At 33.4% G+C, this 68,780-nt stretch overlaps 5 protein-coding genes, 3 long non-coding RNA genes and 2 pseudogenes across 9 annotated transcripts; 6 read left to right on the forward strand and 4 right to left on the reverse strand.

Moving 5' to 3' along the window:
• The first annotated feature begins 7,616 nt into the window (after positions 1-7,616).
• On the forward strand, positions 7,617-11,457 carry LOC9330348 (protein disulfide-isomerase 5-3). Its single transcript, XM_021014995.1, has 15 exons — positions 7,617-7,849; positions 8,121-8,211; positions 8,353-8,447; positions 8,557-8,614; positions 8,842-9,029; positions 9,121-9,178; positions 9,521-9,561; positions 9,676-9,750; positions 9,843-9,899; positions 9,996-10,062; positions 10,205-10,348; positions 10,458-10,679; positions 10,751-10,912; positions 11,048-11,125; positions 11,218-11,457. The coding sequence occupies exons 1-15, from the start codon at positions 7,809-7,811 to the stop codon at positions 11,293-11,295; spliced, it is 1,455 nt and encodes a 484-aa protein (XP_020870654.1). The 5' UTR covers positions 7,617-7,808; the 3' UTR covers positions 11,296-11,457.
• Positions 11,458-17,290: 5,833 nt separating this feature from the next.
• Positions 17,291-23,656, forward strand: LOC9327665 (gibberellin 2-beta-dioxygenase 7). Its single transcript, XM_002891557.2, has 3 exons — positions 17,291-19,068; positions 22,191-22,512; positions 23,199-23,656. Exons 1-3 carry the CDS (start codon positions 18,611-18,613, stop codon positions 23,427-23,429), a joined length of 1,011 nt encoding a protein of 336 aa, XP_002891603.1. The 5' UTR covers positions 17,291-18,610; the 3' UTR covers positions 23,430-23,656.
• A 444-nt stretch (positions 23,657-24,100) lies between these two features.
• Positions 24,101-25,040, forward strand: LOC110225115. Its single transcript, XR_002329520.1, has 2 exons — positions 24,101-24,299; positions 24,826-25,040. It is a non-coding gene; the product is annotated as an uncharacterized LOC110225115 (long non-coding RNA).
• Positions 25,041-26,032: 992 nt separating this feature from the next.
• Positions 26,033-34,061, reverse strand: LOC9327666 (annotated as a pseudogene).
• Positions 34,062-34,794: 733 nt separating this feature from the next.
• On the reverse strand, positions 34,795-35,285 carry LOC9330349 (annotated as a pseudogene).
• Positions 35,286-40,137: 4,852 nt separating this feature from the next.
• Positions 40,138-45,919, forward strand: LOC9330350 (vacuolar protein sorting-associated protein 53 A). The gene is given in 22 exon segments (XM_021010544.1): positions 40,138-40,215; positions 40,693-40,727; positions 40,819-40,979; positions 41,059-41,076; positions 41,079-41,199; positions 41,448-41,511; positions 41,701-41,817; positions 41,895-42,029; positions 42,110-42,169; positions 43,042-43,119; positions 43,417-43,524; positions 43,601-43,666; positions 44,046-44,123; positions 44,206-44,217; positions 44,220-44,344; positions 44,452-44,525; positions 44,528-44,544; positions 44,839-44,916; positions 45,286-45,348; positions 45,510-45,575; positions 45,650-45,745; positions 45,818-45,919. Coding segments are annotated over 22 exon segments (1,752 nt in total).
• A 1,147-nt stretch (positions 45,920-47,066) lies between these two features.
• LOC9327667 (probable serine/threonine-protein kinase At4g35230) lies at positions 47,067-50,047 on the forward strand. 2 transcript variants are annotated; one of them, XM_021011112.1, is made up of 7 exons: positions 47,067-47,793; positions 47,866-48,001; positions 48,092-48,225; positions 48,304-48,409; positions 48,776-48,846; positions 48,939-49,400; positions 49,474-50,047. In XM_021011112.1, exons 1-7 carry the CDS (start codon positions 47,434-47,436, stop codon positions 49,711-49,713), a joined length of 1,509 nt encoding a protein of 502 aa, XP_020866771.1. In that variant the 5' UTR covers positions 47,067-47,433; the 3' UTR covers positions 49,714-50,047. The 2 variants fall into 2 exon arrangements, with proteins under 2 accessions (XP_020866771.1, XP_002891605.1); XM_002891559.2 differs by having other exon boundaries at positions 47,068-47,793; positions 48,761-48,846.
• Positions 50,048-51,934: 1,887 nt separating this feature from the next.
• Positions 51,935-53,078, forward strand: LOC9327668. The gene has a single exon (XM_021015019.1). It carries the CDS (start codon positions 52,554-52,556, stop codon positions 52,788-52,790), a length of 237 nt encoding a protein of 78 aa, XP_020870678.1. The 5' UTR covers positions 51,935-52,553; the 3' UTR covers positions 52,791-53,078.
• Positions 53,079-54,616: 1,538 nt separating this feature from the next.
• LOC110225128 lies at positions 54,617-55,533 on the reverse strand. Its single transcript, XR_002329538.1, has 3 exons — positions 55,436-55,533; positions 55,228-55,352; positions 54,617-54,834 (listed from the first exon to the last, which is right to left on the reverse strand). It is a non-coding gene; the product is annotated as an uncharacterized LOC110225128 (long non-coding RNA).
• Positions 55,534-57,682: 2,149 nt separating this feature from the next.
• LOC110225037 lies at positions 57,683-58,375 on the reverse strand. The gene is made up of 2 exons (XR_002329456.1): positions 58,052-58,375; positions 57,683-57,934 (listed from the first exon to the last, which is right to left on the reverse strand). It is a non-coding gene; the product is annotated as an uncharacterized LOC110225037 (long non-coding RNA).
• Between the last annotated feature and the right edge of the window lie 10,405 nt (positions 58,376-68,780).

A 68,780-nucleotide genomic window follows, 5' to 3' on the forward strand; every position in this document is an offset into this window, starting at 1 on the left:
ATTTATTATTGATGAAAAAAATCGTGGGAGATTATTGAGTTTGGAAACGACTACAACTTTTGAAGAGTTACAAGCGATTGTTGCAGAAGACTATGGAATAGAACAGAGTACAGTTGATGTGGAGTTAAGTTACTTACCCACGGATCTTAGCTTGGATTGTCCTCCTGTTGTAATGATGAATAACAGACAGGTTAGTAATTTCCTTTCGTACTGTAAAAGGAAAAATACGATCAAGTTATGTGTGACGTTCAATGGTGGAGATAAAGATACAGGGAGTAAAGAAAAATTCGATCTGAATAAGGAACCCGACGCTGCAAGTAATGGAGATGATGATGTTAATGTCGACGATGGAGATGATGATGTTAATGTCGACAATATTTTGTCATCATGGGGTGTGAAAGATTTTGTCATCATGGGGTGTGAAAGAAACTAGAAAGAATGCCGATAGTTTCAAAACTCCAAAAAATGCTATTGTTGGTCATGGAATCGGATCGTCGTCACAGTATTCTTGTGTGAGCCAGGGTCAGTATTTCAGAAGCAAAGAATTGTTACAGTCAACCATGGAATTGTATGCGATGAAGTATAACTGTGACTACAGGATTACAAAGTCTGATACAAAACTGTGGTGTATACGATGCATAGATGTTGGCTGCAAGTGGCGACTTCGAGCTGAGCGTTTAGAGCGGTCTTCGTATTTAAAAATCAACAAGTACGTGGGTAACCATACATGTGCTCCTTCCAAGAAAAGTAAATTCTGTCGAACACCTTCAACAAAAACGATTGGACATATCATTATGCATAATTATGAAGGTGTGTTGGAAGGACCTAAACCGAATGATATCATCAATCTTATTCGGTCACAGTATGGACACGAGCTTAATTATTCGCAGGCGTGGGAGTCTCGTGAGTATGCAGTTAATGAAGTCAGAGGAATTCCTGAGAAAAGTTATGGTAAGATACCAAAATACTTGTACATGCTACAAGCAGCTAATCCCGGTACGTATACAAATTATGAAGTTGATTGTGATGGTAGATTCCAATATCTATTCATATCTTTTGGTCAGTCAATTAGAGGGTTTTACAAGTCAATTCGGAAAGTGATTGTTGTTGACGGTACATTTTTGAAGAGTAAATACAAAGGAGTTCTTCTGGTTGCTACAGCCGTAGATGGTAACTCTAATTTGTATCCAATCGCATTTGGCGTTGCTCGTTCTGAGAATGATGCATCATGGGAGTGGTTTTTCTTGCAACTTAAGACACTCATAGCGGATGATCAAGGTTTAGCTTTTGTGTCAGATAGGCATTTGTCGATCAGTAAATCGCTTGAAAAAATCTATCCGTTAGCTTCCCATGGTATTTGCATCCACCACTTGATCGGTAATGTTATTACATATCACAGTGGAAGGGGTGTGGCTGGTATGGTTGCAAAAGCGTCTAAATCCTATAGAGTTACTCAGTTTGAGAAGTTGTTCGAGGATATTTGCAACATCAGTCCAGCGATTGGTGCATACTTAGACGATGCTAATGTTGAAAAATGGGCTCGCTGCCACTTTCCGGGATTTAGATACGACATTAACACCAACAACCCTGCAGAATCAATCAATTCTGCTTTGAGATCACCTAGAGAGTATCCGATAATTCCTTTGTTAGACAGCATTAGGGAGATGTTGACACGTTGGTTTTATGAGCGAAGAGTATTAAGTGCAAAGCAAAAAGATCCGTTGACTATTGAGGTGGAGAAAAAGATTTCTAGAAGAATAGAGAAAGGTAAATTTTTTAAAGTTTATTCGATTACTAGTAACAGATTACATGTTAAAGCAAACGGATTCGACTTCGTCGTTGACTTGGAAAGAAGAACATGTTCATGTGGGAAGTTTGAGATAGGGAAACTTCCTTGTAGACACGCTATAAAAGGAGCTTATGCGATAGGCAAGTGTATATACCCATATGCTGATGATGTGTATACCACTGCCACTTGGAGATCGTTATATGAGGAAACTATTAATCCAATTGGTGTTCCCGAAGAAGAATGGCGTGTCCCAGAGGAGGTTGCAGCTGCAATTGTGTTACCACCTGAAACAAGAAGACAACCTGGTCGACGAAGAAAACGAAGATATGAAACGGCTGAAGACAAGATAAAAGCGTCACAATAATCACAATTGTCAAAGAGACATAGGTGTAGTCGTTGTGGAAAAGAAGGCCATAATCGAACAACATGTGACATAGCTATATGATTAAGGTTTGTCTAACTACTGGTTGTAATCTTAAATAGAGACTTTAAAAATTGTCTTTTGCTAACGGTTTTGTTTTTAATTTACAGGATTAGAAAGCAACTTCAAATTATGAGCAGCTTCATGTTTTTCCGATTCACTACCATGGGAGGTTGCGGGGTTCAGTTCTTAGTTTTTGATTTTATTCTAATAATTTTCGTTTTGCTTTTTTGAGTATTACATTCACTTATACTTATATTTTTGTTTTTGTGTTTTGATTTATGGATTCAGTATTAGTTAAGTTTGTGGTTTAGTTTTGAACAATAGATTCACTTCTACTTATGATCATTTTTTGTTCCTGCGTTTGTCTCTAATGTTTGTGTTCATAATCAAGTTTGTAATGGATCAAATTATACATGAGCTAATAGGAGATATTAGAGACGAACTCAAGGAACTTACTTTCATAAAACGCCTAAATAATTAGGAAAAAAAAAACAAAGGTCATACAAAATACATGTCGCAAGAGTAGGACAAAAAAAAACACCATAATGCTAATTAATCTCAATCAATTTCAAGGATATCCGACGATTGATGTGGAGGTTTATAGTTCTTCATTCGCTCAATTAAGATAGGATCATGAGCAGCCTCCCAAAGGTCTACAGCAATCTTCATGCGCGCCTCTTTGATGTTCCCATCGTTTATCAAATCCATGCTTAGATTAAGCATATGACACTCAATGTGTTTCAATGCATACACTCCGCAATCACACATAGTAGTGTTCAGATTTTTAGGCACCTTGACGTTTATTATCTCATATTGTGTCAATGGAGGGACTTTTCCATATACCTTCCCGTGCACGTCTTTCACAATCCTTGGGATGATGTATGCAAACATTTCCACGTTTCTTCTGTTGTTGTTGCCGAAACAATCGAAGACTTCAACAGTTCTTAAAACAAAGTTGACGCAAATAGAAATCCAGTGACTATTATTGACGTTTACCGGAGCATAAATTCTGTCGAAATCCAAAGCCCAACTTTTACCCGTCTTTCCATGAGATGGGGACTCACCGGTGACGAAATCAATAAGCCGACTATCCCATTTGTGGGTCTTTTTATTTTTCATGAACTTTGGGTATTCGTTTTTGATTCGCGCGCTAAACTCGCAACTCATAAACCCAACACGAGCTGAATTTAGTCGGCGTAAAGATGTGGATTCCCGATGTAAGTACAGTACTGCATCTATTTCCTGCGTTGCAATTATTTTTAAAAACAAGTTAGTATTTATCGAAATGAATACGTAATCAGTCATGAAAAAAAAAAATAGTAAAACTTACATCGTTGCCTAGCCATTCTTTTTGATCAATCAGACGCTTAAATAGTGCATCAGTTAGATGAGATGGACCGAGTTTTGGAACATCACGACTGTAATGAAGGTAAAACAAAAAGAATAAACAATTATACAATCAGGTATATTTAAAAGATATAAAAATAGAATCATAGGACTTACTTTACGTTCCTAAACCATGCTTCAAAAGCAGTCCATCTAGCTTCAGGTAAGTATACCAACACCGCGTCAGCGTCATATTTACCCGAATCACCCTTATCATTCCAATCCATAAACTCTGCAGTGTCGTCTTTGCGCTGTTGTTTCTCGAGGTTTTGTGAAAATATACCCTGTGATGGATCAAAACCCGGTGCTTGTGATTTTTGAGAAAGATGCCCCATTTCTTTTTGCAGAAAATCTGGATCTTGCGAATCCATATTAAGGTCTATTTCACCCGGACGGGTGAATAATTCATGAAACAGACAATTATCGTCCTGCAAAGACAGTCAATGTAAATATCAAAACAAAAACAAACAAAATAACTAAGTCTGAAATTACAATACATGCCTTTAAATATTATAATGCATAAGTTACTAAATAGCCTAATTACAAGGTTTTACATAAGTTTTTACTTCTTACGAAAGCTACAAACACAAAACATATAACAGAATTACAATGTCATACAATGCTAAAATACAACAACAGAAGCTTTGGTTTTTATTTTTAACGTACCACTGGTTGACCATTACCGAATGGTGGTGCCTTGTCTTTTTTCGAATTCTCATCCATAGTGATCACTGCTTTCTTGAGTGTTGCTACATCTAGCTCTATCTTTCCTAATTTGTTGCTTACTTCTTGCCCAAAATGCTTGAAAGAAGTTTCAAACATTTCTCTGATGAATGTTTTCATCTCTTCATCAAAACCATGTGGTGCGGCTGGAGCTCTTTGACATAACAGTTTCATCTTCCTTGTCTGTGCACCGTGGTCACCGTCCTTACTCCTTCTCTTCTTTGAACTTGTCGCCATTTCATGCTCATTACTCTGCAAACCAGAGAGTAGGCTACCTTCAACAGTGACATTCGCCTCTTCCTTGTCATTTGTATGTATCTCACCTTGACCTTCCACATAGCCATCTTCTACTAAATCCTCATCTATCGTTTCTTCCTCGACATCAGGACTCTCAACAGCATCCCACTCAAAGTCAGAAAAATCATAACCAGTTCTTATCAAAGCGTTTAAGTTCTTCAAAGCAACATCACTGTTCTCACCTTGCCTCAGGAAATCCACTGACTCATATACATCATAATTTCCTGTGATGGAAATGTATGGATATACAATATCCTGCAGAATAATATTTACTTATCAGAAATGCAGCAAACCCATATGAATTGTTGAGTATATATGTATGAAAATTAAGCTACTAACCTCTGCTGTCATTCCTGTCTCTAATTCGATAATTTCTTGATAAGAAACTTTTGCTGCCCCTTTCCAGTTAGAACATCTAAGAGAAGCTCCCAAGTTCTTGTTAAGCTTCACTCCTAATATTCCTCCTATTTTAGGAACTGCTTCCATAGCCCATATCTGTAGTGCAATTGAGAAACCATCAAGGGCGTAGCTTTTAGTCTTCTTCAAGTCCTTTTTTGCGTTTGTGATCGACTCGACAAGATAGTCAAACGAATGTAAACCCCAAGGATACGCCCTTAACTTCTCAAGATCCATCACCAATTTGATGTAATGTACTGGAATAGCTTTCTTCTCATCTTTCGCAATTACCAAACCAGCAATCACACACAAATAGACAAATCTAATCCTATCTACTTTACCCCATTTGTGAACTGCTCCTAGATGCGTAGACATCATCGTCTTAATGCATATCTTCTCCTCTCTTTTCAGCAACTTGCTCCAAAACCCCTTATCATCTTTCCAAGTATCTAAATCATACTTGAAATCATCATTGTATTTCAGCCCAGTCACTGCGTAGAACTCTTGCAAAGAAAATCGGAGAGGCTTGTTTCCAAACACAAACCAGAGCTCATGTTGTTTTCTTGTTACCAATTGTCTACACATTAGGCTGTGCACCAGACGACCCGAATAATGTAAACCATTTTCGTATATGGCGAAGACTTGTGCAAACAGAGGATCAGACTTCACTTTCTCATACTCTATTGGCAAAGCATCCTTGATTTTCCTAAGTATCGATAATCTGCAGCTGTTGTTAATTTTCTCAACTTCAGGCTCTTTACCATGTCCGAAAAGGAGCTTGGGAAACTCCTTAGTAGTGGCTGCACATAAAAAACAAACATATGTAAATAAAACCATTCACAGTGATGACTAATTATAGTGCATAGTTGCAGTTAGCAAACAAAAATTAGTATGTTAAAGTACTTGATGTCTTACTCGTGCTTCCTAGATTGTTTTCCATTGATAACCTTTGATGTAATGTAGATCCAAAACCTGAAAATAGAGAACAAACTAGCTTTATCAAATATTTAAAGTTATTAAGAGACAAAACACTTGATATAAAAATAAGACCCTAAACAACGTGAATCTTTCCTCAATCTAAATTTTTACATATTCCATTATCACAGTTTGAGGCATGTATATCTCACTAAATGGAGACATCTACAAGATTATACACAAAGATGATTCAAAGAGCTAGAGGACTTAATAAATCAATTAGCAATTAAAATTTGGAGTTTTACAACACAAAAACTGAAATCTCTAAACGAGTAACACAAATTCAAAGAACATAACCAAATATATAGAGCAACTAATACACTCCTACGTTTGAGGAGATTATTTTAAGATCAAAGAATGATTCAAGCTAAGCCTTTTTCAAACTCAAGCAACGTCGGAAAAAATAACAATGTGATTCCAGTCTAGCAGTTTCCCTTCTTAAGCAATGGTGATATGGATATATAGATCATAGTAACTCAGTCAAACTAAATTATCGTTTTTACATGCTAGCAAAGCAAAACATGCCTAAGCAAATTCTTTCAGCCCATCGAAAACCACAATGCATAACAAATATCCGCTATTGCTATCCACGCTTTTATTTTCAATTTAGCTTGTATACCTTTGGCTCTGTTTAGTTGATCAGAAATTATAACACAGCTATCATGATCAGCGTATACATAGGTTCTTATGACAATGAAAGAGAATGGAAAGAGCAATTTTTTCTAGACCATTAGAGTAATCTGCGTTTCTTTTCCTGGCATCAATCTTATTTCTAACCTTAGATAGATATTAGCCAATGATTCCTCTACCCGAAATTTTTTAAGAAAAAACCATAGCTAGCTATTGCTAACTGATAAGCTAATGTTAAATCGCAAAATTTACAGTTGCGTCTTAAAAGAGATTCACAAACACATATACATTAACATGAATCAAAGAGATAGAAGACTTAATCAATAATTGATGTTGTGACACTTGAAACGCATGAAAGGAATCTAGGAACAAAACAAACAAAGGAATCTACATGCAATTGAAATTTGGAATTTTAAAACTCACAAAATTGAAACTTCAAATCTGAACTACACGAATTCAAAGAAATTAACAAATCTACATGCAAACTGAAATAAACTCTTGCAAATTACACTAAATCGAGAGAACAAGAAAGGAGAGAGACGAACCAATAGAAGACAACAGAGGAGAGAGACGAACCAATAGGAAGCTTCAAGCTGAAATCAAGAGGAAGCAAGACGGCGCCAGACACAGAGACGGCAGAGGAATCGCCGGCGACGACGATTGAGAGAAGACAGAGGAATCGCCGGCGGCGACGATTGAGAGAAGACAGAGGAATTTCCCGACAGATGTTTTTTTTTTCTTCTTTTCATCAAACAAGTCTTTTATTAGGTCTTCGTGAAAGACTCTCTTTCATTTGGAGTTTTTGTGATTTTATTATTTCTATTTTAATTTTGTAAAACCAATTAGGAAGTTTTATTTTTAAAATGAAATTTGTGAGAAAATGAGGGTAAAATTGGGTTTTTTATTTTTAAAAACCTATTTGACCAATCTACAAAAAAAGGGGATATATGGACAAATTTTTAAGTAGATATCCTTTATTTCCAATTTTCCCATGAAAATTCTTCCTGCCAAAAAAAATCTTGTCATTTTGAGCTTTTTGTGAAGAGTTCCAATAGTTAAGGAAAGTGGGATCACGACGGCTTTAAGAACAGAATCCGACGAGATACTGATAGAGAAAGAGAGCTCAATCTCAAGATCTGTTTTTTTTTTTTTTTTTTCTGTTAGAATCCTTTCTTCTTTGTCATAGCCATGGTTTCAACCACCAAGATCAAGTCCGTTGATTTCTACAGGTACAATTACAAACCCTCTTTCGTGTAACAACTTTTAATGATAATTCTCGATTATGGCTTCTGATGCACATGCAAAAGTTTGTACCTTTTTATACATTTTGGACAGTATGTGTTGAATTATGCCTTTTGAGCATTCGAAATTGGTCCTGTCTTTTTGATTATATGAATTGGGCATCGGATTATTTCTGTTCCTTGTCTTGATTTTGGATAATTACTCTGTTGTCTGAGTGTAACTGTGTAGTCCTGATTATGACCCTTTTTGTTTCTTCAGGAAAATCCCAAGAGATTTGACAGAAGCATCTCTCTCTGGTGCTGGTTTATCCATTGTAGCTGCCCTTGCTATGTTGTTTTTGTTTGGAATGGTATTAATAATCATCTCTCTGCCTTGTTTTCTTCTTCTTCTGGTTCTCTGATCTATTGCTTATTCCTCTGTTTGAATGAAGAATAATAGCATATGCTTCTGCATTTTGTGAAATGATTTTGGCTGATGGTTTAACTTGCAGGAGCTGAGTAGTTATTTGGCAATCAACACTAGCACATCTGTAATAGTTGACAAAAGCTCTGATGGGGACTTCTTAGACATTGATTTCAACATCAGGTTGATGAAAATCATTTGTTACGGGTTATAATGAACCAACTTGCCAACTTGCCAATCAATAATGGCAGCGTCTTGATATATTGATGTTTGGTTCAACTTATTTTTGTAGCTTTCCTGCCCTCTCATGTGAATTTGCATCAGTTGACGTGAGTGACGTGTTTGGAACTGTAAGTTTCGGTTTCCAATTCTCAGTATTTCTATTTCTAAGATCCTATTTTGCACTGCGAGCATACATTGTCCGTTGGCTGTTTTATAAACTCATTATAATCACGAAAGGAAAGGAAATAACCAAATGTATGTTATAAGTTCTCATGCTAGGGTGTTTAACTTGGTTGTGCAATGACAATGGTTACGTCATTTCATATGTTTAATTTTTGTTAGCAAAATTCTTCAGCACAGGTTGAATATAACGAAAACGATTAGAAAAGTTCCAATTGATCCGCATTTAAGAGCCACTGCTGCGGAATTTCACTCCAGCTCCGGATTACATCTCATCAACCATGGAGACGAAGATCATGATGAAAATAGTACTTATGCTGATATACCATTAACTGGTGCTGCTTTTGAGAAGTTTACACATCAGTAAGTTGGCAACTTCATCTGTGTTGTGTTTACCACTATATATGAGTACCTGTCCAAGTGCTTTTAATGAATTGGGCTTTCTTTTATGCAGTTTTCAAATTTTGGTTGTTAATTTTTATGCGCCGTGGTGCTACTGGAGTAATCGCCTGGTAATGTTGTTTTGCGTTTTATAGTAAACTTGTCAATGTTCATGATATTTTTCATTTGGCATGCAATTACTAGATTCTTGGGATGAAACTAGATTCTAGATGTTCTCATCACAACTTAGTTGGCTTCATCGAATGAGAAAGAATCTGCCTTTGTTTCCTTATAAATGACTGTAATCATAATTAACCAAGCTATGCAGATAATATATTTTTAGTGAATGAATCAAACTGTTGTGAGAGTTTTTGTTGGTCTGATAAAATTACCTATGTTAGCTCAATAAAATATGTTCATGCTTGGTCTTTTACCGCGTTTTTTTGTTTTGTTTTGTGTGCTAAAATTTTCAGAAACCATCTTGGGAGAAAGCATCTCAAATAACGAGAGAGAGGTGTGTGTTTTTTTTTTTCTATACAGTATGTTATAAAGCCATTTCTGATGATATAACAAGAATCATCGAGTTATGCTTTCTGATGATTTCTCTTTGGAACATCTGATGTTGCAGATATAATCCTGGAACTGATGATCGTGTTCTTTTAGGAAGTGTTGATTGCACAGAAGAACCTACTCTATGTAAGAGGTATTACTAATCTTGAATTTTCCTCCATTTGCTGTTTTATGGTATTCCAATTTTTTTCCAGTTTGACTTAAGCTTAATTTACCAATCTTCAGCAATCATATACAAGGCTACCCATCTATTCGGATTTTCCGCAAAGGCAGTGATCTTAGGTGAGCAAATGATTCTTCTCGTAGTCTACTTAAGCATTTATTCTTGTAAAACTTCATTCCCTTTTTGGTGATCAATTGCTATCTAATCTTATTCAGGGAGGACCATGGGAACCACGAACATGAATCTTACTATGGAGATCGGGACACAGATAGCTTAGTCAAGGTAGAACTGTTCTTGCTTAGAATCTACCATTAGGAATATATGATTCAATAGTCACATCTTTACACCTGGTTTTTGTGTAATATTTAATAAGGAACTCTGTGTTTCTGAAAAGATTTCATGTACAATAATTTGATTATTCCAGATGGTAGAAGAACTGCTCAAACCTATAAAAAAGGAGGATCATAAGTTGGCTTTGGATGGTAAATCTGATAATGCGGCTTCAACTATTAAAAAGGCACCGGTTAGTGGAGGCTGTAGAATTGAAGGATATGTTCGTGCAAAGAAGGTAAAATTGTCGAACGTCCAATTCTATGCTATGTTCGATGATTTTTTTCTTGCTTCTTTTTCTTTTTGTCGTATGGTGCCATTTTGTCTTTTATAATTGTTTGTTTCAGGTTCCCGGCGAACTTGTAATCTCAGCTCATTCAGGAGCTCATTCATTTGATGCTTCTCAAATGAACATGTCGCATATTGTTACCCATCTCTCATTTGGTACAATGGTTTCAGAAAGGTTATGGACTGATATGAAACGATTACTGCCTTATCTTGGCCAAAGCCATGACAGGCTGAATGGAAAATCTTTCATAAATCAACGAAAATTTGATGTTAATGTTACCGTAAGTTCCACAAATTTCATGTGAAGTTCTTTCCTACTCGAGGCTTCTCTTATAATGTGTTGGCAATACAGATCGAACACTACTTGCAAATAGTCAAAACAGAGGTCATTTCAAGAAGATCCGGTAAAGAACACTCATTGATTGAAGAATATGAATATACGGCTCATAGCAGCGTAGCTCATAGTTACCATTATCCCGAAGCAAAGTTTCACTTTGAGCTCTCTCCAATGCAGGTATCTCTATGCAGTTTTACACAGATGAGAAGATAATATATCCCGCTACTAATATCTTTGCCAATTCTCCTTTTCATAATTGATCACAGGTATCTCTATGCAGTTTTACCATTGGTTTTGCTCTGTTTTTCACAGGTTTTAATAAGCGAGAACCCAAAGTCATTCTCGCACTTCATCACAAATGTTTGCGCCATAATAGGAGGTGTTTTTACGGTATAGTATTTGTTTCACAGCCTTGCCTTTTTTTTCTTTCTTTTCTGGATTCATTGGTGTGAAATTGTAAACTTTTGCTTGTTGGACTTCAGGTCGCGGGAATACTAGATTCTATATTTCAAAACACAGTTAGAATGGTGAAAAAGATCGAACTCGGGAAAAACATTTGATCAGGAATGAGTGAGGTTAGATGTTAGTTTTTCAGTTTTATTAAGATCTACAAAACCATAGAAAAAAATGACCCTCGGTTTTTTTTACATACCTTGTAGACCCTGTTTATTTTCGAATAGCAGTTTGAAAGAGAGAATAAAGAAACAATTTTCTTTGCAGCATCTTGACTTCCTCTTGATTCTTTGTCTATAATTTAACCCCAATGTTTCGTTATCCTTCATATTTATATATTATAGGTCTTGTAGTTATATGAATTGTGTATATCATTTACATTAGCAATTAGCAACAAAACACGCACACAAACACCAATTTACCAACTTAGCTGAAAAGAGAAAGAAACAGAGTAACAATGAAAGCAGAATACAAAACAGAGGAAACAAGGCGGAGCTGTGTTTCTGGGAGTCTCTTGTGAAAGCACCGGGTTATTTCAAATGTTCATGTGTCGGGTGGAGACGGTGGGATTCTACTGAAGGTTGAAGAAGGTGGTGAAAATTGGCTGCTGCTTCTATCAGCCACTACAATGATGACAAGCTTCTGGTTCTGGTGACAATTGCATATGTTTCCACTGATGGGATAGTATGGCCCAGACCGGACAAGCGTGAAGGAAGTGTGTCCGTCTGTATATTTAGTGGTGAATGCATCTGTGTTGCAGCTATCATAAGCGTCTCTTGAAGCACTTAGTCGTGGTTTGGTTGGTAGACGAACACTGCATTGTCCATGACCATGTCTCTGTAAGATTTATGTAACGAATCAAGTAGAGTGGTCTATTAGGAACTTACGCAGAGTCATTGATTTGGAATTTTCTTTGCTCTGCCCATTGATTGTATAGCTGATGATCTGATTGAATGGTCCACCTACCACAAATTCTCTAGCGCAGACGTTCACTTGATACACACGAGAAAACCGAACCCATAAATTATATTTGATCTGTATAGGTCTCTAACATTTTTGAGAGTTGTGTATATGTTTTGAAAAGAAATGGTGAAAGGCAAGAGACTTAACATAATGGGCAAGGCTTTTAAGCAACATTTCTCATATTCTTTTGGGAACAAAAGCAAAGCATAAATGTTTGGAGCTTGCCTCAATGGCTTTTGTTTCTTTACCTTGATCATCTTAATGATTTTGGGTTTACCAAGATTATACATTCAACTAATTTTACAGACATGTTTCATTAGTCTTCACATTGGAACAAGGAATCTTGTGATGTTTACTGTAGGATCTGTAACTAACCAGAAAGCAAGGGACGTACAGAGGTTAATACAATGCATATAGCCTAGAGCAGGTCCGGAAATAATCGGGACTATATCATACTTCTTGTCTTTTATTATATAAATTTCTATATATGTTAAATGATAAAGCACAAAAATACTTGTGGGAGCTCATAAAAACTATTTCATTATTTTTATAACATTTATAAGACTTGAATTATTTAGTTTGGTTGGATTCGCATAATTTTCATTTTTTATTCTCTCACGACAATTTTATCTTAATATTTAGAGTAAAACATAGCATGATTTATAATTACTCCCTCCGTTTCAAAATATAAAGCGTTTTGGAGAAATTTTTTTTGTTTCAAAATATAAGTCGTTTTCAAGTTTCCATGCAAATTATATATTATTTTAATATTTTATGATTATTTTTATTATGCAGTCTCTTCTATGATTGGCTGAACTTTTAAAAAGTATATCTTCGGCGTGCTTTTAACTAAAACGCCTTATATTTTGAAACGGAGGGAGTATTTTTTTAATAAAATAATATGGCCCAGTAAAAGGGTCCCTAAGGCCTAAACACAATATGATAAGTTAATGTTTCATATCGGCGTGCCTATATAATTTAAAATAATTTTAGGAATTGATGTCTTTTTCTAAACTCTATATTAACATCGATTTGTACCCGCACTTGGTTGAATGAATCCATGTTTTGTGATTTAGACAAAATATCATTTATGTTTATTAAATTATTAATTTGTTGATTTCATATTTCTAAGTTTGAGAAGCTTTCACTTCCATCTTTAATGTACATATCTTAATGGATGATGTTTTAAGTAGGTTAATGGAGGTCCATAATAACTCTAATATCTAGATTAAAGTGGTCTATATTTTTTAGATGTGTGTTTGTTTTTCGGAATTAATAAGATTCAGTTTTTCGCTATCACATTTGAATTAATCTGGATTTATAAGAAAACCATATTGATTGATGAAAGTTTATAACGTATACTCTTGTAAAGAAATGCCTGAAAATACTCTGGCTTACTTTGTAGTCATGTTTATGTAAAATTTTAAAATAGAAATTTAATATAAATCGGTTGAGACTGACTAAAATTATGTAATTTTGAGGTTTCGAGTAAGTTGGATCGCGCTAGTGTAATTGTCATGTCAGTTGGATGTCCACGGATCTTCAAATGGTGTTAGAACCATGTCTAATTAATCTAAAAGATGTGAGATTTTACTAAAAAAAAGTTTTGGGATAGATTAACACTTTCTAAAAACAATAGTTATATGTGGATTTGAGCGAAAAATCAAATTCTTCAAAACTTAACATCTCTAAATTGATTCTTTTAGAGAAAAAATTATACCGTGAGTGCCTTCACTAGCTAGATCCTAGTGCACTAGTGGCATATCACAAATAAAATATCTAACAATATAACATAACTCATTACGATCCATATAAGTTTTTTGTAAGCATGTCGACAAGAGAAACAAGACCTAGCTCCAAAATAAATAAAATAGTAATGATTAATTGATCATAACATTTCACTAAAAAAGAAAAAAGAAAAAAGAAACAATAGTATAATGATTATTTAATGATACTGATAATGATAAGTGAGTAAGTGAGAGTGATAATAATAGTGATAGTGATATCAGTGAGAGTGAGAGTGAGTCTTCAAAAATGTTCTTTGGATAAGACAGTTAGGCCCAAAAGTAGTTAGAGAGACGAATGAGTTTTGTTTTCTTCTTAATATAATATAATGTCGATGATCTCTACTTTATCACGTGTCCATTTATCATTGGTTTAGGCGTTGCCGACACCAACATTCCACAGGCAGTTCTTATCTAAATTGGCTAACTTATTTAAAATGTTGGTTTTGAGTTTGTCACAAAAATAGTTAATTTTATAATCGGTCAAGTCAATTCAAATTCAATTCAATCCAATTCAATAGATCTCACTAACATGCTACAATTGTATATCGTCGACATTGAGGGTTTTATTTGATGAGTTCTCAGTCTATTATGACGTTTATGAATCTAATTCAAAAAAGTGTCGATCAGTCTAATTCTATTAACTGATTCCAAACATAAATTTTCAAATCTTAATTTGGAAAAACCTTGTCCCACCCTAATTTTATCTATCTAACTTAACGTGTGAATCACTATAACTTGTAGTTGAAAAGAATAAATACAATTTTTATGCATAAACCGATCTATAGATAACATATATATATCTCGAACTTCCGGTATCTCCCAATAGTCGATTTATCTCAACGACTCAAAACGACCTCACCTCTATTAGCCTTGACTATAACTTCGCATAGATAATTGCAAAAACTATTTGTTTGATATTGATTGATTAATGACGAAACCAAAAATTTGTGCTAAGAACTAGAATTTTAGCCCTTTATGATGGATGTAGCAGTTGATGATTAACTATATTCTGTAGTGAAAAATGGAATAAAGAGATGAGAAGATTTAGTAGAAGAGGGAGAGTCACAGACCAAGAAAACTTGGATTTTTGGTTTTAGAAAAAGATATAGTTTTTGCTCAAAAAAAAATAAGATTAATAAAAAACTTCCATTCCACAGTTGGACCCCGTGTTTAAAAAATCGCTAGGCGCTAGTCGGGTGGTGAGGGTGCGCCTAGCGCCTAGCAAGAAAATCAGGGATTACACGGGGATTAATCGGGGATTAGTTTTAGGGCTATTTAATGTTTTAAAAACATATTAATCCATTATAATTAAGAAATTTATATAATATTGTTTTAAAAATTGTATTAAACACATGAAAACAAGATTTTAATTTCAAATTTATGATTTTTATACAAATTACGAATATAAGTAGGACGTTTTGAATTTTAGATAAAAAAAAAAAAAATGGGCTAGGCGCCGTCTAGGCGGGCTAGGCGGCCGCCTAGGCGGTCTAGGCGGACGAAAAATCGGATCTCCGATTTTTCTCACCGATTTGGACAAAATTGCTGCAGTGCTCCTCCGATCAGCGCCTAGGCGGCCGATTTTTAGAACAAGGGTTGGACCAATGTAATAATTAATACAATTTGATAAGATAGTAAAATAATATATATATATATATATATGGTTTAATCTATATCGTAAAGTAATAATTATATAAACAGCATATATATATATATATCTAATTTTTTTTGTGAAATATGATTTTAGTGTTATTTCGTTTTTTTTTCTTCTTTAATTTGTATTCTTGTTGAAGTTCATCTCTAATATTTTTTAATTTTTTACATCAAATTTTTTGATGTTGTCTTCTCGATTGTATAAAATTGTGAAGGATTCTAGGCGCGATAATTGTTTCCTTACAACTGGTTCCACAAGAAAATAAATTATAATGAAAAGTTCTTATTTTTTTCATTCAAAAAAGGAGTAATGTAAATACATGAATAATCATAATCTGTAATTGATTAAAAGGGTTAAACAGTTTAATAGTAAACACATTTATCTTATCGTATAAATTATAACATTGGAAAAATCTCTCAAATGCACAAAGATAATTAACTCGAACCAATATTAGACACTTTATTCCCACGATCTGGAATGATCTCGGTTTGAAGTTAGTGACAATTTTTTTATCTGCATAAATATATAAAATCTGAAAAGATTAATCCCGTGAAAACCAAAATTAAAAAAAAGAACCGAATTTTAAAATTCAATCTGTTCCAATTAGTCAGGTCTAATTAACCCATTACTAAGGGCTTGATTGGTTCTCCCGCTAGCACCCTCCTAGCGGTTGCTAGCGGTCGGTTGCGGTTGTTAGCGGTTGGTACCAATCATAGAAACCGCTCTGTATCGCTTCAAACCGTTCTAAATCACTGAATTTCAAAAGCTCCTTCCCGCAAGCGTTTGCGGTTGCGGGCGGTAGCGGTTGGATTTAAAAAAAAAAAAAATCAAACGTTTACTTATAGTTATTATAAAATATATTAATCTTATATATATCTTTCATCTTTGTATCACGTTCTCATCAGAAACCTTAATCAATATTCTAAAACCTTATTTTCTCAATGTCTTCCACCCAAACTGATGAAAATCAATTTGAATATTTTTTTCTTTTCATTATATATTGCTTTTCTTTTTGATTGAATATATGTTTCGATTTGTTTTCTCGAATAAAAAATTACTTGCTTTTTGATTGAATTCAACGTTATTTACAGTTTGTCCCATTACTTGATACAATTTTTGGTGTTAACCCAGCATAAAGTATTATCTTATTATAAAATTTCTTTATTTTTGAATAATTATTTAGTACTTTATTTATGGTTTTAATTATTAAGCATGTTCAATTTTTCTAATATTATCATAATAATATATTGGTGTTTTTATTTCTTTTTTTTTGTAATATTTTTTATTTTTTTAGTCATGTTTTATTTAATTGCTACCGCATCCGCTGGTTTACCAGTCATAAAACTTCCGCAAACGCATCCATTTTCAAACGCTAAACCAATCGTTCAAAACGCTTGGTAACGCTTGAAACAGCAACCGCCCGCTTCCGCAAACTCCCGCAACCGCAACCGCAACCGCTGCGTTTGAACCAGTCAGGCCCTAAGAAGAAAATATTGTTTGGATTAACTTTTGGCAAGCAAACCGCTGCTAAATTGAGTAAACGAATGCTTAGATAATAGATAGATGTTAATAGTATTAGTACATCTGACTTTTCAAATTTCTTTTTCTCTAATTTGGTGAGCTAACAAAAAAAGAAACAGGACAAAATGAAAATATTTATAAATTTAAAGAGGAGGCTAAAGTGCAGAGAAGAGTCCCCCAAATTTCAAGCAAAGACTTGTCGACATGAGTGACAAATGGCAAAAAAAGATACGGTAACTTGGATAAATGGCTATAAAAATGCATTATATAATTCATTTTATGTCGCTATTTAGTACTTTCAAGAGTTTTATCGATCGCGATATTCTCTGTTGTTTTTTTTTATTCTAAAAAAGGAAAATATCTTTTAGGGGAAAAAGAGAAATAGAGACATAAACACGTGGTTTTTCATTGCATTGAGAAATTATCTTAAATGCACGAACAAGTCGTTCATAGAGTCACCATGGACTTTCTCAAACACATATCGACCATCAAATAATTACGGATATCTACATGAAAATAATTAAGACATTTATTTTCCTAGTTGAAATATTTCGTTGGCCCATTATATTTATATTTGGGAAAATTAATGGGAAGATTTGTGCACTTAATTCTGTTTGTTTGAACGGCAATGTAGTGTACAATTAAATGCATCATACTATATTAATAAAATAATTGACCATATATAGGTACTTCCTATTATATATGGAATTTGTAATTAATACGATCACCTAATTATTTGTATTTTTTAAATCATCGGAATTAAATATTATTTAACTACGTTTTTTTTTGGTGAGACCCGAGGAGAAAATTCTCCCCGAAATTTATTAATTGAAAAACTAAAATAAAACTACAATCGGGTATGCCTTGGAAACGTAGTTCCTCGATCATCTTCCCCTAAAATCGTCTCTACAACATTCGGAACCAACTCCAAAGAATGAAAGCCTAAAGATAAAGTGAAAGCATAGTTAGCTAACCCATCAGCAAGACGGTTAGTCTCCCTATACACGTGACAAATCCGGACTATCCAGTCCCTTGATAAAAAGCCATGGCACAAACGCACCAGAAACGATAAGGGATGCGAATCACCAATCCCTTTCTCGAGAAACCCAACCACTAACTCCGAATCCACCTCCAACTCTAGTCTTGTAATATTATTTAACTACGTTAAAGAAAAGAAAAAAATACTACTACATCTCAACACATATTAAAGACAGATTAAACATAAATCTAATTCTTCTTCTCTTAAAAACACACATGTTGTTATTGTTGTGCATCAACCCTAAATATTATTTCATTATTTCTCCAACAGTTTACGACTCCTTTAATAATTTGCTTCCATCTAGAGAAGATTGGACAGCGACACATGAAATTTAATATCTATATATAGAGAGGGGGGTTCTTCCTCTTACATATCAATATAAAGCAAAATATAAGAATCGTATGGAAAACAATCACTTCTCAACTTTCATTTCTTCTTTACAATAATAGCTTTTACATATGGCTTCTCAACCTCCCTTTAAGACAAATTTCTGCTCGATTTTCGGAAGCTCCTTTCCAAAACAAATTAGTGATAGCAACACAAACACATCAACTATCCAAACCGGAGGCTTAAAGCTTCCTGTGATTGATCTCAGCCATCTAACTAGTGGCGAGGAGGTCAAACGCAAAAGATGTGTGAAACAAATGGTTGCAGCTGCGAAAGAGTGGGGATTTTTTCAAATTGTGAACCATGGAATTTCTAAAGACGTCTTTGAGATGATGTTTCTCGAAGAGAAGAAACTCTTTGACCTACCCTTTTCTGCGAAAGTCCGAGAAACGTTCTCGGACTTATCGAAGAATAGTTACAGGTGGGGAAACCCTAACGCCACTTCCCCCGCTCAATACTCCGTTTCGGAAGCGTTTCACATCACTCTTTCAGAGATTTCAAAGTTTTCTGATGATCGCAACAACCTGAGGTATTGTAATTATAAGATTTTTAACTTTATTGATTGAATTCTGTCACATGAAACCCTAATTCTTGAATTTTCTTTAGTTCTTATGAAGATAATAGTTGACTCTTGCTTAGTAGGTAATTTCGTTCCAGGCTAAAGTTTTTAGCCAGTCACAACTACAGTACTCGTTTTTCCTTCATTGTCAACAATTATTTTCTAGATCTTTTTTTTATGAAATTTGTTGGGAGTATATAGAAAGATTTTAATTTTTTGGAATGTAATCTTTTTTTAATCAAGGTTTTCAATTTTTGGAATGAAATTGTTATGGGTCTTTGGAAGATCATCAAGCAAGGTTTATAAGCGTGGAATCTAGTAGTATTTATATATAGCAACACTTGTAATTCTTTAGTACTTAAGGTAAACTTTGATATAGTTTATATATATAGATATATTGTAAGTTATACATAAAAATAAAAAATCATACTAGATCATCATCCGTACTATAGTACGGGTTGAATTTCATTTATTACAAAATTTATAAATTTTATGTTTTAGAATAAAGTTGTGATATATTATAATAGTAAGTGAAAAATAATATTTTTTGTCAGTCCCTATATATAATACTAGGATATGACCCGCGGTACACCGCGGGTTAATTATTTGATTTTTTTATTTTTATAAATTGATGAATTTATTGTGTATAATATTTTTTGTTGTATACTGCGGGTAACATGCGTTGTATCTAAAATAAAAAATTTTAAGTTGTATTTGTTTTGTTTAGTGTTTAAGATTGTATAATTGTATTTTGATTTGTTATTTATAGGAATTCACCTGTGGTATATTGTCTCGTATTAATATTGACCCAAACCCGTCCAACCATATAATCTAAAATGAAATTAAACATCATTTTGTTATTTTTTTAATAACACTTTTATTTAAATGTCATATAATTCGAGTTAATTTGAAAGTTGCTTTCAAATAGTTTCCATGTATATTTTTAAATTAGTGTGTGTTTTTGGACCAACCCGTAAAAAAAATTTATAATTGTATCTTAAAATACTAATTAGGATTTCACCCGTGATATACTGTCCCATTTTAGATAATTGTAAAAATTAAAGAAAGATCCGAATGACTCAATTTCGGATCTGAATAAAATAACGACATGATTAAATGCTCAATTTGTTCTTAAAAATGTTAATATAGATTACACACATATTTTTATTCATCGATTGAGTAATATATGTCCGTTTTAAAAAATTTGAATTGTAACATATGCAGAAAAAAAAAAACTAAAATTTACTAACTATTTATATATTTTATAATAATTTAAAATAGTATAAATATAAGATCAAATAAAAGTGAAATAAGAATCATATATTTATGTTTAAATTAGGTAGAGAGGTTTTAGGAAATTAGTGCAAATTTGTTATATTAGCATTAAATCATCATATTTGATTTCTTTATCTATAAAAATCATGGAGAATATACCATAAATAAAGCGTTTAAATATAGTAATTAGTTGAGAAAGTATATATATTTTAGATTTTATTAATTATTTTCGTTTTTTAATTTTGCCAAAATTTAAGGAAAGATCCGATTGAAGATTTCCGGGTCAAAATTAAATAAATTTGACCCGATTTGGGTACCCCAAAAACTGCTGCAAAAATGTATAGTAGATTAGAATGAATATATTTTTCCTTTTCTATAGTATTCAGTTATGGATATTTTTTTTAAGATATGAAAACGGAAAATAAGATTATTTTTTTAAAAGAATTAATATTATTTGAACAATGAGTTAATTTATGTTAACAACCACAAAATGAGAGTGCATATAATTTAGTTAGATCAAAAATCAAAATATCATAAATGAGTCGCATCTAAAACGTAGATTATTTTGAATTACTTAAGAAAATTAGCTATTATTTTGAATTAATTTAGGAAATTATTTTTTCAAATTCTAATTCATTGATTGTTGAAATAGAGATTTGTTTGAGCCAATTACGGAATTTACCAATTATTCACATAATCAAATATGTTATGAACATATATTTTGGTATATAATAATACCAAATTTAATTCGTATGTGGAGTATATATTTTCATTTTAAATCCCTATGAAAATATTGTGGCACAATCTATTATTTATTATTTTCAAAATTGCTTGCAGAATCAAATTTCAAATATTTAGAAGTGTCAAACCTTATTTAACCTATCTCATCATAAAATCTGCCGCCTACTATAAATATTTTAAACATATCTTTTTAGAAAATCAAATTAATGTATTTATAGTTTATTTATCTTTTTAATTTATTAAATATTTATGATATTCTTTGATATATTAAATTAAACTTTTTTAAATGTTTCAATTTAAAATCTTTAAAATTTTGTATTATAGTATGTAAAATTATGAATTAAAAAAATGATATGAAATTAAATATAAATATTCAAATAGTTATAAGGATCATAACTCATTTCATCATATAATATATTATATTCAACCCACCGTCTATTATAAATATTTGTTTCAAAAAATCAAATTAGGGTATTTATACTTCATAAATTTTTGATCTATTAAGTATTGATGATATTAAAAAAAAAAGGAATATATTACTCAAATATGAATTTTTGACCTGTTAAATTTGTTCTTTCATACATTGAATAATTTATATTCGTCTTTAAAAATTCAAATCTTCGTATATGCGGAAAAAATTTACATTTTCTTTTATTATATAGATGATATAATGATTTATTTATTTATAGAAATAGAATCATATAAAGATGAAAGGTGAAGTATAATGATTAATAACAAATTAATATGGTAAGTTAGATAATCTTATATGTTCATTTTGATTGGTCATTCTTTTTAAAGAAATTAATAATAGATTTTCGTTTTTATAATTAAATTAAATTCATTAAATTGCATAAAATAGTATTTGAATTGTTTATCCTTAATGAGTTGAATTAATTTACTCTATAAATTTTTATTTCTAATGGCATTCTTAAGTAAATTCTTACAAAAGGGAAAATTAATTAATAGTAATTGTAAATTGTACTCCCCAAATAATAGTATAGGATATATATCATTATACTTACAAAGATGAGTAGAAACGTTACACTAATATTAATTGATATTTTTTCTTTTTACAGAACAACCGTTGAAACGTATGTGCAAGAGATAACTCGAGTGGCACAAATGATATGTGAAGTACTCGGGAAACAAGTGAACGTGAACTCGGAGTATTTCGAAAACATTTTTGAGCTTAAAAACAGTTTTTTAAGGCTCAATAAGTACCATCCTCGTGTTTTTGGTTCTGAAGTGTTTGGTTTGGTTCCTCATACCGATACAAGCTTCCTCACTATACTCTCTCAAGATCAAATCGGAGGATTAGAACTGAAAAAAAATGGAGAATGGATCAACGTAAAACCTTGCTCGGAAGCCCTTACAGTCAATATTGGGGATATGTTTCAGGTAACTTCTACCATTTGATTCAACGTTTCAAGTCCTATAAGGTTAACTATTGCCCTGTCTCATTTTAATTTGCAACCACGAACTAATTTCTAAGATTCTAAACTGTATATGACTAAAATGCAATCCAATGACTTAGAATAAAGCACATCCTATAACTTCAATAGAAGTTTTGCTGGTATATTATTTCATTTATATATATATATATATATATATATATATATATATATATATTTATATATATATATATAGGTAAAATGTTACGAGAGATACTGTTAATACAAAAATTGTAAGACACATATATATGCTTAATTATATTATGCGCCACTTAAAATTTCATGTGTTATCAATTGTTTCTGTTGTTCAATAGAATTTTGAATATAGTTATGAAGTAATTATATAGATCTTTTATTTTATCGAATGGTTTCTCTATAAACTGTATTGATCATAAAAAATAAATTGAGGGAAACCCTAGAAAATTATCAGGGGCCAAGATTTTGCATGAGATTCTTAGTCCCTAACACACATGAGGTAAGATCTACCGATTCATGATGTAAAAACTCTAACTGATTTTATAAGAAACATTAATATTATAATTATAATTCAGACGACGCTAATGTCCTTGACAGAAATATATAAATCGGATCTATGTATTTTGTGCAAGTTAATTATGATCATATGTGCAACAGGCATTGAGTAATGGAGTGTACGAGAGCGTGAGACATAGAGTGATTTCTCCGGCAAATATCGAGAGAATGTCGATAGCCTTCTTCGTATGTCCTTATCTCGAAACCGAGATCGAATGCTTCGGGTATCCAAAGAAGTATAAAAGATTCAGTTTCAAAGAGTACAAAGAGCAGAGTGAACGTGATGTTAAAGAAACTGGTGATAAGGTAGGCTTGTCCAGGTTTCTCATTTGATCCATCTCTTTGACCTTTGACCTTTTAGTGGAGATATTAAAACTAATATTGTCATTTTATTTTGGCTATTCCTCAAACTCAATTTAACACCTATGTTTAAGGCAATGTCTAATAATAATCGATGTAACAAAAAAAATGTTTTATATTAATATTTTCATATATATTTCTATTACACATTCTCTTTACTAATGATTTTGTTTTGTTCTGTTTTAAGTTATGTTAATTCATACGAGTACATGATCAATTATGAAAACTGATGAGAATAACTGTAAGTAAAATAAATTTTACGTAAGACATATGTAGGAATTTGGTAAATTATTGAAAAGTATTGGTTTACGTTTAACAAAAAATACATTTATTATCTATAACATAAATATACTATCTTTTAGAACTGGCAAACAAACAGTGAAATGAATCATCACCAATTAGTTCAATCATTTTGTCATTTTGCAACTGAATGACAAAATAAAATAAAAATACCAATTCTATAAGTTGTGTGTGTGTGTGTGAATGTTTTGTTTTTTTCTTTATTAATGATTTAGTCCAATTTATTTTACAGCTTCTTTATTAATTTTATTTTTGGCGATTCTCTATAAAAAAATCAGAGCCTTGATTAAAAAATATCTTTACAATCCTTACCAAAAAATAAAATATATCTTTAAAATTTAGAACTAGAGATTTTAGTTCCCTGCTTTTGTAATTTAGTTCAGAATACATTACGAATCAAATTCTTTTTCGCCGAGAAAAACGAAAGATGGGAGTTTTTGGTTTTTCAGATCGTCCGTTATAGTGATTTTGGTCGATCATACAAAATTAGAATCCATGGACAAGTGCAGTGGTTAGGATTCATCAACCAGATGTTCTCAGAAGGTAACCTTTTGTTTTTCTTCGAGGTTAAAGTGAAAACAGTAGCAGAACATGATCTTGATTATGGCTGGATTTGTTCATGATAAATTAAAATTGAAGTTATCAAAACAATAAATCAAATTCATGCAAGTGTATTGATTTGGTTGATGCGCTTAGAATGTGAAAGTTTAAATATGTTTTAGATATGTTTTAGCTTTAGAAAAGTTCTTTTGTTCGTTTCTTTGTGTTACACCTAACATAGCATGTAAACATTTTGTTACTAGTCTATCACTTTTGAATTTTCTTGTGGATGGACTATGAAAAAGGATGAATTTGTTGCTTCTATGTTGAAAGATTGATATATCTGAAACTGATTCTTGGTTACATGTGCTGCATAGCTTGATCTGTATTATTGATGCTACTTCTCTTTTCTCAATTTTGTATCTTCAACCTGTTATGATACCATTACTATTTCGCTGGGTAATCTTATTTTTACAGTTGTGTTAAAAATGAGAATGTCTCTTATAACTTGTCTACAACTATATGACAGGAAGAGCTGGATTGGAACAAAGAATTGGTAAAACCGATATAGAGTCGGGCATGGTATGAAGATGTAGCACCGATATATGTATTGTACCGTTGTAAAAGCTTCAAAAATATTGTACAATGCGCTTTACTGGTAGAACTCAAGTTGGATTTTGTAAACTGCACACACCATAAGTTGGATTTTGTAAACTGCACACACCCTAAGTTGGATTTTGTAAACGCAGCCCAATTATACAATTCCTCTCTCGCTAAGCTATCATGGTTTGACGACCAAGAGTTCAACGATACAGTGGTTTAAACAAAGAAGTAACCACTTATGTAACTAAATAAACTATGTAACCACATAAGATTGCCGTCTGTTATCAAAAAAAGCTCCCAATTCACTGATCTTGTCACAGCTCCCAGCATGATTTTATCCTGTTCTGTTTCAGGTTTTTCACGTTATCATGAGTTACCAACAAGTAGAAGAACACATTCTGATCAATCTTGCAACACTTTCCCCTTTCTTTTCTGAACCAAGAAAATCACCAAACGGAAGAAGGAAGGCTCGTAGGCATGTCTGCTGCATAACCCGAGCCAGAGCAACCTCATGCCTGGAGTATCTATTGCCATTGAAGGGTAATGAATGAGAGCTTGAGAAGCCACTAACCTTGGACAACTGGATCACGATATGCAGAAGAGAAGAAAAGGATCTGCCTTTGCATAGAAGGGCATTGAATGCAATTCCAAGTCTTGAGATCCCACTCATTATCTCTATGCTTAAACCGCTTATCCACTTCATTACCTCTCACGACCACCATTCCTCTGATTCAACAACACCTAAAGAATCCTCAAAAGGATAAAATTCCCAATTTCAAAACCTGGTTTTGCTACTTTGACAAGGAATAGCTGAAGTAAAACAATTGGCAGATTTTATGAAAACAGAGCTAGTAGCTGCCGGTGGACATAATAAATTTCTGTCAAATTCATTCTTACATAAACCATATGATTTATTTATTCCACCAAAGAAAAATAAATGGTAAAACAACAAGAAGTATGTGCACACCAAATTCAAGTTCCCCAAAAAAACAGTCAATTAGCATCAAGTTGTGTCATTCTCAAGTGTAAAATTCAAGAAGATATGTATATATATATATGGTGATCACTGAAGTAGATGATGGAATTAAGAAGCAAAGATTAAACCAAAATGCAAAAATTGAGAAATATATTACTAAGCAGTGTTTTTATTCTTGTAAAAAAATAAAATTTATGAAATAGAGATTAAACTCTGGAAATAGCAAACAGGATGGCCCATGGAGGTAGAATCGCAAGCAATATGATAGGATTTGGTATGGAGATCAAGTACCATCAGTGTAAGACTGGACTCACGAGAATAAAGCAACAACTTATTCTTCTTATTATTACTCCCATGGAGAAGTGCTAGTGGGGAGAGGGCGCATACGTGGCTACCAAACCCATGAGAAGTGAGATGAAGATCAATGGAACAGAATTTGTCCCATGTCTTGTTGGTGAATTGAAAGACCAAATGAGTTGGTTGGGCCACTTCATCTCGGAGACACACAAGCGGTTGTCGAGGTTGCACATGACGATATCGTAAGGCCTAACAACATGGTCGGCAAAGGGAGCTTTAGAGATGACTTGAAAGGCTTCGGTGTGAAGATCCATGGATAGAATTTTGGTTTCTTGGCAGTCGGTGAACCAATGAAGGGAGCCATCTAGAAAGACAGGATCAGGGAGACCAAGGACACGATAAGGAGCAGAGGGAGTGACATACCTCCAAGCATTGGTGGAAAAGTCGAAAACTTCGCATGTAGTAGCGTTTTGGATGCTAATCTCTGAAGAGTTGTATAGCCAGACGGGCTTGAAAGTGCCGGAGAAAGTGTCTTTACCGAATGCAAGCTTAAAATGTGGGTGTTTAAGCTTGAAGTAAGCGACGCCTAAGCGGATGATGAGTTGTTGTAGTTGGCAGAGAGGGAGAGGGTGATACCTGTTAATATTTAAGTAGGAAAGATTGATGAAACCATGATTTAAGATTGGAGAGAAGCAGAAATGTATTGATGAAAGATGTGTATCACACAATGAGGAGGCACACACGTTTATATAGAGAACATAATCTAGGTCTGAGATGGGTTGTGCACAAAGACCAACAGCACCCTCATTCAGCCTTGTAACCCGAGTAACCCAAGTAACCTGTAACCCGAGTAACCCAAGTGTTAAATGTCTTCTTGATTAACACTCCTGATCTATGCGTTTTTATCAATTAATAATCTAAATGCATCAACGATATATCGCGGAAGTATTTTAGATGTCGAACCACAAGGAATAAATATTGCAACTAAAGATGCGAGATTCAAACTAATCTAGAGGAAATGATTTTTATGTTTTTGTTTTGATGAAAAGATAAGAAAGCAAGAAGTAAAATAAAGAAAAGCATTGGACCATGGGTTTAACTATCATGAGAATGGACTAACAATCAAACAATGATGCAAGAGGTTGAATTAAGCACCATCCTAGAACATGAAACTCAAAAATATGACTAATCCACTTCCATGGTACTAATCACTTCACTAATCATCTAATCATCAACAACTTCCGTTCGCAATCAAATGATCATTGAGCATTAATAACAAGTTCAATTGGTTCACTAAACACTCTAATCATCAACTCCCGTTGGCTAGATATGTAAAGCTCATAAAGGTTTGGTTCAAGCATTTTCACAAACACCTTCCGGGCATGAATTGCTTAAGGTCTAGATTTTGAGTGATCAAGTCAAAACTAGCATTAAGAGCAACCTAGATGAAGGATCTAACAATAAGCAACCTAAATCATCATCATCTAACCATCAAATTATCCTAATCTAGCATAACCCATGATCCAACAAAAAGACTAACTACTAAACATGGTGAAAGATAAAAGAAAATGCATAAACATAAAGATACAAGATAAAGATGAAGAATCCTTCACTAAAGTGGCATGAATTGTTGAAGATCAATCCAAAATATCAAGAAGAGAGTTTGGATCTAAATCCAACTCTAGAGAAGAAAACTTAGGTTACAAAATGTCTAAAAATTGCTTAAATACAAAATAGAATCGAACCGGGTTGACACGAGATAAACCGGGTCAAACCCAAAAATTTGCAAAGGCTTCTATAGATGCATCGGTCGATTTCTCCCTCGATTGCTTCTCGTTTGCGGCCTGTTATCGTCCCAATCGACCATTAAATCGACCAACAGGTCGATTGAAATGTTCAGTGGCTCCTCCTTTGTTTTTTTCCGCGCCAGAGTGATATATCTCCATTAAAACCACCATAATTCTTGCATCGAAGCTCTGATTCGCTTGAAATCACCTCCGTTAGAAAGGTAACTCAATTTCCTATAACTTGTATGAAGAGCTCTGAAGCTAAATCGCAATGAAAGACTTCCATCTGAGTCGATCTTTGAGGGACTTCGGACTGGTTCTGAATCATCAATTCTCTTCTTTGCATCCAAATGTGTGTCATCCATTATTTTAACCTGAAATTGCTCAAAAGACACACAAAACACAACAAAAGACAAACAAAGACACTATAGGACTTCTAAAATGGAAGAAGACTCACTTGGACACTAAATACAACAAAACACAATGAAAATACTAATGAAACACAATAAAATGGATCTTAACAACCATGATAAAGCGGTAAATATAGAGTATATCAACTCCCCCTCAAGTTTATACTACAATACTCATTGTGTATAAACTTGGCACTCGCAAGAACAACCTCATTAAAAACCTAAGCTTGGAAAACCACGTGGGACAAAACCAAGCCTAGAGAAAAAGAGTATTGTCCCAACGAGTTAGGGAGCCTTTCTCAAGGATGTGTGAGGTCTACAAGACCAAGTTTGCCATGGATAAATTGACAAACTTGGTTACTTGCTGCCTTGGTGAAGATATCGGCCAATTGGTCCGAACTCGTAGTGTAGCAAGGAAGGATTGTACCGTCTTCGATATTCTCTCTTGTCTTGTGGCAGTCCGTCTCTATGTGCTTGGTCTTCTCGTGGAACACGGGGTTAGTAGCAATATGGATGGCTGCTTGGTTGTCGCAATGGAAGGTAATTGGCGTCTTTTGCTCGATCCCAAAGTCCTTTAGTAGAGCCTTCAGCCATGTCAACTCGTTTGTGAGCTTCTTCATAGCCCTATACTCCGCTTCAGCACTCGAATAGGACACCACCTTCTGTTTCTTTGTCTTCCAAGTTACAAGATTGCCACCAATGAAAGTGCAAAAGCCGGTTGTGGACTGCCTTGTGTTGCGATCTCCATTGTAGTCTGCATCACAGTACCCAACAATTTCCGTGCTAAAGTTTCTTCCCATCCAAATGCCTTTGCCGGGACTTCCTTTGATATATCTCAGAATTCTCTCCACCAAACTCCAATGGTACACCGTAGGGGCTTGCATATGCTGAGCCACCTGATTCACGGCAAAAGAGAGATCAGGCCGAGTATATGTCAAATATATGAGCTTACCTACAAGTCTTCTATACTGTTCCGGGCAATGATATGGAGTATCATCCTTCTCCCCCTTTCGATTGACCTTGTATCCTTGCTCTAGTGGTGTATCCACTGGTTTAGCTCCAAGTTTCCCTGTAAGCTTTAGGAGATCGAGGGCGTATTTCCTTTGTGAGAGAAACAATCCCTCCTTTGATCTACACACCTCGATCCCTAGAAAGTACTTCAAAACACCCAAATCTTTAATATCAAAAGAAGAATGTAAAGCAGACTTAATAGCTTGGATACCTTCTTTGTTACTTCCCGAGATAATCAAGTCATCAACATAGATTAGAACTACTACGATACCTTGATTATCTTGTTTAGTAAACAAAGTATGGTCAGAATGTGATCTCTTGAAGCAATTAGCCAATAAGGTAGAGCTTAACTTATGATACCAGGCTCTTGGAGACTGTTTTAGTCCATATATAGCTTTCCGAAGCCTTAAGACCTTTCCCAGAGCCACTATGTCTTCTAAACCCGGAGGAGGTATCATATAAACTTCTTCTTTCAACTCCCCCTGAAGGAAAGCATTCTTGACATCCATTTGCCACAATTCTCAATCCAAGTTCACAGCCAAAGAGAGAACAACTTTTACGGTGTGTTGCTTAGCTACCAGAGCAAAAGTTTCCCTATAATCATCTTCATAGGTTTGAGTGAATCCTTTTGCAACCAATCTAGCCTTGTGTCTTTCAATTTCACCATTACTCTTATACTTTATGGTGAAAACCCACTTTGAGCTAACACATCTCTTCCCTTGTGGAAGTTCTTCTTCATCCCATGTATGATTCCGAATCATAGCTTGTACTTCATCATCCACAACATTAGTCCATTCCTTTCTTTCCTTAGCTTCTTCATAGCTTTGTGGGATAAATTCCACATCTAGCTTACTAATGAAAGCTTTATGTTCCTCGGGAAGAAGGTCAATCGAATATGTTGCTTGGATTGGATGAGCCACGGCTTGGCAATTGAAGAGAACCTTAGGCTTCTTTGCCCTTTTACTTCGTCTTGGGTTTTGTAACGTGTAGACCGGTTCATTTGTTGTTTGAGGAATTGAGTTAGTCTCTTCTTCGCTTGATGATCTAATGACTTCATCTTCACTTAGTGGACCGATCTCTTCTTCACTAGATTCTTCCTCTACAACATTCTCATGGTTACCATCCGACGACTCTATTGGTGTTTTAACTTCACTTTCTTGAGTCCCACTTGTAACTTCACCTGGTATCTCTTCCGTAGTGTCTTGAGGTATGTTAACATTACCCAAATGCTCAAGAATGTGTTTAAGACTCTTTGCTCTATCCGAAGTTGAGTTAGGTAGGTCCTTTACACTCTCCCAATTCTTTTCTCCGAAATAGGCCTTGTCTTCCATGAATTTCACATCTCTAGATACATAGTATCTATTGTTGGTTGGATCAAAGCATTTGTAGCCTCTTTGAGTTGTGGAGTATCCGATGAACACGCACTTGGTACTCTTGGGCTCTAGCTTGTTCCTTAAGTCACCTGGAATGAATACAAAACAAACACAACCAAACACTCTCAAGTGCTCAATGTTAGGGTTTTGGTTATTCAATACTTGAAAAGGTAATTGATCATTAAGAACTCTAGTTGGAATTCTATTAATAAGATAACAAGCGGTCATAACCGCATCACCCCAAAACCTCTTAGGCATATGCTTATGAAATAGCATTGCTCGTGAGACCTCCATGAGGTGTCTATTCTTTCTTTCCGCAACACCATTTTGTTGAGGGTTGTATGGGCAGCTTGTTTGGTGTAAGATCCCACACTTTTCCAAATGGGCTTTGAACTTGGTGCTCGTATATTCACCTCCATTATCTGTTCTAAGAATTTTGATCTTTGCATCAAAGTGATTAGTCACATAGTTTTGGAAGTTTAGAAATGCATCATAAACTCTGTCCTTAGATGGAAGCAAAGTTACCCAAGTATACTTAGATTTCTCATCTATGAATGTCACAAAGTATTTATGATTATCTCTAGATGCACAAGGTGAGGTCCAAACATCCGAATGCACAAGATCAAAACACTTCTCATAAATAGCATTAGACTTAGGGAAAACCGTTTTGCAATGTTTACCTAAGATGCATGCTTCACAATGAGAACAATCATAAGATAAACCGGGTAATAACAAGTTCAAAGCTCTAGAGTGTGGATGGCCAAGTCTATCATGCCACAATACAACTGAAGTCTTAACATTATTTGCGGAAATATAAGAGTTTAAAGAAGTGTCTTCAAGAACATAGAGATCATCCTTGGTGCCTCCTTGTCCAAACACAATACCGCTCTCAATATCCTGCAACTTAACATCATTAGGACTAAAGATAGCAAGACAATTTAAGTCCTTAGTTGTTTTCTTGACCGAGAGCAAGTTAGAAGTGAACTTAGGCATATAGAAAGCACTAGACTTCTTGTTAAACAAGTTTATGCAACCTATTCCTTCTATTGGAACATTATGACCATTTGCAACCTTAACATTCCCTAGTGCCGGTTTAACATTCTCTAATAACCTAGGATTACTTATCATGTGATGAGAAGCTCCGGAGTCTAACACTAATGAATTTGAATCATGAGAGTTAGAGGTAAAGAGAGAGATACCGCCGGGATGCATTTTGGATGCTATGGATTGAAGAAGAGCTTCAAGATCGGCCTTGTTCATGGTGATGGTTTCTTGAGCTTGAGAGGTAGAAGTGGTACATCCCTTGTCTTGAGCAGTAGCTCGCATTGCTTTCTCTTGATGTCCATATTGCACAATGGCCCTCTCTTCATTATCAAGTAGTCCTCTATCACTTGTGTTTGCTTCATTATCTCTCGGCTTGGAGTTCTTGAACTTTTCCGGCTTCAAGTGAGGGTGTAGGATCCAACACTTGTCTTTGAGGTGACCCTTCTTCTTGCAATGATCACAAAACCAAGTCTTTTTATCATCTTGTTTCACCATCCCGACCTTGTTTGCCGTTGGAAGACTCTCTCCTTCGCTACCAAATAGACCTTGCGAACCATACTCCCTTTGTATCTTTGCACACACTTGTTTAAGGTAGGGATCTTGTCATCTCTCAAGATGTGTTGGATCACATCCGTGTAGCTTGAATTAAGAGTCAACATCAACCCAAAGACAAGATCTTGTTCCCTACGCTCCTTAAGTGTCTTTGCATCCGTAGTGAATGGCCTTAGCATCTCTAATTCAGCAACAAGCGATCTATACTTCCCAAAGTGAGCATTAAAGTCGCTATCTTCTTGACTTAGTTCCCCTAGAGCCTTCTTAATCTCATAGATCCGAGTCAAATTTGATTCATTACCAAACACATTCGCGAGAGTATCCCAAAGCTCCTTGGATGTCTCACAATACGAATACCCTTCTAAGATAGAAGTTTCAAGGGAGCAATGCAAAGCACTAAGGACATTTAAGTCATCTTGCTTCCACGTGTCTTTGTCAATGCTTTCATCCAACTTCTTCAAGTCTTCAAAGGTTGATTCAATGTGCTTTGTGAGCCTCCTACTGCTGAGCACATTAGTAGTTGTCCTCTTCCACAAGAGGTAGTTGTTCCTGTTTAGAATCACGGAGAACTTCAACTTCAAATCCTTGTAAGTATCACTCATTGTACAAACCAATTTAATAACCAGTCCAACGTAACCAACTTAATCCCACAACGGGACTTCCAACAAAAATCTCCACCGTTCAAATCCTAGATAAACGGGTCAGGAACAACACTGCAAAATTTCAGCTCACACCGAGAAGAACTAACCGTTAGATCTTCCAAAGATTCACGACAACTGCTGCAGAAAAATCTGGAAATTTCAGATACGACCAGCCACGATAAAACTCAGATTTCTCCTAAACCAACCGTTGAAACACGATCTCCACCGTTGAATCTCAAGACCACTGAGTCACGAAGCTACCCTCCAAAAATCAGCCAAATCGGAGCTCGTTTGAGTGTCCAAACGATTAACAAAATCAAAAGACGCTCGAGAGAGAAGAATAAGAGAGAAAGCAAGATTAGAAACTAGAACCACGCTCTGATACCATGTTAATATTTAAGTAGGAAAGATTGATGAAACCATGATTTAAGATTGGAGAGAAGCAGAAATGTATTGATGAAAGATGTGTATCACACAATGAGGAGGCACACACGTTTATATAGAGAACATAATCTAGGTCTGAGATGGGTTGTGCACAAAGACCAACATCACCCTCATTCAGCCTTGTAACCCAAGTAACCCAAGTAACCTATAACCCGAGTAACCCAAGTAACCTACATTTAACCCTGTAACCTGTAACCCGAGTAACCCAAGTGTTAAATGTCTTCTTGATTAACAATACCATCTAGTGGTGGGATTGACAACAAAACCGGATTCGTGGGCTTCGTAGAGACAGACCAGACCGTCACAGCTAGCACTGGAAACTAGATACAGTGTGTTCTCCCAAGAAGTAGGGATCTTGAGCGATGATGATGAAGCCAAGACCAGTGTTGTTAGAGATTCTACGTAGGGGTCAATGACATCTTGAGGACGTAGGGAGACAATGAGAACATCTGGATCACATGATTGCTGACGCTGCATCAATTGTCTTCCTTGCAAGGATGTGGACTCGATCGACGATTTCCATTGCTTTGATACAGCCTTGAATCTCAGCAGAGTATTCACCGGAAGTCTCTCCAGGATACGCTCTACGACATGGTGGGGCACCGATTCCATCTTCTTCTTGTGATTGGGATTACTTGTATATATATATATATACAAGTAATCCCACTAATAAACAGGAAAAACCTTGTACAAAAATGTTAAAACACTTTCGTTTTCCTAAAATCTAAGCTTCAATAAAGGAAATTGCATCGGATCTTAACTACATAATACAATTATTTATTTGTTTTCTCTTTATTAGTTTGTTCTATTTCTCATTGAATTTTCTATTCCTTATGCAAGATCCTCTCCATGACAATGGGATCAAACCAAGGCATGTACTCTGTGTGGTGAACCGGATGAATCCCAAGACAACTTACCAATTACTCGGCACAACAACGAATCCGGACTAGACAACCACGCTTTACAATCTCAATTCATCTCCTTGTGATCGTATTGACATGGGTCTGGCCAGGCTGCTCTTCCAAACAACGATCTGTCCCATTTGGCCAGAACGAAACCGACGTCCAGCATCAGCTAGCCGGTGGAACCATCTTTAACCTAGCCCTTATGCTCTGTTTAGTTAGACACTCTATTAGTTCATTCTGGTGCTGTATTTTTCGTTCTTTTCTCCTTTGTATATAACTTAGTTCTCCCTCCTCATGTCTGTTTAATTAAATATTACAGATCAAAAATTTAAAAAACCTTCGGTTGTTTCCATTATTTTTTGGACAATAGTTTTCTGGATTTTCCTCAAATTTGTGATGATATAATGATTTTTTACATATTTAGAAATTATTTTTGGATTTTTTGTTAGGTCGATATAAGAATTTAATTAAAAAAAATAAGAATTTAATTTTGTGAAAATAAGTTTAATAATTTTAAGGGGAATCCGCTGGCTTGGGTGGAGAATCCAATAGAGATGCAGCTTCGATACTCTTGGTACGTTGCAACGAAAGAGACTGGTGAATCCTACACCGGAGAGAACCATGATGAGTGGTTGGTGAGCAAAGGCAGTTGGTCTTGGTCATGCTTGTCTGACGGGATAGCCCACAGGAACCCACTCCCGCCGCAGTATTGCCATCGCCAAGAATTTCAATCCTAAAGCTTCCTGTCGTTTGTCATTTGTTGCACCTTCTCCATGTCCTGGTTTCCATTGACAAGCCATGACCATGATTAAGAATTGAAGTATTATAAACCATTTACCAAGGCGTTTCACTTAAACAACAGTTTCCTTAATACAGTGAAGTTGTTATTAACCATGAACTTGGAAAGAACTGCTAACCACTACTTAAAAAAAAAACATGTGATACATATTTGTTTTATGTTCCCTATCGTACTAAGGTTTATAGAAAAAGCGTCAGTGGTTTATTTCATTTTCTTAAAAAAAAAACTATTTTGATGCAAACAAACAAAAATATGTAAGAAAAAATGTTTGTCAGCTACGCGAACTAGAATCCAACACATAGTTACACATGCAGACTTTAAAAATGTATCATTAGATTTTTATTATAGTGACATCCACAAACTAACATAAGTCATATTGCAAACATCATAACTATCATATTCTGGTGTAGCACTTGCGTCATGTCGTCATCATCCACCGAAAAACCATGGCTTCATGTTTCAGTGGCTGATTATTTTATTATTTTTAATTATCTATCAAAATTATTTTTAATTATTTACAAAATAAACAAAATTAAATAGTATTTTTGGTTTCTACTTCATGTAGCTGACAAACATTTTCCCAATATATAAACACATTTAGCCGATTGTAATATTTTTTTCTTCCCTTCTTTTTTTAATAATTTTTTTTTTCAAATCCAAGTTCTTATATTTATTTTGTTAACAAGGTGACAACAAAATGAATATGTATGCAAGAAAAAAATATGTGGTGAAACTCAAATGGATGGAGCGCCGACGAGGTTAATCTTGCTGGAATTGACCGGAAAGTTCATCAAGAAGTATCTGCACCACTTGAACTCGTCCACCTGCACCCACACCAAATTCAACATTTTTACTACCGCGAATCGAAAACTCATCTAAACACTTAAAAGTATCTTTGTGGATGAAGAAATGTAAAATTCATTATTCATGTGGACCAATTGAGCTATGTCCCGGGTAGCTTGTACAACAAGCATCTGAAATATTTCAGATTTACTAAGTCACTGAAAGAGAGATCAAATAGACCCAAAAAAGAAGAAAAACTAAAAAAAAACGTGTACCTCCTGGATTTGTGTGAGGTCCCTGTTTCCCCCACCAACGATAACAACTCACTACGGCAAATGTGAAGCTCTCACCAATGCATCTCTTGTTTGGACGACAAAGAGTTCAACAATACAATGGTATAAACAAGAAGTAACCGCTTATGTAATGCTACATGGCTACATTCCAAATAAAAAAGAATTATGAATTCTTGTAGAAAAAATACTTTCTTTGGATCATTTTACGAAAATGCTATTTTTACTAAAATTTTATGGATTCGCCATTTTTAACACTTAAAATATATGTATATTTTATTTTTATTTTGCAAAATACATACTTTATACTAAATACTAAACCCTAAGAACAAATGGAATTGAGTAAACCCAAACATAAAGAGTAAAACTAATGTTAACTGTTAAATCATATTTTTGTTGCTTGAAAAATGGCAAATCCACAAACTATTAAAAAAATGGCAAATTCATAATTGATTCAAAAACCTAAGTAACCACTTTGGGGACCTAAAGCCACATATGATTGCCATATGTTATCACGAGTCATCTATCAAACAAGCTCCCATATTCACTGATCTTTCATTAAGATTTAACTTCCAATTCTAAATATGGTTCAAATAGGACAACATTTGTATAAAATATGGTGTTTTATAAAACAAATTACCATAAATTTGTACAAAATTTGCTCCCATTTACTCTTATGAGCCTCCAACTCAATTCTCGCCAATCTTTCTTTCAACACTAGATGAATTCTTACGCTACGCGTGAGTTTGTTTTAAAAATTGTTAAGATAAAAAAATAGGTTAATTGTTTTTGTCGCTAATTTATGTTTATCTTTTGTTTATTATTATATAGTTAATAAAATTAGACTTATCTTATGTACTTGCAATTTTTATGGTAAGATTCGCTTTTGACTCTAAATATCAATTTATACATTTTCATGTATAATCTGATTATTTTTATATCTAAGATTCTAATATTTGTTCACTATCATGAATACACACAACAAGAATATATGATATTTTGATCTCAAATGTTTTCGTATGAAAAGAAGAAAAAGAAAGCAAAAATTTAAGAGTTATTTAAGTAACACTTTTAGATTTTATGCTATTGCATATAACCATATAAGAGAAATAGATTTGTCTTGAATTTCGTAGTACGTCTAATGTCTCAAAAGCTCATTTCTTAAAGAAAATTGCATGTCATTGTTACGAACTTACCTTAAGACACAAAAATGAAAAGAGAGAATGACATATGATAAGATATGAACAATAAAGTAATAATGAGAAAATATTCAAGGTAAAATTAATAAACTAATAAGTTATTAGGTATCAAACAATTAAACTACAACACAAATAATTATTTAGTCATTATTGAGTGATGACCATTGACCATTAATTAAAAAAAATTAGAAAAAATCTATACTAGTATTTTTGCAGTCATTTTGGTGACGGGTGGGTGAAAATACTTCCGGTTTATTTGGATATCCGACCCGTTTCCAAAGTTTTGTCATAAAACATTTATTAGATCGGGTTATATTTAACCCAACTCATACACCGTATATTACATATTTAATAATTTAGATATTTAGAAGATTTGATTAAGATTTAGAATTATGATTCTCCTATCATCTTTGTTTGATTTATTTTTAACTGTTCTCCTATCAATTTTTTTTTGCATATACTGTGATTCGAAATTTTAAAAACGGACATATATTATCCAATTGACGAAAATGTGTGTTCAATGTTCTACATCGATTAAAATATTTAGACAATGGTTCAGAATCATATCATAAATAAGATCAACATTAATAAAATAAATGAGTTTCTTGGCGGGACGGGTTTGGCGGGACGGGTTTTTGAATCAATAATAATAAAAAGATTAAAATATCATTAATCCACCGTTTCAATTCGGATTAAATCTTTAATTTTTTAAAAAATAAACCAATATTAGTCATATCAAATCAGTCTCATTTAGAAAAAATTGTATAAAATCAAAAATTGTCCCGTAGTATAATGTTACTTAATAACAATTGTAAACTATAAAATATAAATATCTTTGGAAATGATACAATTTACAAACTTTTATCTATAATAAATAATCGTTAAATTTTTTAAAATTACTACTTTTAGAAAGCAAATTACAGGATGAGTTAAAAAATTACAGGACGGGTTATATGGTGGACGAGTTTCAATCAACATTTATAAAATTTTAAAATATCATTAACATGTCGCTATAATACATATTCAATCTTTAGTTTATTAAAATATAAATGTCTTAGAGAATGATACAATTTATAAACTTTATATAATAAAAAATTATTAAATTTTAAAATCACTACTTTTAGAAAGCAAATCACGGGACTGGTTAAAAAATTATGGGATGGGTTATATTTCGGAACAGATTTATATGGCGAACGGGTTTGAATCAATATTTATAAAATTTTAAAATGTTATTAACATGCCGCTTTAATACGAGTTATTGACTCAGTTTATTATTGTTCTGTGAACTCGTGATATACCGTTACTTGATAATAATTATAAACTATAAAACATAAATATATTATAAGAAGATACAATTTATAAAACTTTATATATACTAAGTATAAAAAATAAATCATCCCGCGGGTTAAAATCTAGTAAGAAAAGTAAAATGAAAGTAGTGTTTGATTTATTAAAATAATTTTGTAATTTTATTTTTATTTTGAAGAAATCATTTAAGAATGAGATTAGTGGAGGATTTAACACAATAGAAGACTTTTGATTTTTCCTCAATTAATTCTGCTGATTTTAATTTAAATGATTTTGAATAACACATGTCATTTTTTGTGTGAAGATGTGTCACTTATATGGAGAGACTTGGCCAACTTTCATATATATGATTCGAAGTCTATAGTCTTCTTCCGTGGGAACTTGTGGCAACCTACTCCTGTCAGTTCCATGTGATGATCGTGGGCTGAACACGAGCTTAGAAGAGAACAAATATGGGATCGGGACAAAAAACACTTCTTATTGAACTTAACTAGGGATTAGCAGAATTAAGATAGATTCAAATGCCGATCGGCTAAATACAACAATAGGACGATCTAACTAGTTGAAGTATCAAGTTTAGTTAATTACGAGTTAGAACTGGATAATTCCTTATTCCCACGCCAGTTCAAGCTGTCTCTTATCTGCCGCTAAATACCTGCTTTTATAGCAGTGATGTGACATCTCGATCCTTTTCGGGATCGATATGGGATCATTAGATCACACGTGTGTAATGGCGGTGGTTGCTATCCGACGGGTCGACTTCTGACAGACTGTTTGTTCAATGGGCCTATTCTTCTGAGTAAGCCGATCAGCGTTGATTGCCTGGTCAGCATAGGACATTATTTCTTTAATGGACCGACTCAGATGTTGGGAGGGCGAAGCCCATATCGAACATCATGTATATTGAACTAGATTAGATTTACCTTTGTCTTAAAAGTTCGAATATTTTAATCTTGAACTAAAACGTAAGAGATGAAAAAAAAAAATGAACTAAAACGTAAGTTGATCTGTATTGTCAAGATGTCATTTTTTTTCTTTTGTTTCTCTTATCAGTCTGTCATTTTAACACAGGAACTCTCTCATAAGATACAAGAGATCAAATCCAAAGCTGAGCTGACTGAAGCAATGGTTCAAAATATATGCCACGACATTAAAAGGTTAGATTTTGCAAAGAAGAACATAACCCGGCGGTCACTGCCCTTCATCGCCTCACAATGTTAGGTAAGTTATCAATAATTTACTCTGGTCAAGCTATTCTGAAATTAGAATGATAGCCAAGACTATTGAAATAAAATAGGGGTTCCAAGGTAGGCATTAGGCAACATCAAACACGTAGTAACCAAATGTATGCCATGAACTTAGTTAAAGTTGACCAAGTAGACCGTTCATATGTTCATTAATGAGACTCGCTGCAATGTTATGGCAGTCTCTGCGGTTGAACAGCTTCAGGTGATGACATCAAAAAGGCAATACAAGGAGGCAGCTACACAGCTGGAGGTATCTTTTCTTGATTCATTTTTTGGTTCAGTTTAAGTTGGTTGTAGTTCAACTTTATTTAGCTTTTATGGTCACCATGAGAGCCCAATGCAGTTCTTTGTCATTTTGAAAATCAATTCCAATGCTAGGTTATCTAGGTGGACTACCTAGCAGATTACTCTTCCCATTTTTTGATGATATTCATAAGATTTGACTCTATAATATATTTCAGGCGATAAACAAACTATGTAATCATTTCGAAGCATACATGGATGTTCCTAAAATTATGGAGCTCAGAGAAAAAATTAAGAATATAAAACAAATTTTAAAGTCCCATGTATTTTCTGATTTTTCCAGGTACTGCCTTTCAAATATAAAACCAATTTTAAAGAAAATTTCTTATCTTCAACCTCGAGAGGATTTTTTGGAGAATTTGCAATTTTTGTATCATAAATCGAAGTTTCATTCTTGTTCGCTACTCACTTTTTGTTAGAATAGTGCTTGCATAATCATTTAGGCTATGCTTCTTTCTGGTAGTAAAAAATTAATCACTGTTTTTAAAAGATGTTTTTATAACTCTCATCTACTTGTTTCAAAACAAACTCTACTGTTGTGATCTCTCAGCTTAGGTACTGGGACAAAGACAGAGGAAATTTTTTTGCTAAAGAATTTATCTGATTCTTGCTTGGTTATTGATGCTCCGGGGCCATCTGTGAGGGAAGAGTTGATAAACAACTTTTGCAGCAGGGAGCTAACCTCATATGAACAAATTTATGTAGGAGCTGGTATGTTTGACTTAATGCCCTATGTATAACTGGCACTGTAAGTGCGTTTTTATGTTTCTAAGTGGTTACTTATTGGCAGAATTGAAAACGTTGGATGAATAGAGCGGATATACAATCGGTTAAATTGTCTAATTCGAACAAATCAAGAAAAATGGACGATTTTTCCTGCTTCATGGCATGTGCCTTATAGACTATGCATCCAGTTGTGCAACAAAACAAGGTAGTGCCTCCTGTTTTTTTTTATGAACATCTTGCCTCTGGTTAATTTTTTGTATCTTTTTCTCTTGGAGTTGTCAAGAAATTTATGACATGCCCCTATTAGTCTAAATACTTTTCTTTTGGTTTGTATCTTTTGCTGGTTTTAGTTCATTTTGCTGTGAAAAACTGAGTCGCAGAATTAAATGTTAATCATCACCTAACAGTGTGCATCCTTCTTAACCATCCCGTTTTTACATTTTTTTTTTCCAGGGTGCAAGTAGAATCTATTCTAGTCAACCTGAAAGAGAAGCCAGATGTAGAAAAATTGCTTCTGGTCAGGCATGCTTTACCCTAACATGAAAATTTTATTATATTTATCAGATGGTTTATATTTTATGAGAGCGTTGTTTTACTTCTCAAGGAAATTTCTGATGATTAGAAATACTTCTATCCTGTTTCTTTTTATCACAATAACGTGGTACTTCCACTAGCAATTAGAAGTTTCATGTCATTGAATGATCAGGAACTGAAAAGGACGCTAGAGTTTGAAATGGAACTTGAAATGAAATTTGTTGGTGGTGGGAGTTTCGGAGATGACACTAAGGAAATTGGTGGAGGGGGAAATAATAGTCAGAAAGTGGTAAATTTTTTGGCATTGCTTATTCTTTTTCGGTTCTACTGATATTATGAAACTGAGTGACTTATTATCCACTTGAGCCATTGCTCACTAGTTACTTGTCCTGGCAGTTTAACTTCCGTGGAATGATCTCTTCTTGCTTCGAGCCCCATTTAACCTAATATATTGAGAAGGAAGAGATGGAACTTATGCAACTCCTGGAGAAAGTTGTTCAGGTAATGTAGAATTTTTGCTTAACGGAAGCGTTTACGCCCAAGGTATGCCAACTTTCCTAATTTTCTTTTCTTTCTGTCAGGAGGAAATATGGGATATTGAAGAGGAAAGTCAAACTAATATTCTATCTAGCAGCATACTGGTGAGTACCTAGGCAAGCTTTTTGAAGTAGGATTTTTTAATAGTCTTTACTTTGGCCGATATATACATCTTCAATGAGTGGATTTACTGACTCACTTGGATTGTTTTTAATTTTTTATAGATACGTAAATGAGAGATTGCCATCTTCCTCTTTGCTTAAAATATAGAACCCACAACTCTTCAGTAGCCACTAGCCACTGAGTTGGGTAGAAATTTTTTATCATGTACAAGAAGGTTTTTTTTTTTTTTTACTTGCTGCAAAAGTTCTACCAGAGTTTCGTACATTATGTGAAACCAAATATCATAGTTAAGATTTACTAGATTATCTTTTGTGCTTAATGTCAATGTTACTAGATTAGCCAGTGAGAACTTGATAACATTCCTAGATAAACTATATCTGTGATGTTATAACTTAATTAACCTAATGCATAACATCATAATATATACAATTTGGCAAAAAATCATAGTTACGTAATACAAACTTATAGTATATATATTATGCTACAGGTAAATAAATAATAACAATACTATATAGTTACAGAAGACAAATTAATAATTAATAAAATATCGCTACTATAAAATATAAAATAGCAAATAAATAATGCTATACAATGATAATAAATAGCGATATATAGTGCTATATAATTATATAACAATAACAAAAACAATACGCTATTATATAGGGACATTTCATAGCATGACCAAAAAGCGCTATTGTAAGTGCCCCCTCTAAGATAGCTCCGGCAAAGACAGCGTTTATGAGTCCGCCATCAAACGATATTGTAGCGTTTTCGGTGTGTTAATAATACCCGTATTTCTTGTAGTGTTCCAAATTTAGTTTTTTTAAGTATTTAACTATATCCTTGTTTGCAGTTGTTTTTCACTATAAAAAAGAGCTTGAAACGTTGTAGTGCTCTCACCAAGAACCAGACTTTATTCAATTTGTTCAAGGTACAATTTCATATGCTCAATATGGATTTTCTATTTTAGACTGGTACCGTGATTTCGAGCAATTTCTTAATTTGTCTAAGAACCAGCTTTGCTTGTGGAGTATTAGATGTTTTATATTATTTGGATACATATTGTTAGTTGAATCAGCTTTTTAAGTCGCCTACGTTTTTAAAAGGAGAGCATACACTTGCTCTTTAATAAAGTTTGCTGATCACTTTAAATGCTCTAATTCACGGCCCCGTAGATGATGGATGAAGATTTTAAGTTCATATTTATGAAATGCTCTCCCCTTTTCAGGTCTTTCAACGAGTTCTGAAAGCCTATGCAACAAAGCTATGTTTTAAGCTCCCAAAAGGAGGCACCAGTATCATTGCCGCAGCCACAGGCATGGAGGGTCGGATAAAGGTGCTGAGAGTAGCTGCCTGCTTCATGTTTCCCATGTGTTCTTTTCGATTTATCCTTTTTTACTTCTGCTATGCAGGTCTCGGACAAAGATGAAAGGATGATATGTTACATAGTTAATACTGCAGAGTATTGTCACAAAACAGTAAGCTTGTTTCACTTTTGACACCTTCAGCATCTATGGGATACCTTTGTGTAGCCTTACTTGCAACGGAGTAATTAATTAGGGTTGTATTATATGTTTCCAAGCTGGTTTTAAGCTAGTTTCTCGATGTTGTTGTCATGTGATCTTACACCGATTTATCTTTCTGTTTAAGTCGAAATCTGGCCTGCAGTTGTGAAAGGTTTAGTTGCAACTCTTAGAGATCGATCTTACTCTTGCGGTACATTGTCAATGATATTGTCTACTGCTTCTATATCAAACAATTTATTTTGTTTCGGATATAAGATGTGTGCCGATGTCAGTAGGATTCGTTAACGAAACAACAAGAAGTATTATTTGCTTATTATTATTTTTCTTGCAGTCTGGTGATCTGGCAGAAGAAGTCTCAACAATTATTGACCCGCCTTATGCTGACGGTGTAGACATATCAGAGGTCCAGGTACTGTTGACGTGAAGGACTTATATTTTTCCCAGATATGTTACTTAAATTTGGATTCTTCTTAAGCTAGGTTGCTGTGCAGGATGAATTTTCATATCCGTCATAACGAGAGCATTGGTGACACTAGTTCACGGACTGGAAACTAAATTTGACAAAGAAATGGTAGCCATGACGCGCATCTCATGGGGCACACTTAAGAGTGTGGGTGACCATTCTATTAAGTAAGATCTAATAAAGCTTCTATCTTTTTGTGGTGCATGTATCATCAAAAAGTGTCAGCTTCTCGTAAAAAGCTAACAAAGCAACAATCATTTGTATATTCTTGTAGGTACGTCGATGGAATAAATACAATCCTTTGCAGCAGCATTCTTGTCCTTGGAAACCTTCTAACAACGGTTTACTTTCATTTTTCCTCGACAAGGTAATTATAAAGAAAGTATGATTTGAGTGACTTTATGGTCTGATGATTGCTGCCTTATACAAGTTTAGGACCCACATTATTTGTGTCTTACGGTGTTAAGCCATGACCAAATCCATATAAAATCTTTATGCTAGTCCAATCATCGAACATACTCTGTTATTCTACTACACTTTTTTTTTTCTTTCGAATTTCGAACAGTCAAGGTCTAAAGCTATTGCCAGTGACAGGTTATGCGATTAAGCCTTGGCGAACTTTATAATTGGTGGCCCTAAATTTTGAAAATCTTTTGTGCAGCTGGCATTATCCCTTGGACCAAGGTTCTATGCTAATATTTTCAGATGCAAGCAAATATCAGAAACTGGAGCTCACCAGGTTAGCCTATGTACTCTATGTTCCTCCATTTGCATGGAGTTGATTATCCCAGGTTAGCCTATGTATTTCATGTGAAAAATCTGTTTACCTAGTTGAATTTGGTCCTTCTCTGGTTCAAGTAAAACGTTAATATGGTGGTTCTAGTTATTGTTTGCCATCAGATATTTTTTTTTTCAGCTTTTCTGCATTTGTTACTGTTAAAGTAATATGTCTTATTTTCGATATATTTACTTAACAGAGAGATTTTGATGCTAGGATAATCAATTTCTTCTTTGTAAAAAACTGGTTAAGATCTCGCTCCCATGTTTTGTTTCTGAGTTCTTTTTCAGATGCTGTAGAGTATGAACTATCCGTCTTTTGGTTTCACAGATGTTGCTAGATGCGCACGATATGAAGATGATAGTTTTAAAAGTTCCATCTCTTGCCAGACAGGTTAGCTCATCTATGTATCTATGCCTCTGCTGGTGACTCTGTATATAAGATTTAAGATTGTTTATCGTTGTTAAGCCTGAAGCATCGAGAATTACTATCTAAAACCAAAGCTGGTCAGTTTTTTCTTTAAGTTTTGGTTTATCTCAATGATATGATTGCAGACTCCAACTGCGAGCTATGTCGAATTTGTGAACCATCAAATGAAAAGAGCTGAAGCAGTCCTAAAGGTATTCGCCTGAACACCATTGAGAAAAAAAGTTCTTTTATAGCTTCTCTCTGTTCTCATAAAACTATCATATAGGTCATAACATCCCCAATCGTCTCAGTGGTAGACACTTATTGTGCACTGTTTCCAGAAGGAACACCAATGGAGTTTCAACGCATCTTGGAACTTAAGGTAATTTTGGCATTCTTAATCCAATTTAGAACTTAAAGATCACTCGTGAAACTTGTTCTATTGTTGCTATAGGGTCTTACGAAAGCTGAGCAGAAGAGTATACTTGATGATTTCAACAATCCTGGTTGCAGCGGCAATGCCAGAAGCACCTGCACCGCCACTGGCAGTCGCTAATCCGGGTGCAGCTGTTGGGTTCATAGCAAACAGTGAGGAAGTGTTAACCACAGCCGCTGAAGCTGCAACCACTAGCTTCATGAAGTTATATTCTGTTACTGAAACGGCCAAAGACCGTCCCTTCAGGAAACTCTTCAATGCATGAATTTGTAAATTTTACAGAGCATCCTATATTTTTTTTTTAAAATTGAAGAATATGTGAATACTTTTGTGATTATTGAAAAACAATTATATTTATACCATAGTATTAATATCTTATTTCTCTATACGGTCTATGGTTAGTTATGAGTGGAACAAGTTTCTTTCGATTTGATATTAGTTAAAGATTTTGATGTCATCGTTAGAAGTGTTAAATTAGATAGAGCAACAAATATAAACCAAGGAGGCGTCTACATGTTTGAGAATATAGTTAAGACAAAGTTGCTTCATTATAATTTTTTTTTTTTTTTGTTAGCGACTGGGCAGTTCATACAAAATTTAAGACAAAGTTGCTTCACTAGCTAACAGAAATGTGAAAAGTGGCCAGTTCATACAAATTTATATAACAACTTAAAATGAGCAATTTAATGAAACTGTTAGTTGCTATAATATTTTTAAGATAAAGTGGCAAGTTCATATATATATATATATATATATATATATATATATGAATATGAAGTTCTAAATTAAAAAAGAGCATATCAATAAAGCTATTAATAGCTATTACTTTTAAAGTAAAATATCTTATAAGATATAACACAAGTAAAATATCTTATAAGCTATTACTTGTGTTATATCTTATAAGATATTTTACTTTAAAAGTAATAGCTATACTTAGCTAATAGAGATGTAAAAATTGGCAAAATCCCTATTAATTACAAATTTTAATTTTAAAAGAGCAAAAATAAAACTTTTTCTTTCCTACAGTTTTTTTAATTAAATTCCTTATACAATAAGGTATGTATCATTTAACCAATAGAAATGTGAAAAGTGGCAAAAGTACAAGAACTTTATAATTTGTTAAAAGAGCATATCAATGAAACTTTAAGATAAATCCTTCATAAGATAAAAAAGCACAGTCACTCGACCAATAGAAATGTGAAAATTGTCAAGTTAATATAAAATTATAAAGGAAATGAATCTGGGATTATAAGAGTTTATGAAACTATATTTAATAAAAATCAACCATATATTTTTGGGAATATTTGGTTATAAAAACGTGGGATAATGATCTAATTGACTCAAGTTCTTTTCTTAAACAAATTAAAACATAAAATATCGAGCGAGAGAAATTGGTGAATTGAAATGTTCAGTTAGATGAAAATTACAAGAGTACCCTTATATTGTTGAAACCAACGATTCATTGCAAGACGTACGTAGGAATTGAGGAAGTTGTAAAAGCGAAAGAAGAGGAGATGACAAAGTGACCAATCTTTTTTCTCTCTCTCTCGGCGACGACGGTGACGTCAAAACGCCGCCGGAGACAAAAAAAAAAACTAAAAGAAACGCCGTTAATGTTAATGACGAGTTGACTCATGGGTTGTTGTCAATCGTCATTCTTGAAACCGTCGTCATTGCATGACAAGAAAATCCCCTCCGACGATATTTCCGGCCGCCGTGGAAAAGGAGCCAAACGCGGTAATCGCCACCGTCATCCTAACGTTAATGAAGGCAGGGGATGGCTTTTTTCCGCCGTGCCGGACTTCTCCGAGTTCTCGGCATCGGTTCTTCGTGACGCTACGAACAATTTCAACAAAAACGCTGTCGTATCGGTTTGTTCTGATCAAGAACCAAACGTTGTTTATCAAGGCTGCATTAAGAGTGACAAAGATAAACGTCTTATCGCCGTTAAAAAATTCTCCAAAACAACATGGCCTGATCCTAAACAATTCGCTGTATGTGTTTGAAATTGCTCAAATCTCAAATTCTTGTATCCAAAAGGTTATACTAATTGCTCTCCTATGCAGGCAGAAGCGCGGGCTATCGGGAATTTGAGGCACGTAAGACTGGTGAATTTGATAGGTTATTGTTGTGATGGAGATGAAAGGTTGCTTGTATCGGAGTACATGCCTAATCAAAGCCTAACCAAACATCTATTTCATTGTATGATCATACCCCAAACGTTACCTTCTTGTCTTTACTTGGTCCACAAGTACCTGAGTTTTTTTTTGCCTTTATTGCCTCGAATTACAGGGGAGAAACAAACCATGGAGTGGGCTATGCGATTGAGAGTTGCACTTTATGTAGCTGAAGCTTTAGAATATTGTAGACAGAGTGGACTCAAATTGTACCATGATCTCAATACTTGTAGGGTTCTCTTTGATGAGGTAATTCCATTGCACATATTTAATGGTTTTTATATAAAAAAAAACTTTGGTGTTGATGTTGTTGTTGTTGTCATGCAGAATGGAAGTCCTCGGCTTTCATGTTTTGGATGGATGAAAAATAGCAAAGATGGCAAAAACTTCAGCACAAATCTTGCTTATACACCGCCCGAATATCTTAGAAGTGGTAACGTCTTTGTTCTACAGTCTTCTTACGAAACTTATATGATCTTATTAGTCAGTTTCTCACTAGTATTTTCATCTTCCCATTTGTTGTGCCAAAAAAATGAAAAAGAAAATATAATAATTTAAGAGATTGCTTGTCCAACAAGCATTTCCGTAACTTGTCTTCTACTTTGTATGCTTGATGAATTATGAACTTCAATGATTTGATCCACTTAGCAAATGGATCACGGGTCTATCTTATTAACTCTTTATTGCGCTTAAAACGTTAATACATGAATGATGTGACAATATAATTGTTCATTGTAAGACTTTTGTACCTTTTTGTGGCACATGATGTATATAAATATTGTAGGTACGTTAATTCCAGAGAGTGTTGTCTTCAGCTTTGGGACGTTTCTTTTGGATCTTCTTAGTGGGAAACACATTCCTCCAAGTCATGTGAGTTACACAAATTTATCTAGTAACCTTGCAAATTGGTTTGGTTTCTATTTCCACAATGACATGTCTTTTATTGCACTCTCTGTACTCAGGCGGTCGATACAATTCAAAAGCAAAACTTAATTGTCTTGATGGATTCACATTTAGAAGGAAACTATCCTGAGGAAGACGCAGCCATGGTGTTTGATTTGGCTTCCAAATGCCTTCACAATAACCCTAATGAACGGCCAGAAATTAGAGATATTATCTCAGTTATCGCTACACTTCAACAAAAACTAGATGTTCCGTCCTATACTATGCTTGGCATTTCAAAACTTGAAAAGCTTGAAATGGAACGCCCGAAATCTTTAATTTACGATGCATGTCACCAAAAGGACCTTGAAGCTCTTCATCAGATTCTTGAAGCAATGGAGTACAAAGAAGATGAAGTTACTTGCGAGCTCTCTTTCCAGCAATGGGCTCAACAGATAAAAGATGTGTGCAACACTAGACAACAAGGCGATTCGGCTTTTCGGAACAAAAATTTCGAATCTGCTATCGAAAAATATACTCAGGCATGGCCCAAAAAACAATCGATACTCGAAAATTTTATCCACTTTTTCCTAATACTTTTTTTTGATTTTTCAGTTCATAGAAACAGGAATCATGATCTCTCCTACTGTTTATGCACGAAGAAGCATGTGCTATCTCTTCTGCGACCAACCAGATGCAGCACTTCGAGACGCGATGCAAGCACAATGTGTTTACTCCGACTGGCCAACTGCATTTTACCTTCAGGCAGTGGCTCTTTCAAAGCTGAATATGGTCGAAGATTCAGCTAACATGCTAAAAGAAGCCTTGATCTTGGAAGATAAGAGAGGCTCATAAAGTAGACTCATTTACTACAAAGCATATTTGGATTAACTAAAAACAATGATCTGTGTTTAGTGAATCGGGGATGTATATGAACACAAATATTCATTAGAAAATGTCTTGACCGATGATTTGAATTGGGGATAAAAAAAAAAATGCCATTAGGGTGTTATTTTACTGATCAGTAATAAAATTAAAATTTGACAATAAATTCAAAAATTCGACGAATTACATTTCTATTGATTTAAATACAATGTTATTATTTTCAATATGTTTCTCTGCCTACGTTACATATTAGTGAATTTAGTTGTTTCTGATTGAGCTTCATAAAATCATGTTATGTACATGTACTAATCTATATATAATAGCAATCTAATAAATACCATTTGCACATCTGAATGGTTGCGTCTTTTTATCGCAACATTTCATTTAAATCGGTTATTTTGGTTGCGTCTTTTTATCGTAATTTTCGTTTTAATCGGTTATTTTTTTACGGTTATGTCGTTTTCAATAAATACCATTTGCAAATCTGAACGGTTGCGTCTTTTTATTGCAACCTTTCATTTAAATATTTATGATTGTTTTTCTTATAGTTATTTTTGTACGGTCATGCTGTTTTATTGAATTTCTTTTTACGTAAACCAGTAAACTACATATAAAATTGGTTTTATTTCATAGTTTACATATGGATATATTTTGTAGTATAACTCCTTAATTATATCATTCATTTAACATTTACGTGATATCATGGAAAAACAATAATATAGAGGTTTAAATAATTTGGACATACGTAATTGAAATGAGCCCCACACATTAAAGCTGTAACGGACACATTCGTCTACGTAATGGACTTATCGAATAGTTGTAAAATCGTGTCTTTTCAACTCTATATATTGTCTTTCTTTTCGAAATTTCAATTTTTTGTCTTGCTACAACGATTATTTGTTCTACGATGAATTCAAAAGAAATTATATGTCAAATGGAATCAAATTCTATACTGTCTAAATTATTTCTAAACATACACTTTTTTAATATTGAAGAAAAACTTCTAATTCTTCATTTAACCAAAGATTTTTGGAATGATTTTGAAAATGAAAAAGTTTTAATCAATTTTAAATATAAAAAGTTAATGAAGATGCCAACAATTTTTTTTCTCAGAATTGAGGGGATTATACAGTGAATTTTTTTATTTAACAATTACATATGATAACAATGATGCTTTCTACCTTAAGGCAATATATATGGGTTGTATACAACAAAATATTGATGTTGCATTAACATTATTACAAAGTCCAAATATGAGAAGACATCCTCAAGCAATATGGCTATCTACTATATTTTTCATATGTGTTGGTCGCTTTAAATGTGGAAGACGTCAAATGAACCGTTTCAAATGATATAATAATCCAGAAAAAATCTCCGCTATTAGGAAAAAAACAATGATTCCAGTTCATCACATGAATATTAAAGGAATAAATTTTTTTACTCAATTAATTCATCAATATAAATATAAATGCATTATAAGTTGATGGTTTGTTTGACAATCGAGCTTCAACTCACTCTAACCAAACACTTAGGTAGAGAAATTCACAATATGCGTATGTCGGTCGAGAAAATAAACAATAATAAGATTGCTATAACATCTAATTAACTACCGTCGCGTCTCTCGGTATAACTTTTTATAAATTAATATTTTTAATTTTTAATTACTAAAATATATTTAAATAAGTTTGTAATCGTTTAATTGAACCGTTGAAATATTTGGTTTATTTGACCAATCATTGCAATTTTTGGTTTTGTTTTACAAACCGTTGTAATCTTTAGTTTATTTGACAAACTTGACGAACCGTTACAACTTTTGATATATCGCAATATTTTATTTATTTATTTTTAAACTAAAAATATACTTTATGTTATGTGTTTTGAGAAAGTTGCAATCTAAGTAAATATATTTTACGGTTGCATCTTTTTATCGTAACCTTTAATAAAATGGTTGCAACCGTTTAGTTGAACCATTACAAAATTTATTTTATTTAACGAAAAATTGCAACTTTAAGTTTATTTTATAAATTTTTATAACATTTAATCATTTACTATCGTTATTATTAATTTTTGTTTGATATTTTTTTAAATGATTTTTGAAATATTTTCTCCCGCGACATCGCGGGGGTCCGGAGTCCTAGTAACTAGTAATAACACATATATCAAAATCATTTTTTTAATCTCGTGGGTTTAATAAGAAGATAGTTTGGTTAGCAAACCAAAGAACTTGTTGCAGATATGTAACGTAGTAGTAGTAACAAACAGTGGCTGAATAATATGAGTAGTATATTAAAACATTGGTGTAGAAAGAAAATTCATTAATAAAAAAAGAGTAGATGATTTAGTAATCAAAGCCATTATTCCATACCAAATAGAGTAAGATTAGTTCAAAACCGCCATTGAAATTGTTGTCTAATCGATGGGCTGAATTGATATTAGGGTAAAAGTTACTTAAAATCTATATTCATTTTTTTTTCTCACAATTTATTTTCATTGGATATTTTACCAAAAATGAATTTTCAGAAAAACGAACCTTCATGACTCTTTTCTAAAGGCACCTCTAAATAGAAAGAACGTAACCTCTAAACTTTAAAGTGAGATTATTGCCTTAATTAACCATAGACTTAAGAGAGAAGTTGTAAGTTTGTGTAAGTGGCGTAGATGGAGAGTTAAGTATGCAACTCAACATTTTAACTTTCTTTCAGCTATAAATAGAGGTGTTTAGAAGAGGTATTACATTCCAACACATAGAAAAATCTTTCACAGTTTTATAATTTTATTATCTTTCTTTTCGTTTGAAATCTTTGTGAAAAATGGCTAATGTTGGAAACACTAGTGGGTCTACTCGTTTTGAAGAGCTGTGTCGTGAAATTACGCAGCTGAAGGATGAAATTAAGAACCTCGTGAGGGAGGACGGGCTACTTAATCATTCAATTGGTCGACCTGATTTTGGTGCCATTGAAAAGTCCAAGAAGAAGCTAACTGATAAGAGAATGAAGTTGGAAGAACTTGAGAAGAGGAAAGAAGTTATGAAGGAAACCCCTCAGTGATAGGTTACTCTTACTTTTCCAGTCAAGCTCCTCGTATAGATAAATAAATAATTGAGATGGTTCTATGTGTCTAAAAGCTTGTGAGGAGTGTTAGACAAGTTAATTAATTTAGTTTTCTTGAACTATTTAAGTCCAGTGAGACTTTCTTGTAAGTAAATAATTGGGAAACTCTTATGAGTTTTAATTATATTTGAATATGCATGGTTGGTTCAAATGTGTGCCTTTCTTTTCTTCTTCTTCTATATGACTCACATCCTCTAAAGAGTCTATTTTATTGGGATCAAAACAGAGAAAGATTAGAAAATCATTCTCATTTTTTTTTACCAAAGTTGTGTTCTTTGAAAATTCCCATAAGAGAATGTCTCAGAAATCAGCTACATAGGAAACCCTTTAAAAAAGATATATTTACTCAAGTTATATATACATTATATATCATCAAAAATCTGTATAAGTTAAGTCTAGAGTTTAAAATCTTGTAATTATGTTTAATCCTACAATATAAATATTACATATTAAAGAGATTAAAATAGTCAGACCGACAATGAAATGGTCTTGACCAAGGCATTGAATTGGGGATAAAAAATAAACTAAAGACTGTTTTTCTTTCATTTCCTTATATGTCCATTGAAAATTACAAATTCTTTACAACAAATAAATGAACTTGTGGAGAAAATTCAAAAATAATTTTTGATCCGAGAAAGAAATACTCTTGGTAACACGTTTTCCTTCGTCATAATCACTACTTACTGTTTTGTTTATCACCCCAAGTTACGTCTCCTAATAATCTGTGATAAAAATATTTTCAGATAGAGAATGTAACAAATTGTTTAGTATGTTAAATGTTAATGCTCACTAATAGAAGTAAAGTCTTGATAGAAGACCCATGGGCTTTATCGAATCATATCTACATGTGGATCTAACTAGGTGCGTCAATTAACTAATGCAGAAAAAAGTAAACATTTATATTTTATTATTTATTAATACAGTATATAAAAACTCAATAGGTAATGGGTGCTTAATTAATACCCTAATAAGTATATATATCATTGTTGTTGGGTGTTAAATTTTAGTGAATAGTAGCAAGATCAAAATCTTGACAACAGATCCAAACCTTAACGCATTATATCAATAATAATTGATCTAAATACCACATTTTGGTTTTGTTTTTAATCTGCTTCTCGGCCTGCTTTACATATAAATGACTTTAGTTATCAAAATTGTTGTAGCTTATTGAGCTCCATCGTCATTGATCAAACACAACCTCAAATGTTTATGCTCAAAGTCAGAGGTCGGGTCTATTCTTTTTTTTTAATTTTTTTTTTGGCAACCAAACATTCTATCTTGTTAACCCAAGATGTAAAAGGCGATTTTGATACATATATATTAGTATAGATTTTTCTCTTAGCAGTCAGCTCACGTTTTTTGTATGTTCATTATATATTAGTACACACTTTGTGTAGTAACAACAATTTTTACTGGAAATATTTTTGATGCCAACACATGCCAGTTTTAATCTGAGTAGAATATTATAGAACATTGAAGTAAAAGCAAATCCACTAGTATTAAATTGACTGATTTAGTAATCATAACCATGATTACATGCCAAAGAGAGTACAATAGTTCAAACCGCCATTGAAATTGTCTTCAATCGATGAATTAAAATGGAGGTAAAGTTCAGTGTTGTTTTTTTTTTTTTTTTTTTTTTTGTTCAGAAGTTCACCTATATATACTAAATACCATGTGATATATCTCTTAAAATTTTGATATATGTATTAGTATACATAACATGTTTTATTTTATTTTAGAAGTTAGACACACTTATGGTATGCATAATAGGCATTAGTATCACATTTTATGTAGTAAACGAACAGTGGCTGAATAATCTACTATACATTTTTGCAACACTTTTTGGGGTCCCTAATCGGGTTAAAATTTGACCCGGAAATCATTTATTTCGACCCGACTTGGAGACAATCGGATCTTACATTCTTTGTGATTATCTACCCGAAATTTATTCACCAAATCATTCCATTTTTGTTTCTTCCTATATTCAAGGCAAAAAACATTTAGTTTCTCATAATTGAAAGATATGGAGAATATATATAGATATAACAAATTGATTTCGTAAGGCAAATTGTTTCCTATTTTAATGCTACATTTATCATTTGTTTCCTACATATGATTCGATATTCATTTCACCTTATCGAAAAGGAAATTGCTTCATAACCAAAAGATTTTATCCTAATTTGTTTAAGCATCACCCTAGCATATTCTCTGTATTTCCCAATTTAAAGATCTCGAATTATACGAAATGCTTGGTCATCAAGATTTTTATATATTCTCTAAACCCTATAACATACTAACTATCCAAACTCTATAAATAGGCGTTCATTTCCACTCTCTAAACAACGGAGTCAAGGTTTGATCATAAACTCACCACAAAAAGCGACTGCCTTCTCCAAACCTTTGTTGTGTGGACGGTTTAGCTCTTTCTTGAACCTGATAGATCCATTGGGACCTCCGGTTTTCTTCTTGGCATCATAGGTTCCTGCATCATGCCATCTATATGCACACAATAATTTGCATTTGGAAAGATTAAGACAAGAAAGGAAAACGGAGAATGATTCTGAGAGCAAAGATCTTACGCAAGACGGAGCATAATGGGAGCACAGTTTCTGGAAGAGATGAGAGCTCAAAGGTCTCTACGAGTCTTCTCTATCTCTTTGAGGTACTCTGCATCAACGTTCACTACCATTGTCAAGATTTGAAGGAGCACGCAAAATAACTCAGATCAATGAATAAGATTGAAGAATGACTCAGAAGGATGAATATATATAAATAGGATTGAAGAAGAGTCTAAAGGAGAAGAATGTTTTGTCATATGAGTTATTGTAAACAAATTAAAATCCAAATTAATCAAATCCAAATTCAATTCGTTTTTGTAAACAAATTAAATTTACAGCCATCAATTACTGGTTCAGAAGCTACTTATTCAATCAAAAATTACAAGCGAAGAGTCAAAATTACTTACACCTTTGTTCCAGCAAGTGCTTTAGACTCTTCTGGTCTGTGCGTATCGTGAAACGTTGCCCTGAAATTAGATTCAAATCCGAGCAACTGGCGAAGCTATGAACATGTATAACCGACTATAATCGGATCATGTAATTCAAACAGAAAAGAATCACGGTTTGGTGGTAAAATCGGTGAGAGGTTGAAGAAAATCGCTTTCGAGAGGTTTTGCAGATTTTTTTTTTCGTCTGCTTTTTTTTTTATTGACGAGGAATGATTTATTTTTAGATCCAAAATTTAGTTTCATCAATTTTTTTTTTCCAAAACGTAAATACTTCTATTGGGCTTATAATGTTCGGCTTCAATATTACTTAGTGGGCTTATTTTTTTTAAGTAGATTAAGATTACAATTTCATAATAAAAAAATTTTACCAAATAAAACTAATAATACTATTACCATAAAACACAAATAATTATTATGAAAAAGAAGTAAATAGAAGACAAAATAATATTAGACTTATCAATATCATAAAGTTAAAGCGATTTTTAAACCTTACTCAACTTCTCTGAAGAATTGTCTATCAATAATACAAACAATAATATCTAGCCAAATTATTTATTAGTAAAATTAATTATTTATTCGAGTAAAATAAATTATTTATTTCATGAAATACCTTATTATATTTTGAATCAAACTGTTATGTGATTGTGTAATCTATTTAAAATAAAAAAAATTAAATTAACTTGAATTATATGTCTTTTAAATAAAAGTATTATTAAAAAGAAAAATAACAAAATGACTTTTTTATTTCACAGGACAAGGTTATATGGTGGGACAGGTTTTGGTCAATATTAATACGTGACGGTATACCACGGGTGAAACCCTAAAATTAACAATCAAAATACAATTATACAATCTTAAACACTAAATAAAACAAATAATATTAACAAAATAAATATAACTTAAAATTTATATTTTTAGTTATAAATAAAATTTACCTGCAATGTACCCAAAATCAAACATAAGTTATACCAATAAAACATAAAACATTAATACAACAATCTCATAAGTTTATAACAAAATATATACATATATTTATATATATATATATATATATATTTACCGCGGTATACCAAAAATCTATATAACAAAAAATATCATAAGTTTATAAAAAAAAAAAAATTGAAGAAAACCATATAAAAGACAAAATAACATTAGACTACATAATCTCGGAAATTTACGACTGACTACAAACCCGTAGACTATCAATCATATTTTTAGAATCAACAACAACAACAACAAAAACAACAACAACAACAAATACTATACACAAAAAAATTCATCAGTTCATAAAAATTAAATATAAAAAAAAAAAAACTTAACCCTCATATCCTAGTATGAGTAGTATATTCTAGAACATTGGTGTAAAAAGAAATTTCATTAATAAAGAAGAGTGGCTGATTTAATATACACATCAATTATTCTATATATTACCAACACTACAAGAAAACACGCGTTTTGCGAGGGAAGGATTCCTTGCTAATCCCTTGCAAAACGACATTCGCAAGGGATTTGCGAGAAACAACAGTTTTTCGCAATTCGTGTCTCGCAAATCGGTTAACGTTGCAATTCCCTCGCAAATTTTGCTAGGAACCTTTTCCCTCGCAAAACACGCGCAATTTGCGAGGAATTTTTACGGTAGCAAATGTCTTGCAACTACAATTCTTTTAAACAATTGATTTTTTAATTTAAATTATGTTATATATATGCATACTATATATATATATATTATTTTTAATTTAATTCTATTAAAATTTTTACTATTATATATAAAACTAAAATATCAAACATGATTTTCTTTTTAGATTATTAGTTGTTAATCAAAATATCAAAATTATTTGTTTATTAATTTTGATTACAATTAATCAATACAAACTTAATTAGTGAAAAAAATTAGAAAATTAAAAAGCTTCAAAGCTTGCCCTCTGCTGCACCCCTCCGCCGTACTCCTCCACCCCGTTCTCCTTCGCAGCCATTCTCCTCCGCTAACGCTCTCCTCTGTCACCGTTCCACCGCCGTTCTCCTCCGCTGCCGCTCTCCTCTGTCACCGTCTCTAGCAATATACCCTTAATCCCTAGATTCCAATTGTTTGTAGTCAATATTTACTAGATCCAAATCAGAAACACAAACAGAACCACAAAACTATCTAATATGAAATGGTGGTGGTGTTGATGGTGAACGGCGACCGAACCTTTGAAATGTGTTATGGTGAACGACGGCCGAACCTTCCAGATGTGGTGTGAGCGACGGCCGAACCTTCAAGATGTGGTGGTCGTGAACGGCGAAAGCTTTTAGATCTTGGGAAGAAGGTGAAAGAATTAAGGAGAAGCCATTGGTAGAGTTAATTGATTTGGGTTTGGAAAATGAGAAAGCTTGAAGAAACAAACGAGACCAAGAAGAAGAAGGAGAAAAAGAAGGAGAAAATTTGGTCCCTTGATCTTTTGCTATCAACGGTGGAAAAGTACAATCCTTGTCTCAATATATTAGCCAATCAGAAACTCTCAATATTTTTTCCTCTTCTTAATCATTATTTTATTGAAATAAACTGTAATTTGGATATATAAAAGGGAAATTGTTAAAAATGCCCATTTTGGTGTGTTCTTTTTCAAAAATGCCCCTTTTAGATGTCTATTTTAAAAAATGCCCTTTTTTAAATCTGAAATTTTTATAAAGTTTTATTAGGTTTATAAGGTACTTATGGATTGTAACTACTACTTGAAGACTCGATCCAAGTATTTATAAGGTTTTATAAGGTGTTTTTAAAAGTTTTACAAGTTATTTTAAAGAATTTTTAAGGTTTTTCAAAGGTTTTACAAGATATTTTAAAGGTTTTTAAAGGTATTTAAAATGCATTTATAAGGTATTTATAAAGTATTTATAAGATTTTAGATACATAGAAATGTAGTTTGTGTATGTTTTAATAATGTTACATATATATTTAGGTAAATCTTATATTTTTAAGAACATTTTTATAAGGTTTTAAAGAAGGGACATTTTTTAAAAGTGGCATTGAAAAAGGGGCATTTTCGCAAAAGCCCCTATATAAAAAGTTACAAAAATGCAAAAATATTCTCTCATGAAAAATGAAAGATTTAATTTGAATTTAATTTTTTTTGAAGTGATGGATTATACCTTTTTAGTAGAAAATAAATTCTTAGATTAGATTTTTGGTGTTTTATGTTAAAAAAATTACTAGATTTAAAACTTTTAAGGGTTAATTAAATTTTTAAAAATATCTTGATGAATTTGCAAAGTCATTAATTTGCTGATATATTTCATCACTTATTATCAACTTTGGTTTTATAGTTTGTGAGTTTAATTTTGATTTTTTTGAAAACTTTCATTTTTCTAAGTATTGGATTTTAGTTTTGAAAAAAAATAAAATAACATATATATAAAATTAATTAAGTTGTTTGTGAAGAGTTATATTTGGTTAATATATAGTTGGTGACAAATATATTGTAGTGTAGGGTTTGGGGTTAAGGTTTGAGGTATAGGGTTTGGAGTTAAGGTTTAAGATTTGGGGTTAGGGTTTGAAAAAATATTGGACCTGAAAAACTATAATGTTTTTATAAGTGTTGGATCTTAGATTTTGGGTATATTATTGTAACTAGATTTTGTTTTTAGAGTTTATGGTTTTAGGAATTGTGTTTAAAATATTTTGGAAGGCAACTTGAAAATTGTTTCTAATTTTTTTAGGACTTTTGCGAGTGAATTGCAAGAGGCCGTAGCAAATCCCTCGTAAATGGTTTAGGGTATAAGGTTTAGTGATGCATTATTGAGAATTGTGCGAAAGATTTGAGAGTAATGAGATAGATTTTTAAATCAAATCATCCCTCGCAAAGTCTTCATTAGGATTTTTAAAAAACACAATGACATGCTTAAATATTATTAAACATGTCTTATTCATTTTCATTTTCCTATTTCTAGTAAGTCCCTCAGCAAAAAAAAACATGACTAAATATCTTAAATAAATTAGGATTTAGGGTAAAGATTTGCGAGGGAAGTGCTACGAAAGCCATGCAATTCCCTTGCAAACTCTTGATTTAGGGTTTAGTTTTGCTAGGGAATTACTAGTATCCTTCGCAAAACCCTCGCAAAATAGAATCAATTTGAAAAAAACAACAACACACTACTAAAAATCATTCGGATTCATTTTTTTGAATCATTAGGAAGTTAATTATCTACATTAGAATCTACTTTCTCATCATATACTTCGAATTCGTCCGAATGTGCATTTTTCTCAAATACGTCAATGATGATCTTATGTTTTTATATAATATGAATCAATGTTTATAACATTTTCAAAATAAAATGTTAATATTGAAACCTATACAACATTTTTTTATGCATCACCATATATTCAACTTGTCTGATTATATGGTCTCCTAGATTCACATTTATAAATACAAATCAAAGATCGCAAAACACTTTTATGTATTTTAGGGTTTAGGGTAAAGATTTGCGAGGTATGTGCGGGAGAATTGCGACAGAATATATTGTTCCTCGCAAAGTACTCGTAAGTCCCTCGCAATTTTGCGAGGAAACTTTCCCTCGCAAATTTTGCGACGGAAGTGCGACGCGCGTCATTTTCGTAGCAAATTACTTGCAATTCCCTCGCAAATTTGCGAGGGATGGTTTCCCTCGCAAAACGACTGTTTTCCTGTAGTGCAAATAGAGTACGATTAGTTCAAAACCGCAATCGAAATTGGTGTTTAATCGATGGGCTGAATTGAAATTTGGGGTAAAAGTTACTTAGAATCTATATTCATTTTTTGTTCTCACCGTTTATTTTCATTAGAAATTTTATTAAAAATGAACTTTAAAAAAAACGAACCTTCATGACTCTTTCCCAAAGGCACCTCTAAATAGAAAGAACGTAACCTCTAAACTCTAAAGTGAGATTATTGCCTTAATTAACAATAGACTTAAGAGAGAAGTTGTAAGTTTGTGTTAGTGGCGTAGATGGAGAGTTAAGTACGCAACTCAACATTTTCGCTTTCTTTCAGCTATAAATAGAGGTGTTTAGAAGACGTATTACATTCCAACACAGAGAAAAATCTTTCACAGTTTATAATTTTATTATCTTTCTTTTCGTTTGAAATCTTTGTGAATAATGGCTAATGTTGGAAACACTAACCTGCATGATCGTTTTAATACACTAGTTGGTGACCTGCAGTTTGCACGAAATCAGTTTCAGTTCAAATGCGCGGAGTTAGTGAGAAATTATGAAGAGTCTCAACCGAAGAAGGTGCTGGAGGAAAAGAAAATGGATTTGGAAAAGTACTACGAGAAGCTAAAAGAAGTTATGAAGAAAATCGTTGCTTTCGCCGCAAAAATAGGTTAATTTTACTTTTCTAATAAAGATCTGTTGGTCTGTGTCTAAACTCTGATGACGAGTGATATATAGACAAGTTAATTATTTTACTTTTCTTGAACTATTTAAGTCCTGTGAGACTTTCTTGTAAATAAATAATTGCTGTCTCTAAACTCTGATGAGTTATATATAAAATACATATGCATTTGTTTTTATCTGTCCCTTTTCTCTTTTTCTTCTTTATGAGTCGAAGAGACTCACATTCTCTAAAGAGTGTCGTTCCATGGGATCCAAACAGAGAAAGATTTGAAAATCAGTCTCATTTCTTGATCATTGTCGAGTTCTTGGTAAAATCCCATTAGAGATTTTTCTCAACGAGAAGTGATATTTAGGAAAGCCTAAAAAGGACGAGAATCCATTATGATGATGATCCCATTGCCTTGTGTCCCAAGAGACGCCGAAGAAGAATAAGAGAAGCTAATATTAATTTATTAAGTTCTTTATTAAGATCAAAAGGAAAATATTCCTCAAGTTATATATAATCATCTAATCCGGATAGATTAAGTGTAGAGTTGTAATTCTTCTATTTATGTTATTTCCTGAAAAATGTATTACAAGTTGAAAAAGATTAAGATAGTTCAACCGAGTTTGAAATGGTCTTGACCTATGACTAATTTTCTTTCATCTCCATTTATTTCTTCTATAAATTATAAAACTATTTATTAAAAGATAACTTGCGGAGAAATATTTACTCTTGGCAACACGTTTTCTTTCTTCATGATTACTAAATTAGGTTCCAAAAAGAAAAAAAGAAATACCTCCAAAAAGAAAAAATAAAAAAAGGTAAGATAGACTGTTTTTGCTGGTTACATGTTTATTCTCACTAAAAAATGAAAACTCTTGATAAAGAACCCATGAACTTAGCGAATCATATCTACATTTGGATCTAATTATGTGCCTCAATTAATATGATGTCTGTATAGTACATTTTTTTTTATCTTAGTGGGTTGCACACATTTTCTGTATGTATATCCTATGAGACATTAGGACACAATTTAACATTAGTTACACAAAACATATTTGTTGCCAACCAAACTAAAGTGATTTAGGTAGAATTAAAACATTGGTGTCAAAAAACATTTGTTATTTCAAAAAGAATGGCTGATATATATTTGTCACAACCATTTTACATACCAAAGAGGGTAAAAATGCAAAACGCCATTGAAATATTCTTTTACAAGTTTAGTATTGTAGCTATTTATTTTTTATTTAAATAAGTTACACTTATATATCAAAGATAAAGTAGTTGCTTGGTATTTGAATCTGTTTCTCTGTCTACGTTACATATTAGTGGATTTAGTTGTCATTTTCTTGTCGCTTATGAACTTCATCGTCATTATTGCATCTTGTGTTCTTTTTTTTTTTGTTTTGGTTAACAAATTAAAAGTATTTATCTTGTTAAACACACGGGTAAAAAGAAAAGCCACTAATAAAATAAATATAAAATGACTAAAATAAATATAATTTATAACTATATAAAGTATAAAAAAACAAATATTTAAGTTATTATGATAAAATATATAAAAAAAATTAATAATAAAAACCATATAAATTTTTTTACATAATAATTCAAAAAACAAATTCATTGTTAAATGCTTATTAATTCATGCATTTGGTTCATAAAATAAAACGGCATCATGTCATATGACAAATTACAAAAAAAAATATGACAAACTAAATAAAAAAAATGTTTTGAATTCTTAGATCTTCTTGATTAATAATATTATTACAATACTTACGTTTGTATCTTGTCATTCTTTAATTTGGATTGACGCCATGATTTTGAATTGAAAAAAAAAATAAAGGTTTTGAGAATTAACGTTAAATATATAGGGGTTTGATAATATTTTTTTAATTTATTCGCTACTGGAAACTTTTTAAATTCAGCGATTTCGAACAGTCTAGAACGGTTTAAAGCGTTTTGTATGATTGGTTTTAAACGTTAGCAACCACAACACATCGTTTGTGGGTGGTAGAGAAAGAACCAATCAATCCCTAAAATTTGATGAGTTTTGGTTCTTATTAATAAATAAAAATGTTGGATTTACCCAATAGAATCTTGCTCTTGTTTAAATATTATATCTGTGCATTTTGTGATTCTGGTTTTTTCTACAATTTTATTACAAATTGAAAAAGATTAAGATAGTTCAACCGAGTTTGAAATGGTCTTGACCTATGCCTCGCTATTTTTTTTTCATCGCCATTTATGTCTTCTCTAAATTTTAACATTATTTATTAAAAGAAAACTATCGGAGAAATAAACACTCTTGGGAACACGTTTTCTTTCGTTATGATTACTAAATTAGGTCCATTTAGGGGACTAATGAAATCCAAATTACCTTCACCACTTAAATCTAAAGACACCAACCTACTTATAGAAAATAATGTAACAGACTCGTCATCTAGTAAGCAGTGACTAATACACACCTCTAAAGTTGAGATTTTATTATATTGATTTTTGAGAGAGAAATTTTAAGTTTATTCGCATTTTGCTATTACTGATCGAGACTTAAGAACGAGACGAACTTTTGACGAATTATATCTGTAATGATTTAAATTCAATGTGATTATTTTCAACTGTTTCTCTGCTTAGGTTACATATTAGTGAATTTAGTTGTTGCATTGTGTTTTTTTTTGTAACAAAACTATCTAGCTTGTTAAACCCGTGAGGTAAAATATGATTTTGATATATGAATTATAATTAGTACATGTTTTTGATTATAGAAGTAACTAGCACACATTTTTCTGTACGTAGAATAGACATTAGTACACATTTTATGTAGTGACGAAACAGGGGCTGAATAATATGAGTACTATACTCGAGAACATTTATGTAAGAATAAAATTCATTAATAAAAAAGAGTGGCTGATTTCGTAATCACATCCATTTATTCTATACCAAATAGAGTAAGATTAGTTCAAAACCGCTATTTAAATTGGTGTCTAATCGATGGGCTGAATTGAAATTAGGGTAAAAATTACTTAAAATCTATATTCATTTTTTTTCTCACCGTTTATTTTCATTAGAAATTTGATTAAAAATGAACTTTAAAAAAACGAACCTTCATGACTCTTTCCCAAAAGCACCTCTAAATAGAAAGAACGTAACCTCTAAACTCTAAAGTGAGATTATTGCCTTAATTAACCATAGACTTAAGAGAGAAGTTGTAAGCTTGGGTTAGTGGCGTAGATGGAGAGTTAAGTACGCAACTCAACATTTTCACCTTTTTCAGCTATAAATAGAGATGTTTAGAAGAGGTTTTACATTCCCACACATAGAAAAAATCTTTCACAGTTTTATAATTTTATTATCTTTCTTTTCGTTTGAAATCTTTGTGAAAAATGGCTAATGTTGGAAACACTAGTGGGTCTACTCGTTTTGAAGAGGTATGTCGTGAAATGACGCAGCTAAATGATGAAATTCAGAAGCTCAACGTGGATGATTTTGGTGCCAATGAAGAAGCAAGGAAGAAGATAACTGATATGACAACGAAGTTGAAAGAGCTCTATGAAGAAACTGTGATGAAAACGAAGTTGAAAGAGCTCTATGAAGAAACTGTGATGAAAGAAACTGTGAAGGAGATGAAGGAAACCCAACAGTGATATGTTACTTTTACTTTTCCAGTGAAGCTCCCTCTTATAGATAAATAAATAATTGAGATGTTGTCTTAACTCTGATGAGGAGTGTTAGATAAGTTAATTATTTTACTTTTCTTGAACTATTTAAGTCCTGTGAGACTTTCTTGTAAGTAAATAAATGGAAAACTCAGATGAGTTATATATAAATAGACATGGTTGTTTCAATGTGTGCCTTTATTTTCTTCTTCTTCTATATGAGTCACAACCTCTAAAGAGGATATTTTCATGGGATCAAAATAGATAAAGATTTTTTTTCTTTTTTTTTCAATTTTGTGTTCTTGGGAATTTCTCATAAGAGAATGTCTCAGTCAGAAATCAGCTATATATAGGAAACCCTAAAAAAAAACTATTTACTCAAGTTTATTCATTATCATCAAAAATCTGTAAAAGTTAAGTCTAGAGTCTTAAATCTTGTAGCTATATGTTAATCATACAATATATAATACAGATTAAAAGATTATAATAGGTTAACCGACAAAGAAATGGTCATGAGTCATGACCGATGCATTGAATTGGGGATAAAGAAAAACTAAGACTGTTTTTCTTTCATTTCCTTATATGTCCATTGAAAATTTCAAATTCTTTACTAAAATAAATGAACTTGTGGAGAAAATTAAAAAATTCTTTTTGATTCGAGAAAGAAATACTCTTGATAACATGTTTTCCTTCGTCATAATGAGTTTCTGTTTTGTTTATTATCCCAAATTACGTCACCTAATGAACTCATTTTATCAATAATCATTGATATAAATATTTTTCAGATAGAAAATGTAACAAAAAAATTTGTGTGTTTAAATGTTAATGCTCAAAAGCAAAAATAAAATCTTGATAAATGACCACCTTAGAGAATCATATCTACATAAATACTAGAGGACAAAAAGTAATATTTTATGTTTTTTTATTATTAATATCAGTACAAACACTCTATAGGTAATGTTGGGTACGTATGAATAGCATTGTTGCAGGGTCTTAAAGTTTAGTGATTAGTAGCAAAATAAAAATCTTGACAATAGATGCAAACCTTTAGGTATTATATCAATAATAATCTATATATATAATTAGAGAGTCTTCGAGGGTGAATAGCCATATAACTCTCTCAGGCATGTTTTTCGAGAAGGCTAAAAGTAGTCAACTCCTTTTGAAAAACCAGATCTTACCAACTTTTTATTACCAAAAATAGAAATTTCTGGTCTCCTTTGCCTCTTGAACCGGCATTCTAACCGTCTCCGGCGGTGGCCACCGGTGAGTCCGGCGTAGGAGACGCCCCTCATCTTGGTTTGGCCTCCTTTCTACCATCCCTCAAGGCTCTTGCATCACCTGTTCCAAAGAAAGACACCCAGCCTCAAAGTTCCTAAAAGCCATTGATTCTTGTACTCTTTAGTACAGATCTACCTAAAAGAAACAACTTTTCCAATGGTATTCTCTCCATATGCCTCTGCTGATGTGGTACCTGATTATATCTTCTTGAACTATCTCACTTTATGTGAAGAACTGTCTTGGAACTTTTTGCTACTCTCTCACAATAGTTATCTCCACCTCTGAATCCAACCCTGTATTCCTCTCCTCTTGAGTGTGAAAGCTACTTCTGGTTAACCTCTCCTGCACCTGATCTAAATCAAAGAAGACATGGAGGGACGAATCCCTTACCACCTAAAAGGAAAGGGGACTGCAAAAGATTTCTCTCCACCTCCCAGAAAGCGAATCCGTGCTCCAGAGTTTGACACCTCAGATCTCATCCTGGAAAATGCACTAACTCTTATGGGTAGACTCACAAACCCTAGTGTCCAAAGACTCTGGTCACTTATTCCTTTCCTGTCAAACCGCTGGAATCTTAGAGGCAAAGCCATAGGTTCTGACCTGGGAAGAGGCTGTTTTCAGTTCCGCTTTGATTTCGAAGAAGATCTCCAGAAGGTTCTAGACAACAGACCATATCACTTTGACCAGTGGATGGTGATCCTTGAGAGATGGGAACCGGTAATCTCTCCCTTGTTCCCATCAAAGATACCTTTCTGGATAGAACTACAAGGCCTCCCTCTCCACTTTTGGAAGCCATCTATGCTCCGGAACATAGCTGAAGAGGCTGGCACTTACTTGGACCAGGACCTTACTCCAACCTCTGCAAAAGTTAAAGTAATGATTGATGGCCTTAGCCCTCTGACAAAAGAGACAATAGTTGAGTTTTCTGATGGTAGTGAAGTTTTGGTGACCCTAGATTATAAAAACTTGAGGAACCACTGTCACCATTGTCTCAGATTATCGCATGAAAAAAAGGACTGCCCGAGACTTCTAACTCCAAGAGCTTCCAAAGCAAAAATAAATCCTCCTTCTTCTCAATCACCAAGAGTCTCCTCCTTCAGATCAAGCCACCTACAGAAAAGTACAAATAATCAATCAAGAGACTTCCACTCTAGACAGACAAGCTACAATACTTACTTGGAGGGACAATCTAACAAAAGATATCGGGATAAAGGGAAAACTAGGAGCAAACCTCTGAATACTCAAAGATCCCAAGAAAGAAACATCTCTAGTGGCAGAACATCTCCCACCAGGTCCCATACCCCATATAGAGGGTACCACAACTCTGATCTGCGCCACCACTTACATTCAAAAGCGAACGGTAAAGGTCAAAGTGCGCAAAACTACCAATGGAGAGAAAAAGCCCACACACAAGGCACTGGGTTGCTTGAATCTTCTGTGTCCTCCAGAACGAGAAGGCCACCTCTAGAGAGAGACTTATCACCTGGTAGACAATCTTCTCCAGGCTTTACTGCTCAGAATCCTCCTGAGGTTTCCAGGCCCTTGACTAGTGGAGTGGTGACTCCTATTCCTCCTCCTCCCCCTGTACATGTATTGGAAGATGTAATGGGTGAATTGAGAGAGGTGACTGTGCAGTATACTAGTTGTGCGGATCCAACTGAAAGTGCTGCTAGATGACAGCGAGTCTTACAGGGAGAAGCTAGGGGCTTGATGGCTGAAACTGCAGCCACCATTATTGCTGCAGCAACTCTTTGCCCTATCCAAGCGACTCAGCTTCCATCCCCCTCTCTAGCCTCTGGTTCTGGAACCACCTTAGAGGCAATTACAGAGCCCTTCAATGCCTCTTCCAATCCGGAGGTCCCTGCAAAAAAGAGACGTGGCAGACCACCAATCAGCAGGCCTATCAACAAGAGTCCCCTGAAGATATCTGGTGTCAAATCTCAGAAAAGAAACTTATGCAATACCCAGAGTGCAGCTAACAGAAGGCATGGTAATGGAAAAAATATCCCTCCTAGTGAGGAGAATCCTAGTTCCTCAAACAGAGCAGGTAGCTCTAAAAGAAAAATCCCTCTTAATGAGGAGAACATTACTACTACAAAAACAACTGGACCCAAGATAAAGCTCATACCTGCTTCAAAAAAGGGCTTGGTGGATTTTCAGAATCCATCAACTCCTCTTCCTTAAGAATAGTGAGCTGGAACTGTTGTGGGCTGAGGAATCCCATAACAGCTCGTCGTTTAAGGGATATTCATCAAAAAAATTTCCCTGATTTTCTCTTCCTCATGGAGACAAAGAATGACTCAACTTATGTTCTCCAAAAACTACAATGGATGGGCTACCACTCAAACTTCTTAGTCCCACCTCTTTCTCCAGGAGCAGGAGAGTTAGCTCTTTATTGGAAAAAAGATCTCGAAGTAGAAATACTTAGCTCCTGTCCAAATTTTATTGATACAAAAATCAAATCCAAGGGTAGAGTTTTCTTCACTACCTTCTTATATGGCGAGCCTGATAGAACTAAGAGATTACAAGTCTGGAACCAGATAAGAGACTTGGCGGCCCAAAGAAATGAACCATGGCTCTTGACTGGCGATTTTAACGATATTATCAACAATTCAGAAAAAAGAGGAGGCCCTACCAGACCAGAAGG

This window comes from Arabidopsis lyrata, assembly GCF_000004255.2.
Source record: "Arabidopsis lyrata subsp. lyrata unplaced genomic scaffold ARALYscaffold_1, whole genome shotgun sequence".
NCBI lineage: Eukaryota > Viridiplantae > Streptophyta > Magnoliopsida > Brassicales > Brassicaceae > Arabidopsis > Arabidopsis lyrata.

Excerpts from the sequence above, each read along its gene's own strand:
- LOC9330348 (XM_021014995.1), top strand. The coding sequence starts at position 7,809 with ATGGTTTCAACCACCAAGATCAAGTCCGTTGATTTCTACAG. Across the intron at positions 9,030-9,120 it reads TTTGAGAAGTTTACACATCA|TTTTCAAATTTTGGTTGTTA; the intron begins GTAAGTTGGCAA and ends TCTTTTATGCAG. Across the intron at positions 10,680-10,750 it reads AATTTGATGTTAATGTTACC|ATCGAACACTACTTGCAAAT; the intron begins GTAAGTTCCACA and ends TTGGCAATACAG.
- LOC9327665 (XM_002891557.2), top strand. The coding sequence starts at position 18,611 with ATGGCTTCTCAACCTCCCTTTAAGACAAATTTCTGCTCGATTTTCGGA. Across the intron at positions 19,069-22,190 it reads GATGATCGCAACAACCTGAG|AACAACCGTTGAAACGTATG; the intron begins GTATTGTAATTA and ends TTCTTTTTACAG. Across the intron at positions 22,513-23,198 it reads ATATTGGGGATATGTTTCAG|GCATTGAGTAATGGAGTGTA; the intron begins GTAACTTCTACC and ends TATGTGCAACAG.
- LOC9327667 (XM_002891559.2), top strand. The coding sequence starts at position 47,434 with ATGGGTTGTTGTCAATCGTCATTCTTGAAACCGTCGTCATTGCATGAC. Across the intron at positions 48,847-48,938 it reads AACACATTCCTCCAAGTCAT|GCGGTCGATACAATTCAAAA; the intron begins GTGAGTTACACA and ends CTCTGTACTCAG. Across the intron at positions 49,401-49,473 it reads CTATCGAAAAATATACTCAG|TTCATAGAAACAGGAATCAT; the intron begins GCATGGCCCAAA and ends TTGATTTTTCAG.
- LOC9327668 (XM_021015019.1), top strand. The coding sequence starts at position 52,554 with ATGGCTAATGTTGGAAACACTAGTGGGTCTACTCGTTTTGAAGAGCTG.